This window comes from Argiope bruennichi, chromosome 7 (genome assembly GCF_947563725.1).
Source record: "Argiope bruennichi chromosome 7, qqArgBrue1.1, whole genome shotgun sequence".
NCBI lineage: Eukaryota > Metazoa > Arthropoda > Arachnida > Araneae > Araneidae > Argiope > Argiope bruennichi.
The window spans coordinates 99686331-99758419 of record NC_079157.1 but is presented as its reverse complement, the minus strand read 5'-3'; the positions used below and the strand labels follow the sequence as shown (position 1 = coordinate 99758419).

Sequence of the window (72089 nt, the reverse complement as noted above, 5' to 3'; positions counted from 1 at the left end):
AATTTACCATTACCTACCAATGGTCTTTAAATTACTTGAAATGGAAATACGTACCACGCACGTTACAGAATCACAAAGTCGTGCTACACAAGCTAGCAGCAATCGTCTCAAAAGGAAAAATGTTTGCGGCATGTAGACTAACACTATTTGCCGGAACCGGGTTTACAGAAGCACAATTTTAGGTAGAAAGATAATTCATTTAGAAGATGAAAGTCTTTCCTTTTTCTGCAAGGAATCGGATACTTTGTGGGACATCGCTTCGATCTCTAGTGGACCATTTCGACACATGCCTGTGAATTTCATGCCATCACAATTGGTTAAAGTTACGAAACATTTAAATAATAGTTTTATTAATTTTATAATTGGTGTACAGTATACGGATTTTAAAGATAATTACATACCTTATTTAATAAAATTTTAATAATATCGGAAGCCGTCAGCATCAGAACTAAAGAAAACGCAAACTATATTCTCTTAGTAGAATGGATTTGGGTATAACTTCGTAATAAATTTATATAACATACATTGAATCAAAGTTATAAAGCCAGTTACTTTAATTCTGACAACAATTATAAATTGAGAAGGAAAAAATAAATTTGATATTGAACATTGAAACTTGATATAAATATGCGTAGTTTTATTTTTAAGGACTGTTTAACCCCTTTGGGACGAATGTGCGTTGGAAAAAATCCAGACACAAGACGGGATCAAGTAAAGGACGACAGTCCGTATAGGCTGGATCCTTTTCACCAGCTAAGTAACGTGCATTTTGTGAAAGTGTACATAATAGTACGTCAAAAGTACTCTTTGCGTAGAAAAAAAAACAATATTTAAATATGCAGTATGTTTTCAAGCATGATTCAATACTAAACACTTTATTTTTTTATTTAAAAAATATATTGAATTTTAATATAATCAATATACAGTATACTATATACAATATACCAAGTAATGATATAAAATATGAAAGTAGAAAAATACTTTACAATCATAGCAATAATACTTCAAAGCCATATGAAAATCTGAAAATGCAAATCAGTGCAGACATTGCCTATAAATATAAATTGTGCAACGTCAATGTTATTTTAATCCTGCTTCCTGCTAACTGTGCATCGTATTTTGCTGGTCTATTTTACTATAATTATCAACGGTGGCACCTCGTAATCGAGGATGAAAAGCTTCCGACATGGAGGCCAGTTCTCGCTATCCTTAAGAGCATACGAAAGGGTGGAGGAGACTACCTCCCACCGATGACGGAATTTACTTCTTAAGGGCAGAGTTGTACCGTGACAGGCAATGGCCTATAGGACTGAACAACAATTCCCGACAGGGTTGTTGTCGCGGCGGTCAAGTCATTCAAATTTTTCCGTGTGCCTTTGGGCTGGTTTGAGTAGACAGTCTATGATTACTGAAAATAATTTCATATTCTCTGACTGACATCGGGAAAAATCAAGATGGTTTTATTAAATATACATACACCCCTCTCCGAAAAAATAAGCAGACTTATAGCCGAAGCTGCACAAATGAAGCTGGGAAGAATAAATCCTAGCTAAAATCCGATACGTAACGGAATAAATTACAACTAACGCTTCGAAATGAGCAAGTATTCCTCTTCACATTTACAAGCATGCGTTTGTTTCTATTTATGAAAACATAAATGACTCCCAGACACTTGCTCAGCCTTAATCTGACCTAAAAGAAAGGTCAATGTATGGGATCAATCTCGATAAAATCATGAAATAGCAACGCCGTGTAATAAAAATCATTTCTTTTCAAAGGCCGGACGCAAGGATGTGGCTTTCATCCCTTTAAAGAACCCTTTACTCAGTACATATCATAAGTACCGATTCTATAATTAACAATACTTAAATACTTAGAAAAATTCGGTTAATATTTATGCACCATATTCGATGCCAAATTTTTCTTATACAAAATAGAACTCATTCCGTTATATTTACAATCAAACGAAGACCAAAAGCTATGTAAAGAAAGATTTTTTAAAAGATTTAAATTGCAGTTTCCGTAAATTTAAAATATATTGATATTTCATTGAGTCAGAATGATTTGAATAGATTATGAAAATGATATCATTAGAAAGAGCTCAAATTATAAAATACATGCTCATAAACTGAACATACATTGATTATTTTAGGTCATTTTGAGGATAAAAAGAGGATAAGTAATTTTTGGATAAATTAAGACTAAATTAATAGCATATTTTTAGCTTTGAGATAGTTTAATTATAAGACGAAGACACAAAGGCTGACCAGAAATTTTGATTCTCATTTATTTGAATTCCATAGATTTCTAAACAAACTTCTCCCTAAATCGCAACAGTTCTTCAGTATAGTACCAGAACATAAACGAATAAATGATTTATGGATTAGATACATGGCCTGGATTATATTAGCATTTCAGACCAAATTTATAAAACTGGAATTCCATAGTTTTTCTTCCCTCAACAAATTTTCCAAAATTTTTAATACTTCTCTGTGCAGGAAAAGAAAATGCAGATTAGGCAACAAATAGCCATATTTTAGCAGAATGACAATAAATTATTTGAAATTCCTTTCATTCAATGATTTAAATCGCAATCAAACAGAAATTAGTGTGAAGTTTTAAATAATTCATAAGAAATTAAGATGCCAATTATTTAAAACAAATGTATGAAGACTTAGATCAATTCAATGTTTGCCAACTTAAAACTAAACATTTAAAAACCATAAGTGGTTATGATCTTTTGAGAAATTGGATCAAGTTTCTCACAAAAGTTCTCGCTACTTCAACAGTTATATTATTTTATTCGACACTGAACATCTTACATTTTCATATTTTTTTCCCCGAACAAAAAATAAGCATTCTGTATTTTAGTTTTACAGATGAAATAAGAATTGGGGAAAATGATAATCCGATTTAAAAGAATATTTCTAAAAATAATTTTTCAAATTTGTCACTTGATGGGGTTGATCAACCGCCGGTAATTTAGTAACCACTTGATATTTATGTTTTACTTTTTAAATATACAATATGAAAATTCTTATCAAGTTTAGAATAACTGTCATATGTTGTCACGGCAATGTTTCAAAGGCGTTTTTTAATATTCTTCGTTTATCTGATTTTTACAGAAATCGGAAAAATTATTAATAAAGAATCGAAATATTTGCAAAGTTAAAAAAATATGAATCTAATATGTATTAAAACATTTTTTTTATTAAATCTAAATCTAAAAAAATTAAATGAATACAGCAATTGGTTAAAATGCCTCATTCTATTTTTAAGAAAATCAAAGTTATAACGTTATATTTCAATTTATAAAAACTTGAAATACTTTGATATTTATATGCAAGATTTTAATATAATAACCTTGCAAGTATTCAGCAAAATATTGAGTATTCTCAAAACACCTTAAGTGAAACTCGCCTAGTTGATTGCAAAAATCACAAAATAACTTCCTTCGTTAAACAGATTGACATCCATTTCATCAAAAAATGTGAAAGAGGTTTCGCAGAAACTTCCACGGATAAGATCTTATCCATATCTTGGAAGTAATATTGTGGATTTAGTTTATGATCTCAATGAAGGTTGGTATTGGCAAACAATTACGAAATATAGATCTGTGACATGAACCAAGCATTTTTACTGAAAATATCGTGAGAATCATTTTTGGAACATATTGAAACCGAAATTTGATAAGCAGCTACAATTGCAGTCGTATCACAATTGCGTTTACATGCAAACGAAACGAAAAAGAACCATCTGCATCAATGTTGAACAGTATTTAACAAGAACCTCAATTTAGATACTAAATCGAGTAATAATTTTCATCTAACCCTCACGCTTTGTGTTTATCGAATTCAATTGTACTTCATTCGCGAGACAGACACATTTTCTGCCATGTATTTCGTCTTACATTTTATATAGAATCTACAAAATTGATCCAAAGTCCGTATACACACTTTCATTCATCTAGCTCAAAGCATTTTATTTATCGTCTTCGCATAGTGTCAATATGTTTTTCGATCTCAAAGTGGTTTAAAAATTAGATATTCGTTAAAATCTAGAATAAATGTTTTTGTTCATTACAATAACATTCTCTATATTGGAGTAAAAATGGATGCGCTTACAAATAATTATGTAAAGTGCAACGTTGCTTCCTCACTGTTTGAAAAAATGTAAATGCTGTAGAGGCTTATTTTTTCATCTCCTTTCGACTTGCATAGTGTACAGTACGGTAACCAATATTAACAGGCACGTATGAATCTTGTCAATATACTTTAGACATTTTATTATTTTAATTAAAGCGCTGAATACGTGTGTTACGCCTTAACTCGATTATTAACTCTTGAAATAGAGATTCTACGAATAAGTTCAATATGTTCAAAATAAATTTGGCTTCTGATCAGACCAAGTTCTTTCGTATTAAATTTGAAACAATTCAACTACTTTAAACGATCTCGAATCATCGCAAACAGGGATATCCTTGAACTTTCTATTCCAAGCAGAAATTTTTATTTTAACATAATTCTTTCCCTATTTCTCGAGAAATTCTGAATCGTAATTAAATATCGAGAGTGAAATCTATAGATTAAATACCGATTAAGAGAAAAGAGAATTTTCTATCAATCATTAGAGCATTTTCATGATTACAATGTAAAAAAAAATTACAGGAAGATTTTTTTTAAATGTTTCTGGGAACCCTTAGACAAGGACTACGCCAGCAGTTTAAATGATATTCTAAGAGAAAAACAGATATACACAAGCCTCTGAATGCGACATTTAATATGTGCTAAGTTATTAAAAATTTTGAATAAAATTCGTAATTTAAATGCAAAATTCTATTTCCAAATATTAAGGAAAATAAGGTTTCCACATTTAAAACAATACAGTCTTGATAAAAATGGAAATTTGAATATATAAACATAATCGCAAACATATCTTTAATTTTGTTTGCATAATATTAATAATACTTTCTGAAACAAAAAAGCCATATAAAAAAATTGAAATACAAAGCAGTGGTGGAGATCAAATTACCTATTGTTATATGCTGAAAGAATGAATATACATGCATTATGCATTCAGATCTAATAAACATTTACCAATTGAAAAAGTTGCGATTCTTATAAATAAAAAAAATGTCTGAAATTCAATCTACGTTGAATCTTAATGATCCACCATATATTAAGTTTTATACTAAATAAACAATAAATACGATAAACTGTTAAGTGATTGATTGCATGGAACGATCAGACATTGTTTAACAACGTGCAATATTTCTTTCTGTTGTATAACAGCTCTTTCACAGACTAATACAATGGTAGAGCATTTATAAATTTAAAAATAGTCATTAGCCAAGAATTTTAAAATAAAAACATTCTTATTTCACTCTCAATAGAAACTCAACTTATTGTAACTGAATAAAAAAAAGCTGAATTTTGGAAATGGTAACATAAAAAAATGCATTATAAAAATTTTAAGCCTGCGATATAACCTTTGAAGTTTTTTTATTTGGCTAATTCGATTCTCAAACATATTCATTCATGTTTTATATTCACAATATTATCAATTTCAACAACTTTGATATGTGTATTATCTATATAAATACGTATAATATTAAAAGATTTTGAAATTTATTTACTTACATTTAATTGCAAACTTTTTTTGAAAGATCTCAAGTAGTTATACGAATAGAAACCTTTTAATACTAGATTTAGAACGCTTTAATAATTAATTACTTATAAGTAAATCACAAGATAAGGATACAAGCCAGAAACTAAAAACTGAAGAAATTGCTTTATATACTAGAATGTCACGTGATTCAAAAAGAGTTTGACGGAAAATACCAGTAAATGGAAGTAACAGTTCCAGTTTTCAGATGGAAAAATAATAAAAATGTTCCTGGAATAAGAAAATGTTTGCCTCAGAATTAGATGAATCAGAATAACTAGCAAAAGTACCACCAAAGTTAAAATTTATTTGCCACCTATAAAAATTACTTCAAATATTCCTTCAAAGTAGAACTATTTCCACTTGTATGTTTTTGATCTTGGTATCTGATAATAAATTCTACGATTTTCGATAAAAACAACCGATTTCGCAATATAGAAATATGACAGATTAAAATTAAACATTTGAAAGTAAAAATAATTCTTCGGTTTGTGATGCATAGAAGCTGCCGTAAAAGATGTATGCCCAACAACTCTACCAAGGTTCAAATTTACTGATGCTCAATCCACTCTGACAAGTAAAAATTGATTTTGAGAGAGCCGAAACTAATATTCAAAACAATGAAATCTAGCCATACAATTTAAGTCAAAATATTTTTAAAAACATTTTGTTATTCGGTACTTTAAAGATAGCCCTTTTAAAAAGCGATAATCTGTTCGATATTTGTAAAAAGAAGAAATTATGTACATCAAATGTCACTAAATATCCCGTGGGAAATTGGAATCGTATATGGATAGTTAATGTATAATAATTAACATTTAAAATGATAACATTTCATCATCGCTGTAGTAGAATTACAGGTGCAGTTCAGTAGATGATCATATAAAGCCTGTCCTTCCTGAGTTAGGCGTCTTCAGCTTGGATTCAGTTTCGGCTAAAAGGATGCGTGGATTCCGTTCCTGTCCGCTGAACAGTATTCATGATTATGAGGTCCAAACAAAAATTTTCAAGTCTTCAAACTGGAGCCTACATTAATTTCCATCATATCTAGTATCTAAATAAGAGTAAGTATTTTTCTTGTGTATCGAAATTTTGAATTAAATTTAATAATTGTAAATTCTCAACAATAAATTTTTTTTACTTGAAGCAGAATACATTTTCAACACATTTCTTCTTCTTTTTTTATTTATAATAATCACTAAGGTGGGGGTGTTAGATATTAATTGTATTGATACCTATCAATATTTATAAGAACCCATTTCAGATAGTTGAATTATTCGAAACAAATTGAAAACCTGCATCTAGCTCATGAATAACAGATTTGAAATAAAATAGGTCAATGATTTTAAACATTTCTATTTACACAATTGTTCATAATAAAAAGTTGAAATTATATTGTATTGAAATCACGTAATGAATAATTTATAGCAAAATTTCCAGGCGGGGGCATCATCCTCATTCTAAGACCAAAATTATAAGTGAAATCCTAAAATAACTCTCGTGTTGCATGACAACAGGATTTACTATAATTAAAGTAAGGTTCAAGAAAAGTTAAAATATCTTCCTCTCAGTTTTATATTCTACTAGCCGCCTTTGGCGACCAGCCGGTTCAACAATATTACCGCTCGCTACAATTTTCAATTAAATATTTTAAGTAACTTGTCTCTTAATAGCTTCTCAAACAAAACATTTTTAATCTTCAAATTTTGATAGTCATACCAAACTTATACTGTTGTTTAGATCGTTTCGTTCAATTTACTATATATATTTTGCTAATTTGTTGTCATTTCCGGTAAAACTTCAACTTTAATTTAAAATGGAAATGCTTTAATTGCAATCAATATCAAGATATTTTTTAATGAAACCAAGCGTTTTATTTTATTTATTATTTTTCTTGTTATTTATTTATTATTATTATTATTATTGAATATGTGTACTGCAAACAGAATCGTTCGGTATTTAAGTCTTAATTGAACTACAAAATATTTTTCATAATTTGCGTAATATCTCAAAGAATAACTCAACAAAAATTTCTCAGATTCAGCATAAAATTCAGTTTTTAGTTTTGCTTTCAAAAGGATTGAAATGAAATCAATAATAATATTTCATTCCGGCCTATAAATATATTTCAAAAATTATGAAGTCTAAATTTTATGCAGTAAGGTATCATATTCTGAGAAATATTCTGGACACATCAAATTTTAAATAAATGAATGAATGTTTCTATTTTCCACGATTAACTAAGACTGATTTACGAAGTTTTGAATGTTAAAAACTCAACATTTTCATAATCTTAGGTCAATTAATCTTGAGAAACCTGGCCGCTGATTGGCGTATTTTCTTTAAAACAATCGATGGAAAATCTAAAATTATCCTTTTTTTTTGAACAGTGATATTCAAATGTTCATAAATCAGTCAGTTTAAGTGATTGATTTAGTTGATTGGAAATTAATTCTTTATTTAAAATATTAGTGTTTGAAGAACATTTTGTTAAACGTGATTTCCACAGCAGAAGCTTTATGTAAAATCAAAAATTCGTTATTTATTAGAGCATTTATTGAATCAAGTTACATAAAATATAATCATTTTCCATTTAGACCATTTTAGATCTGTGTCTATTACTAAAGGTTTACAAATTATCTGTGTGGCCCTGTTTTGAATGGATATCCTGTTCATATTAAACAAAATTGCCTTAAAATAAAACTGATTTATTGGATTAATAATATAGATAGTGTAAAAGATCATAAAATAACTTTTCTTGAATTTATTTTTTAGAAAAAAATAATATTTCATATTTGTTTCATTTCCTACAGACACGTGACAAAAATTGCAGATTTCATTTCCAAAAAGATTTAATTTATTTTTAAATGGAGCTTTAATCGATGTGAGGGCAACACTGTGAAAAAAGCTAATTTTTCCCCGTGAATGCGAAACGTGCACTTGCAGCTTAAATTTTATTTTTATTTTGTACGAAAAAAAATGTTGAAATATATAGTTAAAATATTTATTTAAAAATTCATTAAAAATATAAACTTATTTTTAAGGATAAAACATTGGTATCATTTAAAAGATAAATTTTTGATCTTTAACTTCATGTAAAAATCTTTTTTGTGCGGTAATATTTTCGGAAGTTATAGCAGAAACACGCCAAAATTTCGCTTAATTTTTAAATAAATACAATTCTAATTAAAAATTTGAAAAAATAACCCCCAGGTGCACATTCCCGGCCTCCAAGGTATACACGTGCCAAATTTCGTAGCTGTTGGTCGAACGGTCTGGCCTGTAGAGCGCCAACACACACACACACACACACACACACACACATTGAGCTTTATTATAAGTATAGATGATTTCTTTTAACGATTGCCGCATTTGGCGCTCTGTTAGCTAAACATTTTGGTTGTGCTTAGTATTAATTAAATCTATTTTGTACAAATAGATGCGAAATGACGTTTTAGGTTCAACGAAGTGAAGCATCAAACTGATGAAACGTTGTTGCTTCTTTCAGCAAAGTAATTTTAAGTAGCTTCTCTGATAGACAATCGAAGTTATTTCATTAAAAAAATGGATTTTGCTTCAATATACGGTGATTATCTATCAGCTCTTTCTATTGCGTGCAAAATTTCCGACTGGCATCGAGTTCATTCCCATTATAATGCCTGTTAAAAAAATATACGGATCATCTATCTTCAAATTATTTATAAAAGTTTCCTTTCCGTTATTTCTCAAAAAAAAAAAAAAAAAAAAATTACTGCACAGATAGCAAAGCAAATCTTTCTTTTTTAAGCTTTCAACAATGAAAGAAATTATTGCAACAAATATTTGATGAGATAGAGAGCACTTTTCGAAATTCTTTATGTCACTGATATGATATATATAAAAAGTGACATCATTGAAAACATATTTTTAGATTTCAAAAAGGACATACAGAATTTTTTTTGATCATAAGTTATTTAAAATGTTTACTTTTTCTCAATAATTTTCAATAAAAAATATAATTAATATTTTAATTTACATTTTCTTACTGAAAAAATAAATTGCTGATAAAATTTAATATATCCAAATAAACCTTTCCGTCTTATAAAGCGTTTACATTTGTATTTTTATCTTGCATGTTGTAATTCCAAACTAAAATGACTTTTTATAAATATTAACAGTTTGTAAAACGTTATTGCGTGGTACTTGACTATTTTCAAGCGAACTATTATTTGTTCAGGTTCTGGGACTTCTTTACTTATAGTTGCTATAACTTAGATTAAAATAAAATCGAAATTTTTAATTATTTTTTGACATTTTACATATTTTAGTATTGGAAGAAGTCGAACAAAAATGAAATATATTGCATGAAACGAAGCATCATTTAATTGCAATATATTCAAAAGAAACATAATAAATTTTTCATCTTACTCCATAGTAATGCTTTTAACTATAACCTGACAGGAAATTGTGTATATACTTTTATTTTGTGAAAAATAAAACCCATAATCTATCTACACTTCAAGAGGAGGAATTCAGCGATTAAATTTAAGCAAAATATAAATTTATTTAATAAGAATTTCAACTTAAATTCTAGAATTTTTATATTAGTTGGAGAACTATTATTAATTCTAAGTTGTCAATTAATGTTAATTACTGTCTTATTTTGCATGTAATATTGAGTTTAGTTTGTTTATATTAATTCCCCGTTTTAAAGCAACACTAGGGATACTTTGGGACTGTATTCATAATTTTGAACCTACGTCAGATGACGAGGATGATACCTGAACTGTTATATCTCTCTCCAAACTTCCCCACCACACCAGCTAGGCATGCGAGATTGAACTCACAGTAAAAGCATGATCTGTCTTGAAATAATAATTACTCTAAAAAAGGAAAACTGCTTAACAAATAAACTTCCTTTAAGAAGTGCATACAAAAAGAATTTAAAATTTAGCTTCAGGATTCTAATGATTTATATTGAAATTAGACCTAATTATAGAAAATTAAATCCCTGAAATATTTATGCGTATTCAGCGATAATTGAAGAGATATTTTATTATTAGTATTATATGTACTAACTTTCTTACAGTTTACAATCTATTTTATGGAATATATTTCACTACAGAATTGTACTTTAAAGCTAATGATTGCTAATGCGCAAAATAAATACCGACAATACTATTAGCAAACATATATATTTTAAAGGGCAATTTCTTATAATCCTAAAGAAGTGAACAGATTCGTTGGATTTATATATCAGATTAAAGTTAAGAAAAACTAGCATATATCAGAACAATTAATAATAATGTGTCAGTGTCCATATTTGTCCCTCCGGCTTCCAGAAGTATATTCGAAATCTTATCAAAGGGATACAATTTCTTGACAGCCTAGATAATGTATCAAAAAAGAGGAATTTGTATGATTCAAAAGAAATTTTGCAATTGCCAGAAACTTGTATGTATGACGAATTCATGACTCGCTTTAACAGATCTGATGTTTTAAGGCAATATTCATAACAATGTTACAGCAACAACAACATCATTTATATTAAATGAAATGGAAAATAATACTCAAATTCAAGCAATTTAGTAGTGATTTCTGAACTCTTCACGAATCTTAATACAACCAAGGAATAAAAGAAAAACGAACACTGTAAATGGGCAATAACATCGTACTGAGTCGTACAACCGTTCGTACAAACCAAGATATTTTCCGTAGAATCGTCCTTTGGAGATTCAGAGATGCAGACAAAAATTCTTTGAGCAGAGCAAGTGTTATACTTTGAACTGTTTTGTCTGTACGTATAACGATAGTTTCTACAAAACGGATAAGAAAAAAATGTATAAGAAATAATAAATTACTTTATTGGATATTGTATTCTAACATAGAAATTGCATGAGAATCCAGATAATATATTCCAGAGTTTTCAGGATTATAAGTAAGATTCAAAATTATTTTCTAATTGAAAAATTCGTATCATATGGATGAGCATCTCTCATCTATTAGAAAATATGTGAACAACTTATTCTCTATTAAATCTATAAAAATTCTAAATGAAATTTTGGGCAAATAATTTTATTAACATTATGTGAAAAACTTCATGTTTTTTGCACAATCTAAGGAAAATGACACGCACACCTCATTCTTCGAGATCATTTGAAAAGGGGGTTTAGAGTTTACATCTTTAATTTACCTTTTAACATATCTACCAAGTTTTGCGTTTTTTTTTTAATAAATATTCAATTTACAATCCTTTGATCTTGAAAATCGGATTTCATACCTAAATATCCATTTTGAATACCTGAAAAAGAAGACGAAAAATATCTAAGCTAAGAGGAAGACATACATAGAATTGGAGCATCTAAAACATTGTGCAAAAATATTTCAGAAATGATGAATTATTATTTGGAGCCAAAAAATATCATGGTATACTTTCATTGATTCCAATGCCACAAGGCTGTCACTTGGATGTTCTTTGCGTGAAAAATTCATTTATAGTATATAAAATAATGACCTATGCTTGCTGATACATTGGCAGATTACCTTTGTTTCACCTTTCCTTAATTTTCTATGAAAACAGACAAATTTCTTTTTAAAATGTATTGCAATTATTGTTGCGTATTTAATAACATTTATATTTACCACGTATGCTTCTTTCGGGTTCGAATTTGAATAACTATTTTTGTAAACCTTTTTAATATCGACTTGCTGAATAGCCACCCTGTATTAATCTTTGGAATGGAAAGATTTTTAAAAAAAATTCTAGATTCTTATAAATTGATAACACTCAGAAGATTTATTGGCTTTCATTTTGTTTCTCTATGTATAATTTGGAAGACTTCTTTTTTAAATTACATAAAAGTCTGAATAAAATTTTATATCTCTATAAATCCTTAATATAATATCGCTTGTGCTTTGCTAAAAAACTTAAAAATGAAGAATCGGACGTCTCATTCGCCTTTCTCCTGTTTGAAGCTCTCTCAAACAAACACATTTTATCCTTTTTATTCAAGTCCTCGAATATGATCTAACTGTAACCTCTCAGCAGCCAGGGGATAACAGTCTTCGTCGCTATATCCCACACTGTTTATGTTCAAGTAGAGATAACATATTGAGTTTTCAAAAACTGCTCACGATTCATAATGAACTGAGTAATATTGGGTAAGTTACTTTGCTCTTTCGTGTTCACATAAATATAGTAATGAATTGCGAGTAGTTATTTTTCATTATCTATCGAAGATTAGGAGACTTTCCTCACTAATATATCTATTACAATAAATTTTTATGTTCATAAAAATTTTATAAATGTTAATGTTTTTAACCGAGATTATCTTTTAAAGTCGAATGTTAAGCAAAATTTAAACAGTTATTAGCAAGCCATTACTATATAAATGTCACTGTTTTTTTCTAGACGAATGAATTAACGAATTTGAAATGTGAAAGTTTTTCACCAGACTTATGAAATTTTATGAAATGACTTATGAAATGGTATAAAACATACTACTAATATTATATAATTTAAATTTTTGTTAAATTATTTTCTGGAATTGGGAATGTCAACTGAAAATTCGACACTACTATTCTGCTCTGGTAAAATCAGTCTGTTGTTTTAATTCTTCTAAGCAATATTTCATTCAATATTTCTCCAAAAATGAATGTTCTTGATACGTTTTATGAATGCACTTAATTAAGCTAAATATAATAGGAATATTTAGAACTTTCTTTCTATAAAAATAAAAAATCTGATTTCTTAGTTTTCATAAAAATGAAGAAATCTTGGGGAAAGTAAATAAAATATAAAAATATATTCGAGTCATGCATGTAATTTCTATTAAAATTATTACAGTACTCTAATTTTTTCCAAATGCCTGTTTTCTATTAAAAAATGATTTATTTTCATGACTTCGAATACTATCTAGATCGGGAATGCGCTTAGTTCTGCTCATTTCAATAAGGTCCTAGTAATTGCACTGCTTACTTAATTTGTGAATATTTCTTATTCATTTAAAAATTAAAAGGGGAAAGAACTATTGTGTCATATATAGCGATTGTTTGATTTCCCTTCTAAATTTATTTGCTATACCTAATCATTTGTATGCATGCACCAATGCCTCTTTCAATTAAGTGTAATTCGAATGAATATTGTTTTCAAATATTTATAGAATTATTTTAATGCCTTTTCTATTAGCATTGGAAATGTTCTTGTCTTTTAACTGAAATTTACAATATAGGTTATAATCTTCGAAATTCAATAGTTTAAAAGTGATTAAACCTTTTTATTTGCCACTACCAACATTAAATTTAGAAAAAATATCCTCGTTTAATTTCGAATGTCTATTTCTTAGCAGCATGGTATTTTATGTTTCAATCAACTTCATTTATTTTATTTACTTTGTTAATGTGTTCTATACGAAGCAGTTTTACAATAATTTGATTTACATGAAAAAATAATTGTTTAAAATATCTAAATCTTTATTGTTAGAAATGAAGTTGCACTTCAGAATTAATTCATAAATTTGCTTTCATAAATTATAGTTTTAGCATTGTTTTAAACACGTAATTGAAATACGTAACTAAATTTTTAAAAAACACACGAAATTATAGAATCTAAACATTGTTACTAATTTTTTTTTATTAAATTTAAAAAAATAAATATACGGAAAAAAATTAGTATCGCAGAAAAGATGTTTGAATTCGTATAAAAAATAACTTTTTGCCATATGCTATGTTCCAGAATGGTTGAAAAAATTTCTTACTAGAAATAAATTTTAGAATGAATCTATTTATTAGTTAAAAAATTTTTGGAGTAAATTAATCTTTCTCTGTGAATGCCTTTTCTCAAGAAGTCACTATTGGAAAATTTGATATCTTTATGTCAAAATGTCTTCCCGAAGAGCGTAATTTTCTGTTCGTGATGAGCGTCTTTTTGTCTAGTTTAATTGGTAAATTTCTTACTGGAACAACGTAGATGTAATTTCCGATAGTCCATGCTTGTAATTACTCTGAACTAATAACCACGTTGAATGCCGTGAAGGATACAGCTGATAGATGCTCGCCTTGCTTATTACGCCACTGGGGAGCCAGAATTTTTAGAAATGCATAATTTGAACAAACTTCAGTATTTATGAATTTATTACTATCGTTATTACAAGGGTGTGCAAAAAATTAAAGCATATAAAAGAAATTTTGTTTATACTTAAAATATAGGATCACAATCTTTTGTATTTGAACTTTCCTGTTGTTTTGAGTTTTTTGCGGTACATTTTGCAAACCGGTTGTACAGTTCCAGTTTCCTATAGTAGATTTCTTAAAGAGTTTAGATTTGAAGAAATGGAAATCTCAATTTCATTACCAAAACATTTTGTAAACACGTCCAAAGCCAAACACGATTCTATATAACTTATGTATTGTAGATAATATTTCAACAAATCAACACATTTATCGCATAGAAAAGAAACTCATTGCGGTTCCTCGGGAAAACTTCGTAAAACTATCACTGCTTTCAGCCTTCTTAGAAGAAAAAGTTTTAAACGAATTTATACGAATATTCTCTTCATATATTTTATATATTCTAATAAATATATTTATAAATATATCTTCATATATTTAAATATTCTGTTAAGTTTTTAACGTAGATACTGTATCATTTGGTGCAAATTAATCGGTTCTAGCCATTCGGTTATAAATTATTCATTCTTTTACGTTTTCTATGCTATTGTAAAATAAAGTGACTCAAGGATAGTATTTTTATTGTTGTAAACCCCCATTTACAGCAGTTTCGTTTCATAGATTAATGAGATACAATTAATTCTCGTTTTGACGAGCATAAATCGCAATACTATTTTTTTTCTTAATGTTCTTTATTTATAATTTGCCAATATATATTAATATCAATTTCTCTTCCAGCTGATCATTCCACAAAAAAATAATTGAAACTATGATGTGGAAGCGATACCTTCATCCTTATACTCGACACTCCGTATGTGATGGATTACATATATTGAAGCAGTACAGATTCAAGGTTGATTTTAAGAAGAATCACCAACTGACTCGCATCACACCGGACCATGCCGTTTTCGAATGAAAGAGGAAGATATTTTCTTTTGGATTTACTACTCTGTCACATTAGACTAACCAGGTATTTCGATATAATTGTGGCTTCTTAACCGCTTAGAGATTACATGCATAGAATATTCTGAAATGGCAAATGTTTCTTCCTCATTCTTTAAATATATTAGAGGTTGATGCCTTCCAAGAATCGAACATATTTAATCTCAAACGAAATTATTTTCTAGGAACACGAAAGACAAATTTTAATACAAAACAATCGAATCACTGTCGCAAATGAATGAACCCCAAAGCTTGAAGTAACTTGGCAGGAATTACAATCTCTTGGAATTAAGAACAAAAATTGAATATTTTTCTGATACAATAATTATTAAAATCGTTGAAGAGAATTTTCCAGAATAATACAAAATGCTTTTCAGTTTTATTGCAATAATTTTCACTATTTTTTATTTGGATATCAAGTATCCTCTAAATATGGATTCTTCAAAAAGGGCGTTTATTTAAAACTCGGTATAGCTTCATGTGGGGAGATTTCTAATTAATGCCGAAAATTTTATCGGACATGTATGCAATTCCTGGAGTTTCTTCTTAATTCCGCTTGTACATATTTCAGGTAACATATAATAACGTGATCTAATTTTGCCGATTATATGCTGTTATTTAAACTTTTGCTTATGAATTGTGATATGGAAAATCGCGGATTCAGCAGTAAAAATTAAATTTTTCAACTGGAGAAGTTAATTGTCAAAATAAGTTTGAATATTTAATCAAAATGTGAATTTGAGTGTTGTTACGTCTAAAAATTAATTTTATAGTCTATACTCTATTAGGATCAATGAAGAAATTTATCAAATACAAGATGAACTGTTTTGCAATAAGAGGAATAAAATATCAGTTCAGATTTTAAAAATACAGGCGTTAAGGTTATTAATTTACTGCACCATAAAACTGAAGAATTTCATTTTTTTTTTATATTTAGAGAAATGATTTAGTATTAAGTGCTTAAGAACGTTTGGAGAGATCGAGGTTAAAACATGCAGGAGGAAAACAAACTGTGAAAGACAAACTGTGTTTTTTTTAAACTTTGGAAAACGTGTTGCCGATTTTTTTAGAAATGATTGATTCCTTATGAGTGAAGTAGATTTTCCATTTCTTTTGTAAATATGGGAAGCCTAATTTAAGAAAAAGTACTCAAGTTCCAACTAATTTCATTTGAATTTCGCAGGATATTAAATAGAATTATTTTGTAACTAGAGTAAGAATGAAGTGTCTTTCTCTAATTTGTATGTCAAATTCATAGTGCATCTTGAAAACGGTCGTTACTTTTAACATTTTCTTCCTGTCTGAACTAGTTCTTTGTTTCTTTTTAAATTTTCATTAATGGCACACTCCTGTTTCAAATAAAAAATTTCCTTGTTATCAGTGATAGAGGTTTCCCTATTTTGAAATCATTCGTCTAGGCTTGTATTAATGGAAAAAGTCGAATTCTCAATTTAGTTTTGAATTTTTGAACACTTTAATTAGCTCTATTTAATTACTACTATTCATTTTCATTTCTTAGCGTTTCTCTTTATTCACTCACATCCTGAATTCTCGTACACGTTATTACATAAAATTAGTTCGTATAATATTTCAGCGGAGGTGTGTTTTAATCGTTTTCCTCTTGAAACTAACTTTTTTAAATTAATGTTAAATTTAAAATGTTATTAGCTGCTATTTTGAGGAATGCATCTTGTCTTGTATCCATGTGTGCTACAATATTTGAAACGTTTTGAGATCGCTTTTTTGAAACAGTAACTTTTAGAAACGCCAAAGAAAATATTTCTACTATACAAACAGCGCCTCAGCTGAAATTTGATTTATTCATAATGTATTTTTACTGCAGTTAATCAAACTGTCCAGCGTTCGGGAATTACTACAAATCATATTTCGACAATCTTATATTGTACTTTGAAAGAAATCTAATATTAAAATCCATGAATTATCAAAGAAAGCAGTTAAAGAATATAGGGGATATTCTTGTAGAACTTCGAATATTAATGCCTTCAAACAAATCGCATATATGGTTTTACGTACTATTTCCCTGCATTAACTCAGTGTATCGCTCATCAAAACCAGCATAAAAATCACCGGCTTCAATATTTTTTTTAAAATTCCGTTTTTGTGTTTCATTCAATGCAAAATATTTGGTCTTAACCCAATGGGTGTACTGACATGCATTTTATCCTCAGTTTGAAATGCATAATGCGAATGAGAAAATTGTCCAATGATGTAAATTTTTCTCTTGTCATGTTACGTATAGATATAATGTACGGAAGAAAATTAATGTACTTTATTTGGGAATTGTGCGAAGCCTAATCTGTGCAGTGGCGCATTATGCGGTGAAAGCATAGCAGAAATGGTCAATGGGTGATCTATAAGGGAGGTACGTTATTTTGCATGGGCTATGGAATAGTAAAGATCAAATCGTCTAATTATCAGATATTTATATAAAGTTGGGAATTAGGAGTTTATGGAGTTAACGGAATGAGTAATAATGTGCGTACGAGTATGAGACTTGCGGGCTGGGGTTAGTAGAGCGCGTGATACTTTGGGAGAATCATGGACTGGAGGTGTATATGTTGGCTTGGATAATGTGCGAGTTCTAGCTTCTGAGTAGTGGTAGTGACGGCGTAGTTGTGTGAGTGGATTGTTTCGAGTATGGTTTTTGCAGCGGCATGGGTCATGTTTGTGTGAATTGTGATTTTCGATGGTGGTGTTGGTGGCGACGTGGGTAATGCGTATATGAATGGTGGTTTTTGATTAGTGGTAGTGGCGGCGTGGGTAATGAATGTATGAATGGTGGTTTCGGATTAGTGGTGGTGGTGTGGGTAATGAGTGTATGAATAGTGGTTTCGGATTAGTGGTGGTGGTGTGGGTAATGAATGTATGAATGGTGGTTTCGTATTAGTTATGGTGGTGTGGGTAATGAATGTATGAATGGTGGTTTCGTATTAGTTATGGTGGTTTCGTATTAGTTATGGTGGTGTGGGTAATGAATGTATGAATGGTGGTTTCGTATTAGTTGTGGTGGTGGAATGTAGGAAAGGTGGGTTCGGATTAGTGGTGGTGTGGGTAATGAATGAATGTGGAAATGGTGGGTTCGGATTAGTGGTGGCGGTGGTGTGGGTAATGAGTGTATGAATGGGGATTTCGGATTGGTTATTTCGGTGGGGTGGGTAATGAATGAACTGTGGTCTCGTGGGGGTGGATGTTGAGGGGCGCGGCGTGGGTAATGAATGAATTGTGGTCTCATTGGGGGGGGGGGGGTAGATGTTGAGGCGGCGATGTGAGTAATGAATAAATTGTGTTCTCGTGAGGATGAATGTTGACGGCGGCGTCGGTGTGTGTAATGATCTCAAGGGGCGTGGGTAATGAACGAATTATGGCTTCATATTAGTGATGACGGCAGTGAAGTGGGCAATTACGAATGGTGGGTTCGGATTAGTGGTGACGGTGGTATGGGCAATGAGTGTATGAATGGGCATTTCGGATTAGTGGTTCTGATGCCCTGGGCATCGAGTTTATGAATGTTTGTTTCGGATTAGGGGTTTTGGTGGTGTGGGTAATGAATGAATTGTGGTCTCGTAGGGGTGGATGTTGATGGCGGCAGCGTGGGTAATGAATGAATGAATTGTGGTCTCGTAGGGGTGGATGTTGATGGCGGCAGCGTGGGTAATGAATGAATGAATTGTGGTCTCGTGGGAGTGGATGTTGATGGCGGCGGCATGGGTAATGAATGAATTGTGGTCTCGTGGGGGTAGATGTTGAGGGCGGTGGTGTGGGTTATGAATGAATTGCGTTCTCGTTAGGAAGAATGTTGACGGCGTCGTCGGTGTGTGTAATGAATTGAGATCTCGGAGAGCGTGGGTAATGAACGAATTATGGCTTCATATTAGTGATGACGGCGGTGAAGTGGGCAGTTATGATTTCGAATGTTGTGCTAATGGCGAGGGTTATGTATGTATGAATTGTGATTACGAGGTTGGTTCAGATGGCGCGGGTAATGTGTTTGTGAATTGTGATTACGAGGTTGGTTCAGATGGCGCGGGTAATGTGTTTGTGAATTGTGATTACAAGGGTGGTGCAAATGGCGCGGGTAATATGTGTGTCTGTGAATTGTGATTACGAGGTTGGTTCAGATGGCGCGGGTAATATGTGTGCCTGTGAATTGTGATTACAAGGGTGGTGCAAATGGCGCGGGTAATATGTGTGTCTGTGAATTGTGATTACGAGTGTGGTGCAGATGGCGTGTGTAATGTGTGTACGAAGAATGGCATTTATGAAATGTATTATTGTGCATGTGTATTAGGATTTAGAAAATGTTAAATGAATAAACAGTGCTACAATTGCGTACTATCGAAGAATAAGCTACTTCTTGCCATTCAGAGTAGTTCAGCTTCACATCGCGGACAATGTTTCGAAAGAAAGTAGGGTTTTAAGAACCGAAGAGTTTGAAAGGAACATAGAAAAATAATGGAAAAAAAATTCGTAGCAAATGTTTAGGCAATTCGGAAATGAATTGAATTAAACATTCATATCGGGATTTGATTATTTTTTTAAAAATTGTATTTGAATTCCACCGAACCAGCAATTATGGATTTGTTTCCTGATGGATTCACGGCTGAATAATTGTACCGAGTTACCAGAATGCGTTAGAATATTCTAAAATCAGAAGAAAGTCTGAACAATAACTAATGGATAAATCTACTGAATTAATATAATTTGTTTCGTTGCATTATTTCAGAATCGCTCTCTTAAGGAGAACTCTCAGATCAAGTCAACAATTTTAATTATGACTGTAGGCAATAACTGAAGTAAACTATTGATGTTGTGAAATGACGATGCATAGCATTTTATGTACATTTTCTGAAGAGAAGAATCGATTCATATTCATATTTTATTTAAATCAAGAATTGACTGACAGGTGTCCTTGAAATCGAAAGCTTATCCGTAACGGAGTATGATAAAATATACCATGTTTTGTAATTAAATTTAATTAAAATATTTTTAATGAACCCTTTTTTAGAATGACAGTAATTTCTTCGAATAATCACTTATTCTCACGTAGGAGGATATTTATACTAGTAAACGTTTATCTGGAATTAAGCCTAGATTAATTTAAAAATTTCTACAACTTTAATTAAAAGTTGTCTTTCAACAATCTTTAAAATTTCGGTGAGCAGGTCTCGTCATTTAGAACTGCTATGGTTCCATTTCCATAATATTCAATTATGAAGCATTTCGGTTTTCTTTCTCGGTCTCAGAATTAAAATCCAAATCTTATGATAGGAAAAGCAATCTTGTGTGCCTCGGTCTTTTTTCAATATTCTATATATTAACTATTCCTCTAGTTGATGCAACAAATCGGAATCCCTCGGAAAGAACCTGTTCTTGATTCGATCTTGCATATCGGTCAGTTCTGAAGTAATGATATATTTTCTTGGTGGAAGGCATGCAATTTCAACTGAATAACGTAGCTAAGCCTATTTCAAACTCTCTATTTCCAGAATTTAGAAATAATTTAGTTTGTTCCATATGACATTTAAAAGGAAGTTTGAATAACTTCCTATATCGAATAAGGAGGGATTTATTTAGCTTTTGAATCCAATGAAAGGCAGTAATTGGCTAGAAAAGGGACAGGAAAAACTTAGGTAATTGCATTGATTTATAAGGCATTCGAGTTAAAAAAAAAAGGGGGGGGGCGATGTCTCAAATTGAAGCTATTATGAATTTATTTAGACAAATCTCATAGCACTTCTCTATAATAAGAAATATAAGTAAATTGCTCTTTTCATAAAGCTTCAAAAAAAGTATGAAATACTGCTTTAAGACAAAGATTCTCGTTCTATTTGCTTATTTCAACAGAAAAAGCACGATATTGTCCTATGTATGTCGTTCGTTACCTTCGAAAATTTTAAAAACGGAATTCTTCACTTTCTGAATAGAATAACAATTATGTTCCGAACCCCACATATCGGATCAGTTTATCTTACAAAAGGATCATGCGCCATAATAATACCACATCTATCTAAAAAATGGTAATCCCTAACAGTTAGTTGTTCTTTGAAATATTTTAACCCACTTGAAAGTTTATAAGATGAAATAAAATCTACGCATTTGATGCCTAGCGTGAAAGCGGATTAAACATTAATAATCTCTGAATATTCCATGCATGTGACATCTAAACGACGCGAGTGCCACAATTATATGGATTTTGCGTGGTACAGACTAATACGACAGAGGAAGGAGTCGTGACGATTGTTTTCCTGTGCTATTTTCTACAACTGTTTTCTTCTGCTCTTTTCTACTGAAGAAAGGCATATCTTTGTGTATAAATAACAGGAACGTCACAGGTCTCAAATTTAAATTGTTTCACTAACGCAAGAGTTCTTCTTGGATTTATTAGCTTTTTCACTCATTTAAATTAAATGCAAGGTCACCGAAATCATCAACGGAGCAAATTATTGCATTTATTAGAGCAGTTCAACGTAGACATTTGTTTTCTGAAACAACGGTACAATGTCGTTCCCCATCAGTAGAGTGACTGCCTTTCAGTTGTTGACAAATAGTAAAGATAGCAGTTATCCGGATGGCCAGAAAATAATTTTTTTCAATTTGGTTCAGAAGTAATAACGGTAAGTTATGCTATTTATGCTAATTGTCATATCGAAATGAATATATTCATTTGATTTCTCAAAGGGAAATTAGAACTAAAAAAATGTATGCATTTTATTTCTCTAGTTATTCATAGGTTGGATAACTGACACTTCATTGGAACCATTTTGCTCAATAAAGGCACGCCATCAAGCACCAGTATTACTTTCTCAATTCCATTTACAAGCCATCTTTCGATGTCGGTTATTCTGGATGCGAGTCAATATTGCCTTAAGGTAACATGAAGTACCCAAGGGCATAGTAAGTTCTCGAATTTTATTAATAAAAAATGCCATTTGGGAACCATTTCAATTGTTCCTTCTATAAGGCAAATTTCTGGAGGCTACAAAAACGATGCGAAAGATAATCATCTGGAAGCATTTATCAAAATAATTCTTTCAGGTACTTCCCAACATAAGATCTACAGAAATACGTATCGTATCATAAGATTACTTCGAAACCCATGTATAGAAATTAATGTCCCACCTAAGAATAGTCGGTTTGTGTCGGTCATCTGCATGTCATCGTCGCTAATGAAATACAGCTGATCAAGAACCTATTAAGATATATTCCAACATATATGATGGGGCAAAACAATTTCTTTCAGGTTTGTTGCTTTGTCTCTGTATGGTTTGAAGAAATTTTCTTTCTGTATTGACCACAAATTTATTACTATTATTTGGAAAGTCAATATTCTTTTTTTCGACCCTTCATTTATTGTAAGTTAATTTGTTTTATCATAAGGCCACAAAATTCTTTTTTTTTCAAACATCTAAATAAGATATTGTGAAAAATTTGAAATGAAACCTGATGAGAATAAAATGGAATGGTTTTTAAATGAAATAGGACTATATGTGATATGGATCCTTTTCGAAAAGCATTCTAATTGTTGGAAATTAAACCATATCATTATATCATTTATAATCAATTGTGTTTAAAATAAAATTAATAAATTTCGTGTTCCATTTACTTTTTAAAAGGAAAAATTAAAATACGAGCTTCAAAAGATTTTTTTCTTATTAAAACCCTGATTCATTGCCTGCGATTTCATTGACAAGAACATTCTTTTCAAGGTTTTGAATTACCGATATAGATTGAAGGAACAAAACTAAATTGTATATATTCCTGCATTTTGAGGTATTCTTGGCAGATGGTTTCATATCTATGTTGATCTAAACGGATTAATTTTTTTCAGATATTGATATGCTCTGACATTAATGACCACCAGCCAGAACTTTGGAGTCATACATACTAGCAAGAACTAGTGAGATAACATCCGTTTGCATCACTTTATTTACAAATACTACTGGGGTGAAACAGAATGTCATATAAATCGACAGCGAGGTCAACTCATCTGCATTTGATACTACAGCAGTGCACTGAACAAAGAATACATCCGATGGCGTTGATTTGAACAACAGCACAACAATGCTCCCAACTATGGAAAGAATGACCCTTGCAGTTCCAGCTACAAATTCTACACACAGAGAATGTCTAGACTCCCAGGAAAGAACGGTACAGAAGTAATTTCGGTAAGTTGTTCAAATTATGATAATTATCATACTAAATTGAAGATTACTTATTATTTGTTAGTCAAATCAAATTATAACTAAAAATGTACTTTTTATTTTGTTTATATTAATTGGTTAGGCAACATAGAGATTCTATTTTTCAGGGGGAAAAACCCTCAGAACTTGGTATCATCCCTGCTTTTTCGATTCCATACCCAAGTCATCAAAACACATTAATTGTGCTTAATACGGGGAAAATATCTCTTAGGGTGACATTAAGGACATCCAAGAAGGATCCTGAATTATTATAAAGATCTGAAAGATTTGACATTCTAGAATCCTTTTATTTGGAAACTTCAAAAAATGTCTTGAAGCAAGGAAGAAACCTAAACAATAATTTCCTAGAAATTGAAAGCCTCCTACATGGTGTATCTAAAAGAGATATGTTGCATGGTCAGACCCCTTTTCATACCTGCGCCTTCGAGAAAAAAGTAAAAGGTGTTTTCGTGTAATTTTGTTTCGTGTCTTCTTTCTTCTCCAGTTAACTTATTTTTAAGAATCAAACTGGTTACTGTTAAAATGTTATCTTCATTAATCGTAATAATCGGTACATACTGATATCAGTAAGGTTATTTACAAGTATTTAAATAAACCAGGAAATTTCATCTACCATCCTAGAAAGAAATATTTTTCAAGCGAAACTTTGTACTATGTTTTATGCACGAATGCATCTGTTATGAGAACCTACGACGGTTTAACGAACATTTTAAGGACATTTATAATAAAATATTTTCAAATCATACTGAAAAATAAGAAATGAATTTAAACTGAATTATTTTTTTTATTTAAAAGAATATGAAGGTCTTCATTAAAAAAAAATTTAACTTCTCAAATTTTCTCGAAAATAAAAAAAACCAAAACATAACTATTAAGTTCTTTCATGGCATTTAAATGTTTCGAATATCATAATTCATGCAATATTATGCTTTGAAATTTAAAAATAACCACATATATTGTGAGAAAAATGAATAAGCTTGAAAGAAGTTTTTATAGCGAAAAAGGGAACATTTTTTTGAGTTCATTATACATTATATATAATATATATGCTCTAAAATTTTAAAATGTATGCATTTATGTAAAAGTTACATTTCTTTAAGCAATAAATTCCCTTCCAAGATCCAGAAAATAGAAAATATAGCAAATAGAAAAATTTCTCTAAATGCATCACTTATTACATAACACTCAAATATATTTCTTCCCACGTGCATTTATATTAGTTTTTTTTATTCTGATAAAAATATATCCTATTGTTTCTTTTCATTTCTCCATATATTCTGTAATGTTAAATGACTATTTCAATGCAAATTTTAAATTTCTAATTTTCGATTTATCTAACATTTTTCCTCATATACGGAGTAAGTACTTGCACCAATAAGATTTGTAATGATTCAAATCTTTTCTCATCTTTCAGAATCACTAAACATTTAGGTATTTTTCACATTGGATATATACTATATAATAATTTTTAACTATTACTGTATGCCTATTATTTATCTAGACAAAAGTTTTGGAAACATTTTTGTGTTCAAAATTTATATTCTAACATTACTGTGCCAATTCCAGGCTTAAGATATTAAACACCATTTTTTTTCATGGCTAATAAATAGACCTCTATTTCATATATCATGAAGTCTTCTGTGTATGGATGTAAATCAACTATAACCGTAATTAAGTTGTTCTGTCTTTTTGTGAGAAAATATTAAGATTTCTTGATAACTATATTTCATTTCATAATTTTCTTAAACAATATTTCCGATCATCATTTCCCCCTTCATATGTTTAAAATAGTACTTCATATAGTTAAATTAAGGAAGAGAAAAGTTAAAATATCGTCTCGTCAGTTCTATATTCTGACATTTCTCATATTTTCGATCAAATAGTGGCGACCTTTAGCTCCCTACTTTTTTGTTGGAAATATTGTGTGGCTTAGTATTAATTAAATCTCTTTTGTATGATTTGATACAAAATGTTTGTTTAGGGGTTTAGAATTTGACCCTCTTACCTAGTTTTAAGCCATTTTTATAATGAATATTCAATTTATAATCCTTTCATCTTTATAATTGGATTCATACCTGTGTGTCCATTCGGGCAGTTTGAAAAAAAAAAAAACGAATAACAAAACCGAACTAGGACGAAGACTACATAACCAGCTCTTTGAAGTATTTAAATAAGTTTTTCCGGAGCATGTCCGAAAATATTAGTTAGGATTGGGAGCCAAACAGTATCATGGTGTATCTTCATTGACGCCTATGCTACTGAGCCATCACTTTTTGATGTCCCTTATGTGAAAATCCACTTATAACACATACAAATATTACCTATGATTGCTAACCATTTTACATGCCACCTTTGTTTCTCTTTGCCCTCATTTTCTACAAAATCCGTAAGATTTCTTTTAAATGTATCGAAATTATTGTTACCTATTTAATATTTATATCCACTGCGTTTGCCTCTTTCGGGTTCAAATTTGGATAATGATTTTTAGCCCTTTTTTAATATCGGCTTGTTGAGTAGTCACCTTGTATTTATCTTTGGAAGAAGAGAAGCATTTATGAGACATTTCAAGACTATCAGAAACCGATAAACATTCAGAAGATTTCCCAGTTTTCATTTTGTTGTTACTTGTATAAGGTTGAAGACTGATTTTGTTGATTATATAAAATGTATGTATATATTCGAATTCAAAAGAAAATACAATTTATTAATGTCCACTGTACTGCTGAATATTTTAAATTTCCCGAAGTCTTCAGTACCAGCAGGTACCATTTTCAAAACCTGTTCACTATTGATGCTGGACTAAATGATAATGGGTAAGCTTTGTTTTTCCCCCCGAGCTCACATGAATGCAATAAAGAAATACGAGTATTTTATTTATTGAAGTTTCGAACATTTTTTGCCTGAAATAATTATTCTCAATAAATTTGTTTTTTCCGAACAGGTTTATTGTTGTTACTACTTAGAACCGGGATTTTAAATGTGTAGCATTTTATATATTTATTGAGTAAACCATGATTAGTGTCACTTACTAAATTGAAATGAATCAATTTAAAATGTGAAAGTTGTTCATTAGCTTTATGGAATTTAATTGCTATGAAGAATAATATATAATTTAAATTTTTGTTGAATTAGTTTCTAGAACTGGGAAATTGAACTGAAAATTCGATAATACTATTCTACTATGGGAAAATCAGGTGTTTCATTTAATCTAAGGAATATTTAATTCAAAATGCTATCGAAAGCGGATAATGCTCGAGATTCACCTTATAAATAAGTGTACAAATTCTAAATATAATAGAAAATGTTAGAACTATCTTTCTACAAACAACACATTTGGAAAAGGGCAAAACTTGACAGAATTCTTAGTTTTCATGAAACGGAAGAAATCTGAATAGGAAGTAAATAATAAAAAAAATCATTCAAACTAGTTTTGTATAGAACTGTCAATTCACAAATCCTTCCAATGGCTACTTTCTATTAAAGAAATAATTTATTTTCATGACTTAGAATATGATTTAGATATAAAAAAAAGTGTATAATTCAGTTCATCATTTCACCATTGTCTTAGTAGTTTTTCTTGGTTATTTAACTTTTTAGAGAGTAATTCGTATTTTTTCAAAGTTAAAAAAATCTAGTGTCGCAGATAGTGGTAGTTTTACTTCTATTCAAAATCACTTTGCTTTGGCACATTATTCCCTCTCGTTCAATATAAGTGTAAAAAAGCGCACTGTAAAATCCTCCTGAATTTAGATAAAGCGCATTCCAAATCTTTTGAATTTCGAATTCACCTGTGTTTAATATCAAAATAAAAACGGTTGTATGTCTTTCGCATCATAAAATTAGCAATAATGATAAATTCTTGTATCAGGGATTTGATATTCACTAGCATCCAAATGAATTTGCTTGTGGCAGCCTAATATCAACTTGATATAAAATTAGCAAGGCAAAATTTCTCTTAATTCAAAATAATTTAGGTGACAATTATCTATTTATACTACAAATAAAGATGAAAATTATTAGTAAGCAGAATTAATATTACAGAATATAAGCGTTATTATTATTTTTTTAAACTAAATTTGAAAAAATGAAACTCACGGAAAAAATTTAGTATCACTGAAAAGATTTTTTTATTTCATATAAAAATAGGTTTGTCATATGTTCCAAAAGGGCTGAAGAAACTTTTTTTTTTCATTAGTAGAAATAAATTTGGGAATGAATTTAAATTTTAATTAAAAATCTAAAATTACGGGGGGAAATTAATTTATTTATGAATGCCATTCCTCAGTAAGTTATTATCCAAATTTAATAGTTTCGGGTCCAAATGTCAGCATGAAGAGCATTACATTCAATGCGTAAAGAGCGTCATCACACCTCGCAATTTATGGAAAACTTGCTGGCATTGTTGGAAAATTTCTTAAAAGAGCAGCATAATGTAGGATGTAAATTTTGACAGTCCGTGCCTCTAATAGCCCAAAATTATTAATACGTTGTATGACATAGGGATTAGAGGTGACAGATACAACTTGGATGTGTTGCTATGACTGGCGCGCAGAGGTGTCTTGAAATACAAGGTTTGAAAGAATATCAATATTTATAAAATTTTCCCATTTATCATCGTTAATACAAATGTGTGGAAACAAAGTAATGCTGTATAAAACATATCAAAAAGTATTGTTTATGTTTAAAATATAAACCCATGCTTTTTTCCATGTTTTTCTATAGTTAATTTATTTTTTCGATGGCACGTTATGCAAAACCGTCGCAAAGCTCTAATTTCGTGTCGCAATTTTCTTAAAAAGCTTAGAATTGAAAAAATAGAAATCTGAATTTCATTACAATAACATTTTGTAAACACGTTCAACGCCGTGGGCGTAACCAATAACTCTTGTGAAATAAAATTATATGATTATATACCACAGCTGACTTGTTGTGAATAATATTTCAAAGTAACATTTATCGCATAAAAAAGCTTACTTTTGTAAGCCACAAGAAAACCCTGTAAAACTAGTAACGCTTTCAAAGTGCTAAGGAGAAACGTTTTAAATGTACGTGTGCGAAAATATTTGTAGTAATGCCAATGAAAGTTGTATTTCCTTTATCTTACGTAAAATGTTATTAAACGCATAGGACTGTAACATCTTTGTTAGGGCAAGATCATGTTTTCTGCCATGCAGTGAGATGTTCATATATTTTAATATTATTCTATTGCGTTTTTAACATAGACATTGCATCCTCATTTGGCGCAGCTTGGTCAGCTCTAGCCCTTGTGCAATGAGAAATTATTCATTCTGTTCTAACATTTCCTATGTTATTGTAAAGCTAAATAAAGCAACTCAAGGATGAATTTTTACTATTGTAAACAGTGGTTTGGTGGCCTAGATAAGAGACACAGTGAAATTCCGCCTTATCAAGTATAATTCCGAATTTTATTCGTAATGCGAAGTAATTGTGAAGCGAAAAAAAATATCGATATGAAACAATATAAAATATGTCCCAATTCAAAAAAATGGAAGAAAAATAATTTTTTCTGAAGTTTGTTTATAATTTGAGTAAATATTATAAATTACATTTTCTCTTACAGCTCATCATTCCACACAAAAAATAACTTGGTGTGAAGTAGAAGAGACACCTTCATCTTTATACCCAACTCTCCTCATGTGATGGATTGTATATATCCAAGTTATTGTCGCTGCCAAGTGTCGTCCTTTCGATTTCTTTTTGAAAATACAATACTGGATCCAAGCTGGTTTCCGAAAAGATCCCCATCTGAATTGCATCACACTGAACCGAACCATTTTTAGATGGAAGAGGAAGATATTTTCTTTTGGATTTCCCACTCTATCGCATTAGTCTGACCAGGTATGTCTACATAATTGTAGCATCTCACACGCTTAGAGATTACATGCATCGAATATTAAGAAATTATAAATGTTTCTTCCCTATTCTTTCAAAATACTAGAGGTTCAGATTTTGTTGCCTTCCAAGAGTTTACAAATCGAGCAAATTTAATTCCAATCAAGATAATTTTAAAAGAACTCTAAAGGCAATTTGAATACGGAGCAATCGAACTCTTTCAGAAATGAATGAACCGCAAAGCAAGAGTAACCTGGCAATAATTACAATTCTCTGAAGTTAAAAACGAAAATTAAATATTTTTCTGATATAAAAATTATTATTAAAATCATTAAAGTGAATTTTCCAAAATCGCACAAAATATTCAGTTTTATTCCAATACTTTTCGCTATTTTTTTCTTATTTAGCGATCAAATACCCTCTAAATATTGATTCTTCATAAAGGGCTAACATTTAAATCCCGGTATAGTTTCATTTCGGTATATTTCTAATTAATACTGAAAATTTTCTCGAGCTTTTTTCCAATTCCTGTAGTTTCCACCTAATATCCAAACGTGATCTAGTTTTGCTGATTATATGCTGTTATTCAAACTTTTGCTTCTGAATTGTGATATGGAAAATCGTGGATTGAGTTATATAAATTAAATTTTTCAAATAGAGAAATTTACTGTCAAAGTAAGCTTGAATACTTAATCGAAAAGTGAATTTGGCTGTTGTGCCTGAAAATGTTATAGTTGATACTTGATGTTGGGGCCAAAGCAGAATTTTATCGAATACAAGAGGAATTGTTTTGTAAGAAAATGAATAAAATGTTGGTACAAATTTTAAAACTCCAAGCGTTAATACTATTAATTTCCTCCACTATAGAACTGAAGAATTTCAAATTATCTGTATTTAGAGAAATGATTTAATGTTAAATGCTTAAGAACATTTCGAGAATTCGATGTCAAAATAGGCGTGATGAAAACGAAACTTTTCTTCTGGATGGTAAAATGTAATTTCTATGAGTGATAAGGCAATTTTTCAATTCTGTTCTATTGAAATTCTCACTGATTTCACTAATATTTCATAGGATATTAAATGGCATTACTTTGTAGTAGTTGTCATTGAGTAAGAATGAAGTGCTTTTCGTTAATTTGTATTTCGAATCCATAGTGACTATTGAAATTGCCGATCGTTGCCTTCAACATTCTCTTTCTGTTCAAACTAATTCTTTCTCTTTAAATTTTCTTTAATGGCACACTATTGTTTCATATTAAAATGAAATAATTCCTTTTTATTAGTGTTGGAGGTTTCTCCTATTTATTTTGATATCATTCGTATAGGCTTATATTAATGGAAAAAATCTAAATTGCATTTATATATTTGATATTTCTGAATTTTTATATACTATATTTAGTGCTATTTGGTTAGTATTATCTGCTTTCATTTCGTTGGGTTTGTCTTTATTCACTCAAATCATGAATTCTGAGACATGCTATTACTCGAATTGAGATGTTTTAACATTTCAGTGTGGGTGTATTTTTAACGTTTTCCGCCTTAAAATTACTTCGTTAAATTAATGTTAAAATTCAAAATGTTATTAGCTGAAACTTAAAAAAATATTTTCAGTCTTGTATCCATCTAAGTGCCACTAATATTTGAAAACTTTTCAGTTCGTATATTGTAAAGTGTAATTTAAAGAAATGCCAAGGAAAATGTTAATAATAGTGCTCCATGTTTTACGTCAGATTCGTGCATCCAAACACGTATTTTTAAATTTAAGAATCGAATCATTCGTGCATTATCTTAAACAGCAATTTAAAGTTTGATTTATTCATAATGTAATTGGATTGTAATGAATCGAATTTTTCTGAGTTCAGAGACATAATCGGGAATTGGTAGAAATCAGATTTGGACAAGCTGGTATTGTACTTTTGAGAGAAATCTAATATTAAAATTCATAAATTGTCAGGGAAAGCAGTACGGAATATAGGAAATATTTTTATGGAATTTCGAAAGTGAATACTTTCTCAATCGCAAATGACGAATCCTGTTTTATTTACTATTTCGCTGCTTTAATAAATGCCACTTATCAAAACCATCATAAAGAAACCTTGAGTTCGGTATTTTTTAAATTCTGGTTTCGTGTTAATTTCAATGCAAAATATTTGATCTCCTTGTCGCAGTGTGAGGAGGGGGGGGGGGTATTGTCATATGTTTTGTTCTCTGAAATGCATAATCCTAAAATTGCCTATTGATGCACATGTTTCAAGTCTCATGTTACGCATAGATATATTGTGAGGAAGAAAATTAATGTACTTTATTTGGGTATTGTATGTGAAGCCTAATCTCTGCAATGATGCATTATGCAGTGAATGAAGTATGCAGTGAATACAACAAAGTCGAATGTGGAAAGAGTCAATGGGAGATATGAAAGCGTACTAAGTCATTTCGCCATCTGTTGGGGAATAGAAATGATTAACTCGTCCGGTTTTCGAATGATGTATGTAAAGTTGAGAATCGGAAATTTATGGAGTTATCGGAGTGAATAATTATGCCTGTGAGGGTTCGGGAATTGTGGCCTTGACCTGGTGTCAGCAACACACGCACTGCTATGAGACAATCGTGGAGCGGAGGAGTAGCTGGCGGCTTAAGTAGTGTATGAATTCTGGTTTCGGAGTACGGGTGTTGACGGCGTAGGTGTGTGTGGTGATTGCAATCAATTTCGAGGGTGGTGCTAGAAGCGGGTTGTGTAATGTGTGTGGATTGTCATTTCAAGGGTGGTGTTGGAAGCGGCGTGGGTAATGTGTGAGTGTGGATTGTAATGTCGAGAGTGGTGCTGGAAACGGCATGGGTAATGTGTGCGAGTGTGGATTGTAATGTCGAGGGTGGTGCTGGAAGCGGCATGGGTAATGTGTGCGAGTGTGGATTCTAATGTCGAGGGTGGCGCTGGAAGCGGCATGGATAATGTGTGTGATTGTGGATTGTGATTTCGGAGTAGTGGTGTCGGCGTGGGCAATGCATATATGTGAATAGTTATTTCGTAAGTTTTGGTCCAGTGTATAAATATATTAGTGTGTGTGTGTCAGGATTGTAGAAATGGAAAACGTTAAATGAAAAAATGTTGCCGCAATTGTGTATTTCATAAGAATAAGCTACTTCATCTATTTCAGCGGAACTTAATTTCACATTACAAATAATATTTCGATATAAAGTAGAACAGATCGAAGTAGAAACGTAATGCGAAAAAGGGCTTAACAGAATGCTCAGCTTTTTCTAAATGTTAAACTCAGATTATTTCTGAAGGCCTTCGTTGATAATTAAAAAAAAATTGTATTTGGATTCCACCAATCCAGCAGTTATTGATTTTTTTTTTTTTAATGGATACATGACTTATTAATTATGGCGAGTTCCCGATTTGTCTTGGAATATCCTCGAATCAGACGAAAGATTGAACAATAAATTAACAGATAAATCGACTGAACTAATGAAATTTGCTTCATGACATTATTTCGGAAAATCTCTCATAATGAGAACTCTCGCCTCAAGACAACAAATGCAATTCATAAAGATTGTAACCAATAAATGTAGTAAAATTTAATGGTGGAGTGGAATCGGCACATAGCATTTTAATGCTTACTTTTTGAGGAGCAGAAATGATTCAAATTCATATTTCATTAAATTTGAAATTTGACAGACAGGAGTCCTTAAATATCAGGTTTTTTTCCCATAAAATTTCAAATGCTAGTAAAAATAAAATTTCTTTTATGGACTCTTTTAGAAAATCTGTAAATTTCTTCGACTAATATTCTCTTTTTCTCTTTTAGGAGGACCGCTTAACTGGAACGAAGCCTAAGTCAAAATTTCTATAATTTCGAGTAAACGTTGACTTTAATTGTCTTTTTAAATTTCAACTCGTAGTTCTTGCAATATAAAACAATAATAGCTCCTTTTCCATAAAGTTCAATTATGAAACATTTCATTCTTTTAACCATCCTTCTTTCTCCGTCTTGGAATTAAAATCCCTATCTTATATGAAAAGTAATCTTGTGGGCCTCCGCTATTTGGTATCCCTCTCTCTGTATATATATGTATATAATATGTAACATTATTTTGTTTGAAGCAGAATGCAGGTTTGACAAGTAGTGAAGAAACTTTGTATTTTTAATTTCGTTTTATTATCTCCAGGGAGACAGGCATGATTTATTTACAAGCAGGCGCGGCGCGACACGACAGCAAAGTAAGAAAAAAGTGACGAAACAAATGATCACTAGTCTTATACAACATGGGATTTCCGGACATGTGCCAATTAAATACATGTGGTGACCTTTGACAAGGGCTCCGAAGGGATCACTTTCACTTGATACTTGGATTGATTGCGCAGTAATTTTTATACAGCTTCATACGTGGAATGAGATCAGGAAATAAGAGCATATTTTACTATGGGCTAAATTAAGATAAGAATTTGGAAATTAATTTGGTTAAATTAAGAGTTTAAAATATCATATGTATTATTCTTCGAATTGATGTAAAATTTTGCATCCCATAAAATATTAGTTTTGATTGAGGCTTGCATTATTGATCAACCCTAAACTGATAAGATATTTCTGAAGTTGAAGGCATGTCATTTCTTCTGAATAAAGTATACTAGCTCAGCTTATTTAAACTTCGTTTCCTCCCAGAATTTAGAAACAATTTAGTTCGCTCCATATCACAGCAAAAAGAAAGTTTGAATAACCTCATATATCGAATGCAGTGTGTGTGTGTGGGGGGGGGAGGATTTCAATAACTTCAAATGAAAATAAGTAATTGGCTAGAGCATCGATAGAAAAACGTGGGTAACTGAGCTTTAGAGATAAAAATTTAAAAAAAAAACAACTTTAAATGCAGTTATTCTAAACTTATTTAAACAAATCTCGTATTGCACTTCTTTGTACTTCGATATGTAAAAAAAAAACTTTTCATAGAACTTCTTAAAAATATAAAATAATGTTTTAAGATAAAGACGTTTTTTGAGAGTAACTTTGCTTATTGTAAACAAAAAAGCATGATTTGATCACTTTCCTGCAATTCATTTTCGAAAATTTAAAAACGGTAATCTTTACTTTCTGAATTGAATTAGTTATGTTCTAAACCTTGATTCTCAGCGCAGATTATCCTACAAAAGTATCTTACACAAGAATAATATCCATATCTATATAAAAACGGTAACCGCTAACAATTAGTTGCCGTTAAACTATTTGAAATTTTCTAAGATAAATTAAAATATACACGCTTTATGGATCCTTAGAAAAAATGAGAAAGAAGCATCAATAATCTCTGGATATCCCATACACGTGGCTTCTAAACGATGCGAGTGCCACAATTATTTGGATTTTACATGGTACAGGTTAATATGACAGAGTAAGGAACCGTGGTGATAGTTTTCTTGTGCCTTTTTCTACAAATGTACCGAGTGAAGTAATGTTAAGTTGGCATGTTCAATGAGTAAAAATGATTGGAACATTAGATCTTGTATTTAAACTGTTTCACTAAAACCACATAGTTTCTGTTGCATTCATTACATTTTTTAATCATTTGAGTGAAACGGAAAGTCACAGAAATCATTAAAGAAGCAGATTATCCTGAGAAGACATCTGCGTTTAATGGGGACAACTGCGCAACGTCATTCCCCATAAGAAGAGGGACTGCATTTACAGCTATTGGCAAATAGTACGGAGAGCAACTGTCCAGACGGCCAGAAAACATTTTGTTTGACACAGAAGTAATATCGGTAAGTTATGCTATTTATGATAATTGTTATATCGGAATGAAGATTAAATAAAATCATTTGATTTATTCAAATGGTAAATGGAACTATAAAAATGTACTCATTTTATTTCATTATTTATTCATAGGCTGGATAACTTTTGACACTTAAAAGATACCAGCTTGCTTGATAAAGGTATGCCACCAACCACCGTATTTTCTCAGTTTCGTACACATGCCATCCATCTATATCACTTTTCCTTGATGCGAGGAAGTATTCGCTTAAGATACGTCTATGTATCCAAAGGCACAGTTAAGTACTCGAATTTTATTAATGAAACTGACAAAACGATATTGCATCTGGAACCTATTTTAATTTGTTAATCTAGAAAGCAAGTTTCTGGAGGCTACAAAAAAGACGCAAAAGATAATTATTTAGCAGTATTTATCAAAATATTTCATTCGGATTCCTCCCAGTAAAAGAACTACAAGAATTGGAATATTAAATGCGTGTTATACCATGAGACAAATTTGTATACCTAGGTTTCCAAGTAATTACTCGCCTGAGAGGGAAGGCTGCTTGGAATGGTCATCTGTATGTCATCGTCGCTAGAAAAATACTGCTTGGCCAGGAACCATTTCAGTTTATCGGTTCCAGCACCTATGAAAAGGTAAAAAAAATATTTGTAGGCAACTTTGTATTGTTTTTGTATGGGCCAAACTGAAACTTTCTTTCTAGAATGACCAAACGTATTACTATTACGTAAAAAAATTATAATTATTTTCTTTCCGATTCTTTATTTGTCGTAACAGTAAATGTTTTTTTGTTAAGATCATCAAATTCCTGTTTAAGCATCTAATTAAGAAAATTTATGAAATTAAAATTGCAGTCTTACAAAATTAAAACTGATTTGTTCTTAAATGAAATTTCATATATTATATCGATGCATATTGTGGTTCTTTTTTTTTAGAAGAGCATTCTAACGAAAAAAAAAAGTTCGTTTTCATATAAACTTTATGATATCAAGTATAATCAATAATTGTGTCTGAAGAATAATTAATAAACTGGATGCCCCATTTACTTTTTCTAAATAAATAGGCTATCGCTCGAAAAAAAATAAGAATTGTCTTTTTTATAATGAAAGAATGAAATGGATGGATGAAAGGTTTTACTGATGTATTACAAATACGAAAAGATTTAGTTTTAAAGGTAAAATGACCTGATGAAGATTCTAAAACATTTCTTGTTTAAGAAACAGTAAATTTCATTCTATAAATAAAATAGTAAATTCTTTTGGGATTTTGAATTATCGGTGTAGTTTGAAAGTGCAAAATTTCAATTGAATATATTCCTTCATTTCACGATATTTTTGATGGATGTTTTCATATCTGCTGATTTAAATTATTTAATTTTTTCAGATAGACATGTTTTGCCCGAAATGACCATGGCTCAACAGGAAGTACCTGGAATCTTCAAGAGGATTTTGGAATTTGAGCCGTTTTTAAAATATATTCGGTGGTCCAACAGATTTAATTGATAGTTTTAAGAGCTAGAAATATTGAACCAAGTTCAAAATGCATCGTCTTTGGTACTCGCAAATTACGGAAACTTACATTCAATATGCACAGTGGATTGAAAGGGAAAGGTTTATAATCTCTCCATATGCCAGACGAGTGGTTTCAAAGAAACGAGATCAGAATTATGTGGATTTAACATGCGTAACTTGTGATAGAAAATAACCATGAAGATTTCTTCTTATACTGTTTTCAACTATGGAACCAATGTTAATTTGGACGATTTTTTTGTGTAATGCCAGCAAGAATTTGTGAGATAACATCCGTTTGAACCACTTTACTTAACCTACCTAATACTACTACCTAATACCTAAATACTACTTGGTTCTACAGCAGCGCATTGTGCAAAGAATACAACTCATGTCATTTATTTGAACAATGGCACTCTCCATCTATAGAATGAATGTCCTTTTCAGTTCCAGCTACAAATTCTATATACAGAGGATGTCTGGATGCCCAGGAAAGAGCAGTACTGAAGTGGTTTCGGTAAGTTCTGCAAATTAAAATAATTGTCGTATCGAAATGAAGATTGTATCCAATCAACTGACTCGACTATCAAATAACTAAAAGTATACCTTTTCATTTTGTTGGTTATATAAATAGGTTTAACAATTTACCGATTCCACTGTTCTGAAAAAACCATTAGCACTCGGTATCACACAACTTTCTCGATTCCATACTTACTCCCTCAATACACATTAATTGTGCTTAATTCATGGAAAACATTCTCTTAAGATGACATTCGAGGACATGCCAAGTTCCTGAATTATAATAGAAATCTAAGATTTGACATTTGAGAATCATTCAGGCTTTCAAGAGATGTTGTATGGCCAGAAACCTTTTCAGACTTGCGCATGTGAGAAATAAGTAAAAGATGTTTCCATGTAATTTTGTTTCGTGTCCTCTTTCATCAGCTCATTTTTTAGAATGAAAAACATATTGCAGTTAATGTTTAAAATGTCATATTCGTTAGTCGTAATAATCGGTACATACTGATATTAGTAAGCTCATTTTCAAGTATTTAAATAAACCAGAAAATTTCATCTACAAGTCTACGAAAGAAATATTTTTCAAGCGAAACTTTAGACCATGTTTTTTTGTCCTATGGACGAATGCGTCTGCTTTTGGAGCCTAAGAGGGTTTTGGGAACGTTTTGAGGACTTCACAAAAATAACCTACTGTATTCAGAAGTATAACCAATGACTGCGGTTATTGGACGGTTGTTTGAGCATTTCTTATTCGTGCCACTTCTGATCCTCACAGCATAAACATTTTCGGAAGATTCAGGAAAGAAATATTTTTTATTTAGCCAATGATTCAAATTCAATTTTAAAATAAATTTAAATTTGAAAAACCGAAAAGTTAAGTAAGGTAAGATGTTAGTAAATCTATATTTTAAAATTTCTATTTTCACTTCTATGAATAACGAAATTGTAAGCAAATTCTCTTATCGAAAAACTGAATAATTGATTTAAAGAGCGAAATAAAGTCGCTTCTACTCCAGAATATAAAGATATTCTTGATATTTTCAGATCTATATTAATTCAAATATTTATTCTTTTCAGATATTGACATGAGTTGGCCGAAATGATCGCGGTACAACGGATGACATCCGGAATGTTCAAGCGCATATCGGAACTCGGAGCCTTAGTAATGAAATATTGCATGAAGATCCAACATATGCAGTTTGTAAAATTGTAAATATTAGACCAAACCCAAAATGCATATTTGGTACCAAAATATTGTCAATGATCTGCATAGTTGAAATGCGAGTACGTATGGGTTTAAGATTACTTGAGGACATCAATACATCTCAAAAATGGAAGAATAAAACATTTTAAAGGTTTTGAATATTTATATATTTTTGGAGAATTGTTTCAACCAATGCAGTAATTCATTTCGAACTTGGAAAAGGTTGAAGTGCATGAAATGTACATCGTTCAAAGCCTGTTTGGCATATGAATCAATATTTCTTAAGTTTTGGAAATTGTTAAGCTTTTGGTTCATTATATTTCCTTCAAAGTTGATGTTTATATTCTACTCTTTTAGAAACAAGTATTTTTTTTAATATTCTAGACATATGAAACATTTTTATGGATAAATTAAAATTTGTAAGTGTTGGATTTTTCTAAGTTATCTAAAACCAATTTCCAACAAGACCTAAAGAAGAATTTTTCTCTCAGGATGTCTAAAATTGACTTTAAAATTTCATTTGTAACCATACTCTTATTAAAAGTTAGTAAGTTAAACTTTTTTTTACTGACCCAGCGAGATAGCCAGGGATCGCAGCAACTGTCCCAGAATTGCAATTACTTGAAAAAAAAAGTATAAAACGACTTAATTTGCATTTGACATTTCTCCGTCATTGTAAACAGAGAAGGCATCTTCATGATATTAGATGATTTGTTAAGATTATTTTTCATCATCGATTGCCTTATTAAAATTCTAAAAATTTAATTTTTTGTTATTGATAACCGATTAGCTATTATCCCTTTTCATCAGTATAATTGTTTGTAGACAGTTTTCAATTTATTGATAGATTTTACAAAATAGTCTTCCATTGTTTTCATTTATTACTGAATGTCAAAGATCGCGAAAGCAATTTGATTCATTTTTTCCTGAATAGAAATTTAAAAACATGGTATCAAAGATCATTATTTGAAATTAAATTCCAGCACTTTGAGAAATTTTATCATGATTTGTGTAGCTATAGTAAGCAAATATCTGTACATTGCATCCATTTGCAATTATTTTTTTAAATCAAAATTCTATTCTTATTAAATTTATTAAAAATGGGTGATAATTAATGATTAATAGAACTTCACTTTGTGACTATGAAATAAGTTATTACAAACTCGGTATATTTACTGTAGTGGCTATGTGCGTATAATTCTGATTTAGCAACAAATATTTTTTTTCTATAAGTGTCTTAACATTAGCCTTTGAAATATTGTTTTATACCTTGTTATCAAGATCTCAATTTTTTTATTAAAATTTTGATGTGAAAGCAAAATTTGTGAAAATGAAATTTTCTTTAATATGTATTTGTATGTTTGTATAATTTAAAATATATAAATAATCACTGCTGTCAATGGCAGGGGAAACGCGTCTGTACCTTGCATGAAAGAAATGGCAAAAGAAAAAAAAATGCGTTGTCCACATGTCTACTTTGTTTTCTTAAAGATTATTTGAAATTTAAATATTTTCAATAAATATTGCTCAAACTTAAGTTATGTGTTTGCCCACGTGAAACAATGTTGTGCATTGCAAAGATGTTTTGTGCTTATATATTGAATTTGATAATATTAATTATTGGAACTGTAATTCTTAAATTATGGGATACGATAGGGCTTTATTCTCTTTTCATTAACTTTCACATTTGAATAACCGTAAAATGCACAACATTCATTTTTCCTGAACAGAAATTTAAAAACATGGTATCAATGATCATTCATTTGTAATCTAATTTCAATACTTTCAGAAAAATTTTGGCATTGTATTTGTAGTTATATTAAATAAGCATCTATCCGTTGCATCCATTTGCAGTTAGGTTTTTAAAAGATTTTATTCTTGTTAAATTTATTCAGGTTAAATTAATGATTAATTTATTAAAAATAAAAAGTTAGTAATGCTTAGTATTCCAAGTTCACCATTAATCTTTTAATAAGTAATAATTTCTAAATCTCGTCATTTTGGCCTTCAATTTTACTTAAATGTGTACATCCGCGGATAGAGGATACTTTGATTGACTCGGCCGGCCAGCCAATCAAAATGTCCTCAGATTCTTCGAAGGCATTTGATCACTGTGCCTGATCACCACAATGATCAGAATGCTTTCGCAGAAAATGATATTCGTGCATGATTAGCATGAATCATATTTCTAAAAATCTACTAAAGTATAATAAAATATTAGTTGAGGAAAAAATGTGAATGGATGCGATGAATGTTGAATAACGTAGGTTAGATTGCTTTCTTCTATTAATAATACGAGAAAATTAAGTTTTATCAGCTTTTCAGAAGTTTTTAATTTCCATTTTTATTCGAAATTATTTAATAAAATATTAAATTCTCACTTATTCTAAATTGAATTATGTATTTAAAAAATCTTAGAATGAATGTTCAAATTATATACTATCCTTAAATAATAATTTCTATAAATGTGTTGTTTCCTTAATTACATTTTAATAATCAATACTTGTATTAAATTTTCCATTTCAAGTATATAAATTTTATGTTAACTGAGTACTTTTATTCTCAAAATTGTTTGAATTATTGCTTTGGCAGTTTGATACCTGTTTAATTTAATTTGATATCTGTACTGAATTCTGAATTCAATGCGTTTATGTTCTACTTTAATGTTGTAGTAATTTTGTAAACGATTTTTTTTGTGACATTCAATTTTTGTATATTAAACTTGCAAATAAAGTTTGTATAATTAGAATTCATTTTGTATTTAATTATCAAATATTCTTGTTTCCTTTCGAATAATTGTCTCGACAAAAGTATTAAATTTCTTGAAAGCCACTCCTGTAACAAATCCGTACACTGAATGTAAGACGTACATACATCCAAGTCCTTTGAAGAATATTGAGTTGATTTTAAATTAAAAGTAGAAAAGCACAAGATGAATCAATAGATTTGTTTCTATCCTTTACCTTAAATGATTTTATTATTTTCAAACGTAAATTAGTTGCATGTAAATCATTGGAATTCATTCGCTAAATTAATGATAGAGTACAGATAAAAAGTTAGAAATAGGCCATGCTCTAGAAATGCTTTAAAAGAATTTGACGAATTGGAACTTTAGTCTGCTTTTTAACAATGTGTTCATAGAAATTTCATTGTTTAAGTCGTGTTCATATGATTTCGAATTTAAAACTAAAGACTATTGGTATGTTCGTTTCTGATAGTCAATGGGTAAATTTAAGATCTTTATCTTGGTGCAGAATGCATTTTTAGAAACTTAGAACTCGTTAGATGTGAATTGTAAAATTTGCTTTGAAGTTTCTTTGTTATTTTTCATATTAATATTTATCTGAAAATGAATTAAAATGTTCTTTTATTACTTTCTTAAAATCGGTTATTACATATTACATATATACTATTTCATTTAAATATTATTTTTAATTTGATTTCCTGATTTCTACTCTTTTCCGATTTGTAAATTGTGACAGATAGCTAAGTTTTATTGTAAAGAAAATTTTTTCTTTTTGTCAGTTACAGAATTGTAATATTTTATATTATGAATATCTTCTGGTCTTCGTTTCTAGATTAAATGACTAACTATTAAAAGAATATCCTAAGAGTGTGAAATTTCACATAAATGAAAATTGCATTATTATAAACTTAAATATTTTATCAAAGTATTAAAAGAAAAATATATTAAATCTGGAAGTCAAAACAAAAAACGTAAATGTGTGAGGTATAGGTAGAAAATCTTTCAATGAATTGAAATCCTATTTCTATTTATAATTCATCTAAATTTTATTAAAAAAATATTTGCAGTTTTAGAGGAAAAAATACCATTAAAGCTCTCACCGGGAATAGAAAAGCTTTCTCCGAATTTACTATTCTAAACAGCCATAAAAAATCATAGGGGGAAAATAATTCGGCTTTAAATTTATACGAATGGAAGGGAGATTTATGAAGGATTATTTAAAGCATTTATTCTGTACAGAAAAATAAACACGGAGACGTTATAGTAAATTGATTAAAAAAAACACTGGAGAAGGTTAGGAACAGTGTCGTAATGATTCTCAATAAAGAAGCATCCATGACGCAAAGGTCTGGAATCTGACACATGACATGCGACTTTGAAAGCTTACATAATGGAAGATTTTATTTTAGGAGACAGGAAAAATAAGCCTTCATTTCTAATACTTTCAAAATTCTATTTTGTATGCAGAATATATTTTTAAAATTCTACTACAAGAGCAAATATTTTAATTAGCGAAAATAATGATTCTATTAAAAAAATAAATGTCTTAATACTACTTTCTTATGATACTTTCTTGTTTTTTAAAAAAAATATGGATATCAAAATAATACCATAAAAATTGTGAGATATCGAAGGGGATATTTTAGATAATTTGGAATTTCAATTGCATTCATAATATATTTCACACTGCGTTTTGCAAGTCTTCAGTTCGAATCTCGAAATCAAGAAATATATTTTTCTTTTCTTCTTTTTTTAATTTATTTTAGCTATTTTTGTCCATTATTCCCACACTTACTATGAATTATTCCAAATCATATACTCCAGAAATAAAATTTAATTTCAAAATATTTCTATATTTAATCGAAAATTTAAGAGTCAAGTTAACGCAAATACGCAGAATTCATTCCTATACAAAGCGTTGCGTTTTTAGACCAGATTGCAAACTTCTTAAAACTTTTATTGGATAATCATAATAAGAATCTTAAACTGTTCAGACGATCTTAAAATACGTTGCTTGGTAGCTAGATCAGGAAAGCGCGGCAATTAGTTTTGCAGGTCTTCAGCTCGAATCTCGAATCCAAGAAAAGTTTTTATATACATTTTTTTTTTCTTTTTTTTTTAAAAAAATTATTTCAGATATTTTTCTTCATTATAACCACAGCTACTATGAATTATTCCAAATCATATACTTAAAGAAAAAAATAAATATCAAAATATTTCTATATTTCATCCAAATTTTAAGAGTCATGTTCACAGTTCAAGCATATGCGCTGAATTCATTCCTATTCAAAGCATTGTGCTTTTAGACCAGAATGACACCGTGTTAAAACATATAGTGGATAATCTTAATGAGAGTCTTAGACCATTCAGTCGGACTCCGGGTACGATGCTCCCTGGCTAGATCGGCAGAACGAGCCTGTTGCTTTTGCTGGTCTTCAGTTCGAGTCTCGAAAATGATAATTTTTTTAATAATATTCTTTTCTTTTTTTAAAAAAAAATATTTTAGGTATTTTTTTTTCATTATTTCCACAGATGTTATGAACTATTCCAAATCTTATACTTCTAAAATAAAATTTAATGTCAAAAAATTTCTATAATCAAGAGAAATTTTAGGAGTGAAAATCACGCACATGCGCAGAATTCATTCCTATTCAAAGCATTATGATTTTAGACCAGAATGACACCGTCTTAAAACTTTTAGTGGATAATCATAATGAGAGTCTCAGACCATTCAGACGCTCTGTGGGTACGAAGCTTACTGGGTACGAAGTAGGAATTGGGATAGATATTAAAGCGGTTTTGTTTTATGAATTTTATACCTATTGTGTTTATGAATCATTCTAATCTATTCCAGCTCCACGACACTATAATAAAAAAATAATTCTCGGAAGAAAATAGTTTTAAGAATCAAATTGGGAGGGATATCAAAGCTGTTTTGTTTTATGAGCTTTATGCCTATTCTGTTTATGAATCATTCTAATCTATTCCAGCTTCAAGACACTATAATAAAAAAAAGGTTCTCCTACGAAAATAGTTTTAAGAATCAAATTGGGGGGGATATCCAAACTGTTTTGTTTTTGTGTTTTCTGTACCAATTCTGTTTATGATTCATTCTAATCTATTCCAGCTCCATTATAATATAATAAAAAAATTATTCTCCCTAGAGAATAGTTTTAAGAATCAAATTAGGAGGGATATCAAAGCTGTTTTGTTTTATGAGTTTATACCTATTCGGTTTATGAGTCATTCTAATCTATTCCAGCTCCATGATACTATAATAAAATATCTAAGTCTATTGTGGCTCTCTTTAAGGTAGGAAAAACAGTATCTTTTAACATTTAGTTTTTATTTTATATATTAATAGTCATCTTTAGAGGATCCATGGAGTATAATTATTCAATTTATTTTAAATTAACGTTATTAATTCACAGAGTTCACAAATATCATACGATAACAAACTAAGATTTTCAATATAAATAACTCTTTAAAAAATCCTAACAATATCTCATTAAAATTATACGTGCATCTGTGAGTCTTTAAATTCTTTGCTTTGATAAAATAGAAATATACATTTATTGTCCGAAGAAAAAAAATTAAATTATATTTTATGATAAATTACAGCTTACTTGGTACTTATATTCATTTAAAGACTTATGCATTTCGATAAGCATGTTCGTAGTATGTTGTTTCTATATATTACAATTTTTTTATTATTTCTTAACTATAAATCTTAGTTTATTTTATTTTATTTAAAAAAATTATAGCTCATTTTCTTTATTTTCTTATTTTTTTTTCTCAGTTCATATATTTTTATTCAGTATCTGAAATTAAAGATTGTAACTTTCAGCAATTATTTTTTTATATTAAAAGTCAGATTTAAAAATTTATTTTTTTCATTACTTTTAGTAGATTTTTGTTTCCGATTCTTTCTTTAACTTATAATTTACTTAAGTTAATATTTTCTAAGAATGAAGCTATCCAATTAAGTATACATATTTGAAACTCACATGAAAATATATATGATTACAATAAAAAAAATAATTTAATTTCATATCTTCAGCAGATTCAATTTTTAATAATCGATTAACGTACCAATAAAAAGAATTAACATCTTTGGATAAATTATAGTCGGCCCATTTTATTCCATTAATGCATCAAAATTTAATTCAAATCTCTAATAATAATAATAATAATCGAGATGAATGTGTGTATATAACTATGTGTTTAACTACACAGGCTCTCAAAAGTGCGAATTTTTTTACCTAATGCTACCAAACTTGATACTTATTTACTTAGTAATTTGGGAATATGTAACTCAAAGATATTCTTTTGATGAAATTTGCATTAGAATTTCGAATAAATAAAAACTTAGCAAAACGCTGCTGTCTTAAGAGTTTGCGTCAAATCTTATAAAAGTTTAATTAGAATTCATGTTGAATTAATTAAGTTAATAAAGCACTTTCAATAAGTAGCTCATTAAATATTACATATTGAATAGATTTGTTCTGCAAAATATTTTAGCAACTTTAATATAAAAAAAAAGGTATGCAAATTATATATATCAATAAACACAGAACTTACGCACTTTTTGATTTGATTAATATATCAAAATTCAGATAAAATATTAAAACTCATTTCTAATATACTTTCTTAACTTCTAATTTTAAAAAAAATTTTGAAATTATTTATTTTATTCTTTATTTATTTATCATAACAACGAATGCTTTCAGCTTACCAAAAGCGGAATAAATTGTAGATTTTAAAGATGGTTAGCACAAAGAAGTTAATGCTATTAAGGTTATGGATGAATCATGTGGTTGCTAGAGACGATAAATAGGGGTATTATGAGAAACCTATAAAATAAAGGAAACAAATACACATATATGTGGTTGAAGCCGAAATTTTATTTTTTGAGTGAACCAGCTATTGCAAATTTTGACTATTGTAAGAAAAAATGTTTATATCAAAACAACGAGAAATTGCTCAGGATCCATTTTTTTAATGTTCAAAGAAACTAGTTCCAGAGATGCTGAGAAGTGTTATTCAGTCTTGTACGTTCTTACAAAGTTCAACCAGAAGTCAGTGCCAGAGCTGCCGTCGCCAAGTCAGAAGATGCTGAGAGGTGTGATTCAGTCTTGTACGTTCTTACAGACCCACTAGATGTTCAACCAGAAGTCAGTGCCAGAGTCTTGCCGCTACAATTTGCGATATCAGTTCATTCAAAAAGTATCAATGCCAGATGCTGGTCTCGTATGTTCATTCAATCTTCCAATTACATGTCCACAGTCAAAGTCCGGGATACCTCACTGAGGCAGAAGTCAAAATCGGGTAGGCCTTAAAGAGCAGGCCAAAATGTCATAGTCCGTGGTGCCTTCATGAGGCTTCATATGTCACATTTGGATAAGTATTTCCACAATATTAGAAGAAATTACTTATCTTCATCTAAAATTAAAGTCCAAAGTGATAAAAAGTATATGTACTAAAAAATAATAATAATAGAGTCCGCAGTGATAATATATATACAAACAAAATAATAAAAATAAAATCTATGTACAATATTTACACGAGTATTTACAAAATACTCAAAAATGACGAGGAGATACCAGAGTAGATTTACTTGAGGATTTTTCATTGCTTCTTTTTTTCAGTGCTGAGGAAATCTCAATATTCGGATAATTCTTGACAAAACTATTGTACGAAGTGAGCAGAAATGATTGCAGTTTATATTTTTCTGTGGTTTTAATAGTAAGTGTCTCTTTGTAATGGAGTTTCAAACATAATATGCCACAAAAAGTTTATCTTGTGCGTGCTTTTCAGCTGAATAGAAGAAGAAAATGCAGAGGAATCCTAGCTATTTGTCGAAAACGCTGTTTTGTTTCAGTTCATTTAGAATATAAATCGCAAGTAGGGTACAGGTATTTGCCGGAAAATCATCGTAACTGTTTCATTATCAATGTTCAAACTAAGTGAGCAATTTGTTTACAAAACGTTTGACAAGAAGCAGCATACGTTCATGAACTTTTATTTCATCAAACAAATCATTCGTTTGAGTGGAAACATCCTTCACTATTTCAATTTCCGCTGGCAAAGCTACATCTTGACGCCCTTTGCCTTTAGAGTCCAAATGGTTCAAAATCATGAAGAAAACCACATATGGAAAAAGATTGAAACAGTGCCAAAAGTTAAGATTGCAGAGTATTTCAAACCAACTCCACAACCAGAAGAGCAAAAGGCAAACAGTAGCTACTATCTCCTTCGTCATTTTGAATTGCAGTTTTTAAAATCAAAAGCACTTTGAAAAATCAAACGTCGATTTTCAGTCGAAGTAAAGCTCACCGTATCTCAAGAAAAACAAGCAAATAATGAAAAAACATAACATTATTCACACTTTTATACCTTTGAAATATTGTTACAACAGTTAATTATTATTTAGCTATTGTTATGCTGTAATGAAATACATAACAAACAGGATTCAAACATTATTACACATTATTGCTCAAAGTAACAATTCAGATTCATCAATTAAGATCGTAAGAATTATTGTGATTATAATAATATTATGATATAGGTGTTTTTCAAGCAAATAATTTATAAAAAAAATATTGCTTTTAAAAAATTAAAAAAAAATTCTTTGTTCTTTTTTTTAAAAAAAATACATGTAGTAAATATTACCGAGTGATTTTTAACTTCCTTATACAAAATGCTTTCGTTCGGAACTTTTTGGACTTGGCATATCCAATTCTTCCGAAGTAAAGACTTTCGAAGTCCTACCTTTATGCAAAACAATTTCTGGCGAGAAGCACGCTATATATAATGCAAACAAATGCCTGATATATAAACAATAAATGAATGAACAATTCTGAATTAAAACATACATTCTCGGTTTCATAGCGTTTTACATTAAGCTTTCGCAACTTACTAATCTACTTCAACGGTCACTTTTTTAATACTATTCTTTTCTTTTTTATAAATATTTTTAAAAAATTATATATAAAAAAGTTTTTATAAATATTTTTGTTTTAAATTTATTTTAGTTATTTTTCTCCATTATACCCACAACTACTATGAATTATTCCAAATTATATACTTCAAAAAATAAAATTTAATTTCAAACCATTTCTATATTCAAGAGAAATTTTAGGAGTCATGTTCACGCACATGCGCAGAATTCATTCCTATTCAAAGCATTGTGCTTTTTGACCAGAATGACACCGTGTTAAAACTTTTTGTTTATAATATTAATGAGAGTCTTAGACCATTCAGACGCTCTCCGGGTACGAAGCTTCGTGGCCAGATCGGTTGAACGAGCCTCTTAGTTTTGCTGGTCTTCAGTTCGAGTCTCGAAAATGAGATTTTTTTAGTATATTTTCCTTTTTTTTTCTATTTTATTTATTTTAGGTATACATTATTCCAACACTTACTAAGAACTTTTCAAAATGTTAAGCTTTTAAAATAAAATTTAATGTCAAAATATTTCTATATTTAAGAGAAATTTTAGGAGTCAAGTTCACGCACATGCGCAGAATTCATTCCTATCCAAAGCATTATGATTTTAGACCAGAATGACACCGTGTTAAAACTTTTAGTTTATAATCTTAATTAGAGTCGTAGGACATTCAGACGCTCTCCGGGTACGAAGCATCGTGGCCTGATCGTTAGAACGAGCCGTTTAGTTTTGCTGGACATCAGTTCGAGTCTCGAAAATGAGATTTTTTTAGTATATTTTTCTTTTTTTTTCTATTTTATTTATTTTAGGTATACATTATTCCAACACTTACTAAGAACTTTTCAAAATGTTAAACTTTTAAAATAAAATTTAATGTCAAAATATTTCTATATTCAAGAGAAATTTTAGGAGTCAAGTTCACGCACATGCGCAGAATTCATTCCTATTCAAATCATTATGCTTTTAGACCAGATTGTCACCGTGTTAAAACTTTTTGTTTATAATCTTAATGAGAGTCTTAGGCCATTCAGACGCTCTCCGGGTACGACGCTTCGTGGCCTGATCGGCAGAACGAGCCGTTTAGTTTTGCTGGACATCAGTTCGAGTCACGAAAATGAGATTTTTTTAGTATATTTTTCTTTTTTTTTCTATTTTATTTATTTTAGGTATACATTATTCCAACACTTACTAAGAACTTTTCAAAATGTTAAACTTTTAAAATAAAATTTAATGTCAAAATATTTCTATATTCAAGAGAAATTTTAGGAGTCAAGTTCCCGCACATGCGCAGAATTCATTCCTATTCAAATCATTATGCTTTTAGACCAGATTGACACCGTGTTAAAACTTTTAGTTTATAATCTTGATGAGAGTCTTAGACCATTCAGACGCTCTCCGGGTACGCAGCTTCGTGGCCAGATCGGTTGAACGAGCCACTTAGTTTTGCTGGTCTTCAGTTCGAGTCTCGAAAATGAGATTTTTTTAGTATATTTTTCTTTTTTTTTTTCTATTTTATTTATTTTAGGTATACATTATTCCAACACTTACTAAGAACTTTTCAAAATGTTAAACTTTTAAAATAAAATTTAATGTCAAAATATTTCTATATTCAAGAGAAATTTTAGAAGTCAAGTTCACACACATGCGCAGAATTCATTCCTATCCAAAGCATTATGATTTTAGACCAGAATGACACCGTGTTAAAACTTTTAGTTTATAATCTTAATGAGAGTCTTAGGCCATTCAGACGCTCTCTGGGTACAAAGCTTCGTGGCCTGATCGGCAGAACGAGCCGTTTAGTTTTGCTGGACATCAGTTCGAGTCTCGAAAATGAGATTTTTTTAGTATATTTTTCTTTTTTTTTCTATTTTATTTATTTTAGGTATACATTATTCCAACACTTACTAAGAACTTTTCAAAATGTTAAACTTTTAAAATAAAATTTAATGTCAAAATATTTCTATATTCAAGAGAAATTTTAGGAGTCGAGTTCACGCACATGCGCAGAATTCATTCCTATCCAAAGCATTATGATTTTAGACCAGAATGTAACCGTGTTAAAACTTTTAGTTTATAATCTTAATGAGAGTCTTAGGCCATTCAGACGCTCTCCGGGTACGAAGCTTCGTGGCCTGATCGTTAGAACGAGCCGTTTAGTTTTGCTGGACATCAGTTCGAGTCTCGAAAATGAGATTTTTTTAGTATATTTTCTTTTTTTTTCTATTTTATTTATTTTAGGTATACATTATTCCAACACTTACTAAGAACCTTTCAAAATGTAAAACTTTTTAAATAAAATTTAATGTCAAAATATTTCTATATTCAAGAGAAATTTTAGGAGTCAAGTTCACGCACATGCGCAGAATTCATTCCTATCGAAAGCATTATGATTTTAGACCAGAATGACACCGTGTTAAAACTTTCAGTTTATAATCTTAATGAGAGTCTTAGGCCATTCAGACGCTCTCCGGGTACGAAGCTTCGTGGCCTGATCGGCAGAACGAGCCGTTTAGTTTTGCTGGACATCAGTTCGAGTCTCGAAAATGAAAACTTTTAAATATATTTTTCTTTACTTTTTTTTTTCTTTTATTTATTTTAGGTATATTTATCCATTATTCCAACACTTACTAAGAACTTTTCAAAATGTTATACTTTAAAAATAAAATTTAATTTCAAAATATTTCTATATTCAAGAGAAATTTTATGAGTCAAGTTCACGCACATGCGCAGAATTCATTCCTATTGAAATCATTATGCTTTTAGACCAGATTGACACCGTGTTAAAACTTTTAGTTTATAATCTTGATGAGAGTCTTAGACCATTCAGACGCTCTCCGGGTACGAAGCTTCGTGGCCGGATCGGCTGAACGAGGCACTTAGTTTTGCTGGACATCAGTTCGAGTCTAGAAAATGAGATTTATTTAGTATATTTTTCTTTTTTTTTCTATTTTATTTATTTTAGGTATACATTATTCCAACACTTACTAAGAACTTTTCAAAATGTTAAACTTTTAAAATAAAATTTAATGTCAAAATATTTCTATATTCAAGAGAAATTTTAGGAGTCAAGTTCCCGCACATGCGCAGAATTCATTCCTATTCAAATCATTATGCTTTTAGACCAGATTGACACCGTTTTAAAACTTTTAGTTTATAATCTTGATGAGAGTCTTAGACCATTCAGACGCTCTCCGGGTACGCAGCTTCGTGGCCAGATCGGTTGAACGAGCCACTTAGTTTTGCTGGTCTTCAGTTCGAGTCTCGAAAATGAGATTTTTTTAGTATATTTTTCTTTTTTTTTTCTATTTTATTTATTTTAGGTATACATTATTCCAACACTTACTAAGAACTTTTCAAAATGTTAAACTTTTAAAATAAAATTTAATTTCAAAATATTTCTATATTCAAGAGAAATTTTAGGAGTCAAGTTCACGCACATGCGCAGAATTCATTCCTTTCCAAAGCATTATGATTTTAGACCAGAATGACACCGTGTTAAAACTTTTAGTTTATAATCTTAATGACAGTCTTAGGCCATTCAGACGCTCTCCGGGTACGAAGCTTCGTGGCCCGATCGGCAGAACGAGCCTTTTAGTTTTGCTGGATATCAGTTCGAGTCTCGAAAATGAGATTTTTTTAGTATATTTTTCTTTTTTTTTTTTCTATTTTATTTATTTTAGGTATACATTATTCCAACACTTACTAAGAACTTTTCAAAATGTTAAACTTTTAAAATAAAATTTAATGTCAAAATATTTCTATATTCAAGAGAAATTTTAGGAGTCGAGTTCACGCACATGCGCAGAATTCATTCCTATCCAAAGCATTATGATTTTAGACCAGAATGACACCGTGTTAAAACTTTTAGTTTATAATCTTAATTAGAGTCGTAGGACATTCAGACGCTCTCCGGGTACGAAGCATCGTGGCCTGATCGTTAGAACGAGCCGTTTAGTTTTGCTGGACATCAGTTCGAGTCTCGAAAATGAGATTTTTTTAGTATATTTTTCTTTTTTTTTCTATTTTATTTATTTTAGGTATACATTATTCCAACACTTACTAAGAACTTTTCAAAATGTTAAGCTTTTAAAATAAAATTTAATGTCAAAATATTTCTATATTCAAGAGAAATTTTAGGAGTCAAGTTCACGCACATGCGCAGAATTCATTCCTATTCAAATCATTATGCTTTTAGACCAGATTGTCACCGTGTTAAAACTTTTTGTTTATAATCTTAATGAGAGTCTTAGGCCATTCAGACGCTCTCCGGGTACGACGCTTCGTGGCCTGATCGGCAGAACGAGCCGTTTAGTTTTGCTGGACATCAGTTCGAGTCACGAAAATGAGATTTTTTTAGTATATTTTTCTTTTTTTTTTCTATTTTATTTATTTTAGGTATACATTATTCCAACACTTACTAAGAACTTTTCAAAATGTTAAACTTTTAAAATAAAATTTAATGTCAAAATATTTCTATATTCAAGAGAAATTTTAGGAGTCAAGTTCCCGCACATGCGCAGAATTCATTCCTATTCAAATCATTATGCTTTTAGACCAGATTGACACCGTGTTAAAACTTTTAGTTTATAATCTTGATGAGAGTCTTAGACCATTCAGACGCTCTCCGGGTACGCAGCTTCGTGGCCAGATCGGTTGAACGAGCCACTTAGTTTTGCTGGTCTTCAGTTCGAGTCTCGAAAATGAGATTTTTTTAGTATATTTTTCTTTTTTTTTTCTATTTTATTTATTTTAGGTATACATTATTCCAACACTTACTAAGAACTTTTCAAAATGTTAAACTTTTAAAATAAAATTTAATGTCAAAATATTTCTATATTCAAGAGAAATTTTAGAAGTCAAGTTCACGCACATGCGCAGAATTCATTCCTATCCAAAGCATTATGATTTTAGACCAGAATGACACCGTGTTAAAACTTTTAGTTTATAATCTTAATGAGAGTCTTAGGCCATTCAGACGCTCTCTGGGTACAAAGCTTCGTGGCCTGATCGGCAGAACGAGCCGTTTAGTTTTGCTGGACATCAGTTCGAGTCTCGAAAATGAGATTTTTTTAGTATATTTTTCTTTTTTTTTCTATTTTATTTATTTTAGGTATACATTATTCCAACACTTACTAAGAACTTTTCAAAATGTTAAACTTTTAAAATAAAATTTAATGTCAAAATATTTCTATATTCAAGAGAAATTTTAGGAGTCGAGTTCACGCACATGCGCAGAATTCATTCCTATCCAAAGCATTATGATTTTAGACCAGAATGTAACCGTGTTAAAACTTTTAGTTTATAATCTTAATGAGAGTCTTAGGCCATTCAGACGCTCTCCGGGTACGAAGCTTCGTGGCCTGATCGTTAGAACGAGCCGTTTAGTTTTGCTGGACATCAGTTCGAGTCTCGAAAATGAGATTTTTTTAGTATATTTTCTTTTTTTTTCTATTTTATTTATTTTAGGTATACATTATTCCAACACTTACTAAGAACCTTTCAAAATGTAAAACTTTTTAAATAAAATTTAATGTCAAAATATTTCTATATTCAAGAGAAATTTTAGGAGTCTAGTTCACGCACATGCGCAGAATTCATTCCTATCGAAAGCATTATGATTTTAGACCAGAATGACACCGTGTTAAAACTTTTAGTTTATAATCTTAATGAGAGTCTTAGGCCATTCAGACACTCTCCGGGTACGAAGCTTCGTGGCCTGATCGGCAGAACGAGCCGTTTAGTTTTGCTGGACATCAGTTCGAGTCTCGAAAATGAAAACTTTTAAATATATTTTTCTTTACTTTTTTTTTTCTTTTATTTATTTTAGGTATATTTATCCATTATTCCAACACTTACTAAGAACTTTTCAAAATGTTATACTTTAAAAATAAAATTTAATTTCAAAATATTTCTATATTCAAGAGAAATTTTAGGAGTCAAGTTCACGCACATGCGCAGAATTCATTCCTATCGAAAGCATTATGATTTTAGACCAGAATGACACCGTGTTAAAACTTTTAGTTTATAATCTTAATGAGAGTCTTAGGCCATTCAGACGCTCTCCGGGTACGAAGCTTCGTGGCCTGATCGGCAGAACGAGCCGTTTAGTTTTGCTGGACATCAGTTCGAGTCTCGAAAATGAAAACTTTTAAATATATTTTTCTTTACTTTTTTTTTTCTTTTATTTATTTTAGGTATATTTATCCATTATTCCAACACTTACTAAGAACTTTTCAAAATGTTATACTTTAAAAATAAAATTTAATTTCAAAATATTTCTATATTCAAGAGAAATTTTATGAGTCAAGTTCACGCACATGCGCAGAATTCATTCCTATTGAAATCATTATGCTTTTAGACCAGATTGACACCGTGTTAAAACTTTTAGTTTATAATCTTGATGAGAGTCTTAGACCATTCAGACGCTCTCCGGGTACGAAGCTTCGTGGCCGGATCGGCTGAACGAGGCACTTAGTTTTGCTGGACATCAGTTCGAGTCTCGAAAATGAGATTTTTTTAGTATATTTTCTTTTTTTTTCTATTTTATTTATTTTAGGTATACATTATTCCAACACTTACTAAGAACCTTTCAAAATGTTAAACTTTTAAAATAAAATTTAATTTCAAAATATTTCTATATTCAAGAGAAATTTTAGGAGTCAAGTTCACGCACATGCGCAGAATTCATTCCTTTCCAAAGCATTATGATTTTAGACCAGAATGACACCGTGTTAAAACTTTTAGTTTATAATCTTAATGACAGTCTTAGGCCATTCAGACGCTCTCCGGGTACGACGCTTCGTGGCCTGATCGGCAGAACGAGCCGTTTAGTTTTGCTGGACATCAGTTCGAGTCACGAAAATGAGATTTTTTTAGTATATTTTTCTTTTTTTTTTCTATTTTATTTATTTTAGGTATACATTATTCCAACACTTACTAAGAACTTTTCAAAATGTTAAACTTTTAAAATAAAATTTAATGTCAAAATATTTCTATATTCAAGAGAAATTTTAGGAGTCAAGTTCCCGCACATGCGCAGAATTCATTCCTATTCAAATCATTATGCTTTTAGACCAGATTGACACCGTGTTAAAACTTTTAGTTTATAATCTTGATGAGAGTCTTAGACCATTCAGACGCTCTCCGGGTACGCAGCTTCGTGGCCAGATCGGTTGAACGAGCCACTTAGTTTTGCTGGTCTTCAGTTCGAGTCTCGAAAATGAGATTTTTTTAGTATATTTTTCTTTTTTTTTTTCTATTTTATTTATTTTAGGTATACATTATTCCAACACTTACTAAGAACTTTTCAAAATGTTAAACTTTTAAAATAAAATTTAATGTCAAAATATTTCTATATTCAAGAGAAATTTTAGAAGTCAAGTTCACGCACATGCGCAGAATTCATTCCTATCCAAAGCATTATGATTTTAGACCAGAATGACACCGTGTTAAAACTTTTAGTTTATAATCTTAATGAGAGTCTTAGGCCATTCAGACGCTCTCTGGGTACAAAGCTTCGTGGCCTGATCGGCAGAACGAGCCGTTTAGTTTTGCTGGACATCAGTTCGAGTCTCGAAAATGAGATTTTTTAAGTATATTTTTCTTTTTTTTTTCTATTTTATTTATTTTAGGTATACATTATTCCAACACTTACTAAGAACTTTTCAAAATGTTAAACTTTTAAAATAAAATTTAATGTCAAAATATTTCTATATTCAAGAGAAATTTTAGGAGTCGAGTTCACGCACATGCGCAGAATTCATTCCTATCCAAAGCATTATGATTTTAGACCAGAATGTAACCGTGTTAAAACTTTTAGTTTATAATCTTAATGAGAGTCTTAGGCCATTCAGACGCTCTCCGGGTACGAAGCTTCGTGGCCTGATCGTTAGAACGAGCCGTTTAGTTTTGCTGGACATCAGTTCGAGTCTCGAAAATGAGATTTTTTTAGTATATTTTCTTTTTTTTTCTATTTTATTTATTTTAGGTATACATTATTCCAACACTTACTAAGAACCTTTCAAAATGTAAAACTTTTTAAATAAAATTTAATGTCAAAATATTTCTATATTCAAGAGAAATTTTAGGAGTCAAGTTCACGCACATGCGCAGAATTCATTCCTATCGAAAGCATTATGATTTTAGACCAGAATGACACCGTGTTAAAACTTTTAGTTTATAATCTTAATGAGAGTCTTAGGCCATTCAGACGCTCTCCGGGTACGAAGCTTCGTGGCCTGATCGGCAGAACGAGCCGTTTAGTTTTGCTGGACATCAGTTCGAGTCTCGAAAATGAAAACTTTTAAATATATTTTTCTTTACTTTTTTTTTTCTTTTATTTATTTTAGGTATATTTATCCATTATTCCAACACTTACTAAGAACTTTTCAAAATGTTATACTTTAAAAATAAAATTTAATTTCAAAATATTTCTATATTCAAGAGAAATTTTATGAGTCAAGTTCACGCACATGCGCAGAATTCATTCCTATTGAAATCATTATGCTTTTAGACCAGATTGACACCGTGTTAAAACTTTTAGTTTATAATCTTGATGAGAGTCTTAGACCATTCAGACGCTCTCCGGGTACGAAGCTTCGTGGCCGGATCGGCTGAACGAGGCACTTAGTTTTGCTGGACATCAGTTCGAGTCTAGAAAATGAGATTTATTTAGTATATTTTTCTTTTTTTTTTCTATTTTATTTATTTTAGGTATACATTATTCCAACACTTACTAAGAACTTTTCAAAATGTTAAACTTTTAAAATAAAATTTAATGTCAAAATATTTCTATATTCAAGAGAAATTTTAGGAGTCAAGTTCCCGCACATGCGCAGAATTCATTCCTATTCAAATCATTATGCTTTTAGACCAGATTGACACCGTTTTAAAACTTTTAGTTTATAATCTTGATGAGAGTCTTAGACCATTCAGACGCTCTCCGGGTACGCAGCTTCGTGGCCAGATCGGTTGAACGAGCCACTTAGTTTTGCTGGTCTTCAGTTCGAGTCTCGAAAATGAGATTTTTTTAGTATATTTTTCTTTTTTTTTTCTATTTTATTTATTTTAGGTATACATTATTCCAACACTTACTAAGAACTTTTCAAAATGTTAAACTTTTAAAATAAAATTTAATTTCAAAATATTTCTATATTCAAGAGAAATTTTAGGAGTCAAGTTCACGCACATGCGCAGAATTCATTCCTTTCCAAAGCATTATGATTTTAGACCAGAATGACACCGTGTTAAAACTTTTAGTTTATAATCTTAATGACAGTCTTAGGCCATTCAGACGCTCTCCGGGTACGAAGCTTCGTGGCCCGATCGGCAGAACGAGCCTTTTAGTTTTGCTGGATATCAGTTCGAGTCTCGAAAATGAGATTTTTTTAGTATATTTTTCTTTTTTTTTCTATTTTATTTATTTTAGGTATACATTATTCCAACACTTACTAAGAACTTTTCAAAATGTTAAACTTTTAAAATAAAATTTAATGTCAAAATATTTCTATATTCAAGAGAAATTTTAGGAGTCGAGTTCACGCACATGCGCAGAATTCATTCCTATCCAAAGCATTATGATTTTAGACCAGAATGACACCGTGTTAAAACTTTTAGTTTATAATCTTAATGAGAGTCTTAGGCCATTCAGACGCTCTCCGGGTACGAAGCTTCGTGGCCGGATCGGCTGAACGAGGCACTTAGTTTTGCTGGGCTTCAGTTCGAGTCTCGAAAATGAGATTTTTTTAGTATATTTTTCTTTTTTTTTCTATTTTATTTATTTTATTTATACATTATTCCAATAATTACTAAGAACTTTTCAAAATGTTAAACTTTTAAATAAAATTTAATGTCAAAATATTTCTATATTCAAGAGAAATTTTAGGAGTCAAGTTCACGCACATGCGCAGAATTCATTCCTATCCAAAGCATTATGATTTTAGACCAGAATGACACCGTGTTAAAACTTTTAGTTTATAATCTTGATGAGAGTCTTAGACAATTCAGACAATCTCCGGATACGAAGCTTCGTGGGCGGATGGGCTGAACGAGCCACTTAGTTTTGCTGGTCTTCAGTTCGAGAGTCGAAAATGAGATTTTTTTAGTATATTTTTCTTTTTTTTTCTATTTTATTTATTTTAGGTATACATTATTCCAACACTTCCTAAGAACTTTTCAAAATGTAAAACTTTTAAAATAAAATTTAATATCAAAATATTTCTATATTCAAGAGAAATTTTAGGAGTCAAGTTCACGCACATGCGCAGAATTCATTCCTATTCAAATCATTATGCTTTTAGACCAGATTGACACCGTGTTAAAATTTTTAGTTTATAATCTTGATGAGAGTCTTAGACCATTCAGACGCTCTCCGGGTACGCAGCTTCGTGGCCAGATCGGTTGAACGAGCCACTTAGTTTTGCTGGTCTTCAGTTCGAGTCTCGAAAATGAGATTTTTTTAGTATATGTTTCTTTTTTTTTTCTATTTTATTTATTTTAGGTATACATTATTCCAACACTTACTAAGAACTTTTCAAAATGTTAAACTTTTAAAATAAAATTTAATGTCAAAATATTTCTATATTCAAGAGAAATTTTAGGAATCAAGTTCACGCACATGCGCAGAATTCATTCCTATTCAAATCATTATGCTTTTAGACCAGATTGACACCGTGTTAAAATTTTTAGTTTATAATCTTGATGAGAGTCTTAGACCATTCAGACGCTCTCCGGGTACGCAGCTTCGTGGCCAGATCGGTTGAACGAGCTTCTTAGTTTTGCTGGTCTTCAGTTCGAGTCTCGAAAATGAGATTTTTTCAATATATTTTTCTTTTTTTTTTCTATTTTATTTATTTTATTTATACATTATTCCCATACTTACTAAGAACTTTTCAAAATGTTAAACTTTTAAAATAAAATTGAATGTCAAAATATTTCTATATTCAAGAGAAATTTTAGGAGTCAAGTTCACGCACATGCGCAGAATTCATTCCTATCCAAAGCATTATGATTTTAGACCAGAATGACACCGTGTTAAAACTTTTAGTTTATAATCTTGATGAGAGTCTTAGACAATTCAGACAATCTCCGGATACGAAGCTTCGTGGGCGGATGGGCTGAACGAGCCACTTAGTTTTGCTGGTCTTCAGTTCGAGAGTCGAAAATGAGATTTTTTTAGTATATTTTTCTTTTTTTTTCTATTTTATTTATTTTAGGTATACATTATTCCAACACTTCCTAAGAACTTTTCAAAATGTAAAACTTTTAAAATAAAATTTAATATCAAAATATTTCTATATTCAAGAGAAATTTTAGGAGTCAAGTTCACGCACATGCGCAGAATTCATTCCTATTCAAATCATTATGCTTTTAGACCAGATTGACACCGTGTTAAAATTTTTAGTTTATAATCTTGATGAGAGTCTTAGACCATTCAGACGCTCTCCGGGTACGCAGCTTCGTGGCCAGATCGGTTGAACGAGCCACTTAGTTTTGCTGGTCTTCAGTTCGAGTCTCGAAAATGAGATTTTTTTAGTATATGTTTCTTTTTTTTTTCTATTTTATTTATTTTAGGTATACATTATTCCAACACTTACTAAGAACTTTTCAAAATGTTAAACTTTTAAAATAAAATTTAATGTCAAAATATTTCTATATTCAAGAGAAATTTTAGGAATCAAGTTCACGCACATGCGCAGAATTCATTCCTATTCAAATCATTATGCTTTTAGACCAGATTGACACCGTGTTAAAATTTTTAGTTTATAATCTTGATGAGAGTCTTAGACCATTCAGACGCTCTCCGGGTACGCAGCTTCGTGGCCAGATCGGTTGAACGAGCTTCTTAGTTTTGCTGGTCTTCAGTTCGAGTCTCGAAAATGAGATTTTTTCAATATATTTTTCTTTTTTTTTTCTATTTTATTTATTTTATTTATACATTATTCCCATACTTACTAAGAACTTTTCAAAATGTTAAACTTTTAAAATAAAATTGAATGTCAAAATATTTCTATATTCAAGAGAAATTTTAGGAGTCAAGTTCACGCACATGCGCAGAATTCATTCCTATTCAAATCATTATGCTTTTAGACCAGATTGACACCGTGTTAAAATTTTTAGTTTATAATCTTGATGAGAGTCTTAGACCATTCAGACGCTCTCCGGGTACGCAGCTTCGTGGCCAGATCGGTTGAACGAGCTTCTTAGTTTTGCTGGTCTTCAGTTCGAGTCTCGAAAATGAGATTTTTTCAATATATTTTTCTTTTTTTTTTCTATTTTATTTATTTTATTTATACATTATTCCCATACTTACTAAGAACTTTTCAAAATGTTAAACTTTTAAAATAAAATTGAATGTCAAAATATTTCTATATTCAAGAGAAATTTTAGGCGTCAAGTTCACGCACATGCGCAGAATTCATTCCTATCGAAAGCATTATGATTTTAGACCAGAATGACACCGTGTTAAAACTTTTAGTTTATAATCTTAATGAGAGTCTTAGGCCATTCAGACGCTCTCCGGGTACGAAGCTTCGTGGCCTGATCGGCAGAACGAGCCGTTTAGTTTTGCTGGACATCAGTTCGAGTCTCGAAAATGAAAACTTTTAAATATATTTTTCTTTTCTTTTTTTTTCTTTTATTTATTTTAGGTATATTTATCCATTATTCCAACACTTACTAAGAACTTTTCAAAATGTTATACTTTAAAAATAAAATTTAATTTCAAAATATTTCTATATTCAAGAGAAATTTTATGAGTCAAGTTCACGCACATGCGCAGAATTCATTCCTATTCAAATCATTATGCTTTTAGACCAGATTGACACCGTGTTAAAACTTTTAGTTTATAATCTTGATGAGAGTCTTAGACCATTCAGACGCTCTCCGGGTACGAAGCTTCGTGGCCGGATCGGCTGAACGAGCCACTTAGTTTTGCTGGGCTTCAGTTCGAGTCTCGAAAATGAGATTTTTTTAGTATATTTTTCTTTTTTTTTCTATTTTATTTATTTTATTTATACATTATTCCAATAATTACTAAGAACTTTTCAAAATGTTAAACTTTTAAATAAAATTTAATGTCAAAATATTTCTATATTCAAGAGAAATTTTAGGAGTCAAGTTCACGCACATGCGCAGAATTCATTCCTATTCAAATCATTATGCTTTTAGACCAGATTGACACCGTGTTAAAATTTTTAGTTTACAATCTTGATAAGAGTCTTAGACCATTCAGACGCTCTCCGGGTACGCAGCTTCGTGGCCAGATCGGTTGAACGAGCTTCTTAGTTTTGCTGGTCTTCAGTTCGAGTCTCGAAAATGAGATTTTTTCAATATATTTTTCTTTTTTTTCTATTTTATTTATACATTATTCCAATACTTACTAAGAACTTTTCAAAATGTTAAACTTTTAAAATAAAATTGAATGTCAAAATATTTCTATATTCAAGAGAAATTTTAGGAATCAAGTTCACGCACATGCGCAGAATTCATTCCTATTCAAATCATTATGCTTTTAGACCAGATTGTCACCGTGTTAAAACTTTTTGTTTATAATCTTAATGAGAGTCTTAGGCCATTCAGACGCTCTCCGGGTGCGAAGCTTCGTGGCCTGATCGGCAGAACGAGCCGTTTAGTTTTGCTGGACATCAGTTCGAGTCTCGAAAATGAGATTTTTTTAGTATATTTTTCTTTTTTTTCTATTTTATTTATTTTAGGTATACATTATTCCAACACTTACTAAGAACTTTTCAAAATGATAAACTTTTAAAATAAAATTTAATGTCAAAATATTTCTATATTCAAGAGAAATTTTAGGAGTCGAGTTCACGCACATGCGCAGAATTCATTCCTATCCAAAGCATTATGATTTTAGACCAGAATGACACCGTGTTAAAACTTTTAGTTTATAATCTTAATGAGAGTCTTAGGCCATTCACACGCTCTCCAGGTACGAAGCATCGTGGCCTGATCTGCAGAACGAGCCGTTTATTTTTGCTGGACTTCAGTTCGAGTCTCGAAAATGATATTTTTTTAGTATATTTTTCTTTTTTTTTCTATTTTATTTATTTTATTTATACATTCTTCCAATAATTACTAAGAACTTTTCAAAATGTTAAACTTTTAAATAAAATTTAATGTCAAAATATTTCTATATTCAAGAGAAATTTTAGGAGTCAAGTTCACGCACATGCGCAGAATTCATTCCTATTCAAATCATTATGCTTTTAGACCAGATTGACACCGTGTTAAAATTTTTAGTTTATAATCTTGATGAGAGTCTTAGACCATTCAGACGCTCTCCGGTTACGAAGCTTCGTGGCCCGATCGGCAGAACGAGCCTTTTAGTTTTGCTGGATATCAGTTCGAGTCTCGAAAATGAGATTTTTTTAGTATATTTTTCTTTTTTTTTTCTATTTTATTTATTTTAGGTATACATTATTCCAACACTTACTAAGAACTTTTCAAAATGTTAAACTTTTAAAATAAAATTTAATGTCAAAATATTTCTATATTCAAGAGAAATTTTAGGAGTCGAGTTCACGCACATGCGCAGAATTCATTCCTATCCAAAGCATTATGATTTTAGACCAGAATGACACCGTGTTAAAACTTTTAGTTTATAATCTTAATGAGAGTCTTAGGCCATTCAGACGCTCTCCGGGTACGAAGCTTCGTGGCCGGATCGGCTGAACGAGGCACTTAGTTTTGCTGGGCTTCAGTTCGAGTCTCGAAAATGAGATTTTTTTAGTATATTTTTCTTTTTTTTTCTATTTTATTTATTTTATTTATACATTATTCCAATAATTACTAAGAACTTTTCAAAATGTTAAACTTTTAAATAAAATTTAATGTCAAAATATTTCTATATTCAAGAGAAATTTTAGGAGTCAAGTTCACGCACATGCGCAGAATTCATTCCTATCCAAAGCATTATGATTTTAGACCAGAATGACACCGTGTTAAAACTTTTAGTTTATAATCTTGATGAGAGTCTTAGACAATTCAGACAATCTCCGGATACGAAGCTTCGTGGGCGGATGGGCTGAACGAGCCACTTAGTTTTGCTGGTCTTCAGTTCGAGAGTCGAAAATGAGATTTTTTTAGTATATTTTTCTTTTTTTTTCTATTTTATTTATTTTAGGTATACATTATTCCAACACTTCCTAAGAACTTTTCAAAATGTAAAACTTTTAAAATAAAATTTAATATCAAAATATTTCTATATTCAAGAGAAATTTTAGGAGTCAAGTTCACGCACATGCGCAGAATTCATTCCTATTCAAATCATTATGCTTTTAGACCAGATTGACACCGTGTTAAAATTTTTAGTTTATAATCTTGATGAGAGTCTTAGACCATTCAGACGCTCTCCGGGTACGCAGCTTCGTGGCCAGATCGGTTGAACGAGCCACTTAGTTTTGCTGGTCTTCAGTTCGAGTCTCGAAAATGAGATTTTTTTAGTATATGTTTCTTTTTTTTTTCTATTTTATTTATTTTAGGTATACATTATTCCAACACTTACTAAGAACTTTTCAAAATGTTAAACTTTTAAAATAAAATTTAATGTCAAAATATTTCTATATTCAAGAGAAATTTTAGGAATCAAGTTCACGCACATGCGCAGAATTCATTCCTATTCAAATCATTATGCTTTTAGACCAGATTGACACCGTGTTAAAATTTTTAGTTTATAATCTTGATGAGAGTCTTAGACCATTCAGACGCTCTCCGGGTACGCAGCTTCGTGGCCAGATCGGTTGAACGAGCTTCTTAGTTTTGCTGGTCTTCAGTTCGAGTCTCGAAAATGAGATTTTTTCAATATATTTTTCTTTTTTTTTTCTATTTTATTTATTTTATTTATACATTATTCCCATACTTACTAAGAACTTTTCAAAATGTTAAACTTTTAAAATAAAATTGAATGTCAAAATATTTCTATATTCAAGAGAAATTTTAGGAGTCAAGTTCACGCACATGCGCAGAATTCATTCCTATTCAAATCATTATGCTTTTAGACCAGATTGACACCGTGTTAAAATTTTTAGTTTATAATCTTGATGAGAGTCTTAGACCATTCAGACGCTCTCCGGGTACGCAGCTTCGTGGCCAGATCGGTTGAACGAGCTTCTTAGTTTTGCTGGTTTTCAGTTCGAGTCTCGAAAATGAGATTTTTTCAATATATTTTTCTTTTTTTTTTCTATTTTATTTATTTTATTTATACATTATTCCCATACTTACTAAGAACTTTTCAAAATGTTAAACTTTTAAAATAAAATTGAATGTCAAAATATTTCTATATTCAAGAGAAATTTTAGGCGTCAAGTTCACGCACATGCGCAGAATTCATTCCTATCGAAAGCATTATGATTTTAGACCAGAATGACACCGTGTTAAAACTTTTAGTTTATAATCTTAATGAGAGTCTTAGGCCATTCAGACGCTCTCCGGGTACGAAGCTTCGTGGCCTGATCGGCAGAACGAGCCGTTTAGTTTTGCTGGACATCAGTTCGAGTCTCGAAAATGAAAACTTTTAAATATATTTTTCTTTTCTTTTTTTTTCTTTTATTTATTTTAGGTATATTTATCCATTATTCCAACACTTACTAAGAACTTTTCAAAATGTTATACTTTAAAAATAAAATTTAATTTCAAAATATTTCTATATTCAAGAGAAATTTTATGAGTCAAGTTCACGCACATGCGCAGAATTCATTCCTATTCAAATCATTATGCTTTTAGACCAGATTGACACCGTGTTAAAACTTTTAGTTTATAATCTTGATGAGAGTCTTAGACCATTCAGACGCTCTCCGGGTACGAAGCTTCGTGGCCGGATCGGCTGAACGAGCCACTTAGTTTTGCTGGGCTTCAGTTCGAGTCTCGAAAATGAGATTTTTTTAGTATATTTTTCTTTTTTTTTCTATTTTATTTATTTTATTTATACATTATTCCAATAATTACTAAGAACTTTTCAAAATGTTAAACTTTTAAATAAAATTTAATGTCAAAATATTTCTATATTCAAGAGAAATTTTAGGAGTCAAGTTCACGCACATGCGCAGAATTCATTCCTATTCAAATCATTATGCTTTTAGACCAGATTGACACCGTGTTAAAATTTTTAGTTTACAATCTTGATAAGAGTCTTAGACCATTCAGACGCTCTCCGGGTACGCAGCTTCGTGGCCAGATCGGTTGAACGAGCTTCTTAGTTTTGCTGGTCTTCAGTTCGAGTCTCGAAAATGAGATTTTTTCAATATATTTTTCTTTTTTTTCTATTTTATTTATACATTATTCCAATACTTACTAAGAACTTTTCAAAATGTTAAACTTTTAAAATAAAATTGAATGTCAAAATATTTCTATATTCAAGAGAAATTTTAGGAATCAAGTTCACGCACATGCGCAGAATTCATTCCTATTCAAATCATTATGCTTTTAGACCAGATTGTCACCGTGTTAAAACTTTTTGTTTATAATCTTAATGAGAGTCTTAGGCCATTCAGACGCTCTCCGGGTGCGAAGCTTCGTGGCCTGATCGGCAGAACGAGCCGTTTAGTTTTGCTGGACATCAGTTCGAGTCTCGAAAATGAGATTTTTTTAGTATATTTTTCTTTTTTTTCTATTTTATTTATTTTAGGTATACATTATTCCAACACTTACTAAGAACTTTTCAAAATGATAAACTTTTAAAATAAAATTTAATGTCAAAATATTTCTATATTCAAGAGAAATTTTAGGAGTCGAGTTCACGCACATGCGCAGAATTCATTCCTATCCAAAGCATTATGATTTTAGACCAGAATGACACCGTGTTAAAACTTTTAGTTTATAATCTTAATGAGAGTCTTAGGCCATTCACACGCTCTCCAGGTACGAAGCATCGTGGCCTGATCTGCAGAACGAGCCGTTTATTTTTGCTGGACTTCAGTTCGAGTCTCGAAAATGATATTTTTTTAGTATATTTTTCTTTTTTTTTCTATTTTATTTATTTTAGGTATACATTATTCCAATAATTACTAAGAACTTTTCAAAATGTTAAACTTTTAAATAAAATTTAATGTCAAAATATTTCTATATTCAAGAGAAATTTTAGGAGTCAAGTTCACGCACATGCGCAGAATTCATTCCTATTCAAATCATTATGCTTTTAGACCAGATTGACACCGTGTTAAAATTTTTAGTTTATAATCTTGATGAGAGTCTTAGACCATTCAGACGCTCTCCGGGTACGCAGCTTCGTGGCCAGATCGGTTGAACGAGCTTCTTAGTTTTGCTGGTCTTCAGTTCGAGTCTCAAAAATGAGATTTTTTTAATATATTTTTCTTTTTTTTTTCTATTTTATTTATACATTATTCCAATACTTACTAAGAACTTTTCAAAATGTTAAACTTTTAAAATAAAATTTAATGTCAAAATATTTCTATATTCAAGAGAAATTTTAGGAGTCAAGTTCACGCACATGCGCAGAATTCATTCCTATTCAAATCATTATGCTTTTAGACCAGATTGTCACCGTGTTAAAACTTTTTGTTTATAATCTTAATGAGAGTCTTAGGCCATTCAGACGCTCTCCGGGTGCGAAGCTTCATGGCCTGATCGGCAAAACGAGCCGTTTAGTTTTTCTGGACATCAGTTCGAGTCTCGAAAATGAGATTTTTTTAGTATATTTTTCTTTTTTTTTCTATTTTATTTATTTTAGGTATACATTATTCCAATAATTACTAAGAACTTTTCAAAATGTTAAACTTTTAAATAAAATTTAATGTCAAAATATTTCTATATTCAAGAGAAATTTTAGGAGTCAAGTTCACGCACATGCGCAGAATTCATTCCTATTCAAATCATTATGCTTTTAGACCAGATTGACACCGTGTTAAAATTTTTAGTTTATAATCTTGATGAGAGTCTTAGACCATTCAGACGCTCTCCGGGTACGCAGCTTCGTGGCCAGATCGGTTGAACGAGCTTCTTAGTTTTGCTGGTCTTCAGTTCGAGTCTCGAAAATGAGATTTTTTCAATATATTTTTCTTTTTTTTTCTATTTTATTTATTTTATTTATACATTATTCCAATACTTACTAAGAACTTTTCAAAATGTTAAACTTTTAAAATAAAATTTAATATCAAAATATTTCTATATTCAAGAGAAATTTTAGGAGTCAAGTTCACGCACATGCGCAGAATTCATTCCTATTCAAATCATTATGCTTTTAGACCAGATTGTCACCGTGTTAAAACTTTTTGTTTATAATCTTAATGAGAGTCTTAGGCCATTCAGACGCTCTCCGGGTGCGAAGCTTCATGGCCTGATCGGCAAAACGAGCCGTTTAGTTTTTCAGGACATCAGTTCGAGTCTCGAAAATGAGATTTTTTTAGTATATTTTTCTTTTTTTTTCTATTTTATTTATTTTAGGTATACATTATTCCAACACTTACTAAGAACTTTTCAAAATGTTAAGCTTTTAAAATAAAATTTAATGTCAAAATATTTCTATATTCAAGAGAAATTTTAGGAGTCAAGTTCACGCACATGCGCAGAATTCATTCCTATCCAAAGCATTATGATTTTAGACCAGAATGACACCGTGTTAAAACTTTTAGTTTATAATCTTAATGAGAGTCTTAGGCCATTCAGACGCTCTCCGGGTACGAAGCTTCGTGGCCTGATCGGCAGAAGGAGCCGTTTACTTTTGCTGGACATCAGTTCGAGTCTCGAAAATGATATTTTTTTGTATATTTTTCTTTTTTTTTTCTATTTTATTTATTTTAGGTATACATTATTCCAACACTTACTAAGAACTTTTCAAAATGTAAAACTTTTAAAATAAAATTTAATTTCAAAATATTTCTATATTCAAGAGAAATTTTAGGAGTCAAGTTCCCGCACATGCGCAGAATTCATTCCTATTCAAATCATTATGCTTTTAGACCAGAATGACACCGTGTTAAAACTTTTTGTTTATAATCTTGATGAGAGTCTTAGACCATTCAGACGATCTCCGGGTACGAAGCTTCGTGGCCAGATCGGTTGAACAAGCCACTTAGTTTTGCTGGTCTACAGTTCGAGTTTCGAAAATGAGATTTTTTTAATATATTTTTCTTTTTTTTTCTATTTTATTTATACATTATTCCAATACTTACTAAGAACTTTTCAAAATGTTAAACTTTTAAAATAAAATTTAATTTCAAAATATTTCTATATTCAAGAGAAATTTTAGGAGTCAAGTTCACGCACATGCGCAGAATTCATTCCTATCCAAAGCATTATGATTTTAGACCAGAATGACACCGTGTTAAAACTTTTAGTTTATAATCTTAATGACAGTCTTAGGCCATTCAGACGCTCGCCGGGTACGAAGCTTCGTGGCCCGATCGGCAGAACTAGCCTTTTAGTTTTGCTGGACATCAGTTCGAGTCTCGAAAATGAGATTTTTTTAGTATATTTTTCTTTTTTTTTTCTATTTTATTTATTTTAGGTATACATTATTCCAACACTTACTAAGAACTTTTCAAAATGTTAAACTTTTAAAATAAAATTTAATGTCAAAATATTTCTATATTCAAGAGAAATTTTAGGAGTCGAGTTCACGCAAATGCGCAGAATTCATTCCTATCCAAAGCATTATGATTTTAGACCAGAATGACACCGTGTTAAAACTTTTTGTTTATAATCTTAATGAGAGTCTTAGGCCATTCAGACGCTCTCCGGGTGCGAAGCTTCATGGCCTGATCGGCAAAACGAGCCGTTTAGTTTTTCTGGACATCAGTTCGAGTCTCGAAAATGAGATTTTTTTAGTATATTTTTCTTTTTTTTTCTATTTTATTTATTTTAGGTATACATTATTCCAATAATTACTAAGAACTTTTCAAAATGTTAAACTTTTAAATAAAATTTAATGTCAAAATATTTCTATATTCAAGAGAAATTTTAGGAGTCAAGTTCACGCACATGCGCAGAATTCATTCCTATTCAAATCATTATGCTTTTAGACCAGATTGACACCGTGTTAAAATTTTTAGTTTATAATCTTGATGAGAGTCTTAGACCATTCAGACGCTCTCCGGGTACGCAGCTTCGTGGCCAGATCGGTTGAACGAGCTTCTTAGTTTTGCTGGTCTTCAGTTCGAGTCTCGAAAATGAGATTTTTTCAATATATTTTTCTTTTTTTTTCTATTTTATTTATTTTATTTATACATTATTCCAATACTTACTAAGAACTTTTCAAAATGTTAAACTTTTAAAATAAAATTTAATATCAAAATATTTCTATATTCAAGAGAAATTTTAGGAGTCAAGTTCACGCACATGCGCAGAATTCATTCCTATTCAAATCATTATGCTTTTAGACCAGATTGTCACCGTGTTAAAACTTTTTGTTTATAATCTTAATGAGAGTCTTAGGCCATTCAGACGCTCTCCGGGTGCGAAGCTTCATGGCCTGATCGGCAAAACGAGCCGTTTAGTTTTTCTGGACATCAGTTCGAGTCTCGAAAATGAGATTTTTTTAGTATATTTTTCTTTTTTTTTCTATTTTATTTATTTTAGGTATACATTATTCCAACACTTACTAAGAACTTTTCAAAATGTTAAGCTTTTAAAATAAAATTTAATGTCAAAATATTTCTATATTCAAGAGAAATTTTAGGAGTCAAGTTCACGCACATGCGCAGAATTCATTCCTATCCAAAGCATTATGATTTTAGACCAGAATGACACCGTGTTAAAACTTTTAGTTTATAATCTTAATGAGAGTCTTAGGCCATTCAGACGCTCTCCGGGTACGAAGCTTCGTGGCCTGATCGGCAGAAGGAGCCGTTTACTTTTGCTGGACATCAGTTCGAGTCTCGAAAATGATATTTTTTTGTATATTTTTCTTTTTTTTTTCTATTTTATTTATTTTAGGTATACATTATTCCAACACTTACTAAGAACTTTTCAAAATGTAAAACTTTTAAAATAAAATTTAATGTCAAAATATTTCTATATTCAAGAGAAATTTTAGGAGTCAAGTTCCCGCACATGCGCAGAATTCATTCCTATTCAAATCATTATGCTTTTAGACCAGAATGACACCGTGTTAAAACTTTTTGTTTATAATCTTGATGAGAGTCTTAGACCATTCAGACGATCTCCGGGTACGAAGCTTCGTGGCCAGATCGGTTGAACAAGCCACTTAGTTTTGCTGGTCTACAGTTCGAGTTTCGAAAATGAGATTTTTTTAATATATTTTTCTTTTTTTTTCTATTTTATTTATACATTATTCCAATACTTACTAAGAACTTTTCAAAATGTTAAACTTTTAAAATAAAATTTAATTTCAAAATATTTCTATATTCAAGAGAAATTTTAGGAGTCAAGTTCACGCACATGCGCAGAATTCATTCCTATCCAAAGCATTATGATTTTAGACCAGAATGACACCGTGTTAAAACTTTTAGTTTATAATCTTAATGAGAGTCTTAGGCCATTCAGACGCTCTCCGGGTACGAAGCTTCGTGGCCTGATCGTTAGAACGAGCCGTTTAGTTTTGCTGGACATCAGTTCGAGTCTCGAAAATGAGATTTTTTTAGTATATTTTCTTTTTTTTTTCTATTTTATTTATTTTAGGTATACATTATTCCAACACTTACTAAGAACTTTTCAAAATGTAAAACTTTTAAAATAAAATTTAATGTCAAAATATTTCTATATTCAAGAGAAATTTTAGGAGTCAAGTTCACGCACATGCGCAGAATTCATTCCTATCGAAAGCATTATGATTTTAGACCAGAATGACACCGTGTTAAAACTTTTAGTTTATAATCTTAATGAGAGTCTTAGGCCATTCAGACGCTCTCCGGGTACGAAGCTTCGTGGCCTGATCGGCAGAACGAGCCGTTTAGTTTTGCTGGACATCAGTTCGAGTCTCGAAAATGAAAACTTTTAAATATATTTTTTTTTTCTTTTTTTTTTCTTTTATTTATTTTAGGTATATTTATCCATTATTCCAACACTTACTAAGAACTTTTCAAAATGTTATACTTTAAAAATAAAATTTAATTTCAAAATATTTCTATATTCAAGAGAAATTTTATGAGTCAAGTTCACGCACATGCGCAGAATTCATTCCTATTCAAATCATTATGCTTTTAGACCAGATTGACACCGTGTTAAAACTTTTAGTTTATAATCTTGATGAGAGTCTTAGACCATTCAGACGCTCTCCGGGTACGAAGCTTCGTGGCCAGATCGGTTGAACGAGCTTCTTAGTTTTGCTGGTCTTCAGTTCGAGTCTCGAAAATGAGATTTTTTCAATATATTTTTCCTTTTTTTTCTATTTTATTTATACATTATTCCAATACTTACTAAGAACTTTTCAAAATGTTAAACTTTTAAAATAAAATTGAATGTCAAAATATTTCTATATTCAAGAGAAATTTTAGGAATCAAGTTCACGCACATGCGCAGAATTCATTCCTATTCAAATCATTATGCTTTTAGACCAGATTGTCACCGTGTTAAAACTTTTTGTTTATAATCTTAATGAGAGTCTTAGGCCATTCAGACGCTCTCCGGGTGCGAAGCTTCGTGG

General features: G+C 30.5%; 1 long non-coding RNA gene across 1 annotated transcript; it reads left to right on the top strand.

The window, feature by feature from the left end:
• Positions 1-35486: 35486 nt before the first annotated feature.
• LOC129976365 (uncharacterized) lies at positions 35487-39611 on the top strand. Its single transcript, XR_008785131.1, has 4 exons — positions 35487-35583; positions 35708-35870; positions 36978-37619; positions 38699-39611. It is a non-coding gene; the product is annotated as an uncharacterized LOC129976365 (long non-coding RNA).
• The last annotated feature ends 32478 nt before the right edge of the window (positions 39612-72089 follow it).